Consider the following 72,089-nt stretch of genomic DNA (forward strand, 5'->3'; position numbering starts at 1 on the left):
TAGGCAAAACACTCTATGACATAAATCACAGCAAGATCCTTTTTGACCCACTTCCTAGAGAAATGGAAATAAAAACAAAAATAAACAAATGGGACCTAATGAAACTTAAAAGCCTTTGCATAACAAAGGAAACAATAAGACGAAAAGACAATCCTCAGAATGGGAGAAAATATTTGCAAATGAAGCAACTGACAAAGGATTAATTTCCAAAATATACAAGCAGCTAATGCAGCTCAATATCAGAAAAATAAACAACCCAATCCAAAAATGGGAGGAAAACCTAAATGGGCATTTTTCCAAAGAAGACATACAGACGGCCAACAAACCCATGAAAGGATGCTCAACATCACTAATCATTAGAGAAATGCAAATCAAAACTACAATGAGGTATCACCTCACACCAGTCAGAATGGCCATCATCAAGAAATCTACAAACAGTAAATACTGGAGAGGATGTGGAGAAAAGGGAACCCTCTTGCACTGTTGGTGGGAATGTAAATTGATACAGCCACTGTGGAGAATAGTATGGACGTTCCTTAAAAAACTAAAAATAGAACTACCATATGACCCAGCAATCCCACTACTGGGCATATACACTGAGAAAACCATAATTCAAAAAGAGTCAAGTACCACAGTGTTCATTGCAGCTCTATTTACAATGCCAGGACATGGAAGCAACCTAAGTGTTCATCAACAGACGAATGAATAAAGAAGATGTGGCACATATATACAATGGAATATTACTCAGCCATAAAAAGAAACAAAACTGAGTTATTTGTGATGAGGTGGATGGACCTAGAGTGTGTCATACAGAGTGAAGTAAGTCAGAAAGAGAAAAACAAATACCGTATGCTGACACATATATATGGAATCTAAAAAAAAAAAAAAAAAAAGTGGTTCTGAAGAACCTAGGGGCAGGACAGGAATAAAAACGCAAACATAGAGAATGGACTTGAGGACACGGGGAAGGGGAAGTATAAGCTGTGACACAGTGAGAGAGTGGCATTGACATATATACACTACCAAATGTAAAATAGATAGCCAGTGGGAAGCAGCCACCTAGCACAGGGAGATCGGCTGGGTGCTTTGTGACCACCTAGAGGGGTGGGCTAAGGAGGGTGGGAGGGAGGTGCAAGAGGGAGGAGATATGGGGATATATGTATACATATAGCTGATTCACTTTGTTATACAGCAGAAACTAACACACCATTGTAAAGCAATTATACTCCAATAAAGATGTTAAAAAAAAAAAAAGTCAGTAAGTACTACAAGCAGGTCTTGACCTGATCTGGCTTGTTCTATAGAGTGATCATTTACAGCATCCTGGAGACTATTTGGGAAGGAAAAGCCGTTTTAGCTTTGAACAGCTAGACGATCAGTTAGGAAGCTTAGGTAGTTCAGGAAAAAAATTGTCTCAGTGACACAGAGATGAGAACTAATGAAGAGAAATAAATGAGGAAACCCCAACAGGATCTGATGATTGATAAGAACAAGGGGGCACAGAAGAAGGAGGAATTAAAGGAATGCAACTTTGTTTTCTGACATGGATAGTGAAACAGAGGGCCGTGCCACCCTCTGAGATGGCAGCAGCTGGTGGGGATCAGACTGGCAGGAGAAAACAAGTTCAACTTCAAGCCGTTTGCAGGTAGGAATGTTAGTTTGCACATGGGGCATTGTTATAGGTTGAATTGTGTCCCCCACAAAAGACCCCAGTACCTCAGAATGTGACCTAATGGGGAAATAAAGGTCACTGTAAATGTAATTAAAGTTTAGTTGAAATCATACTAGAGTAGGGTGGGCCGCTCACCCAATATGACTGGTGTCCTTATAAGAAGACTGACCTGTGAAGACAGAGACAAGGGGAGACCATGTGAAGATAGGATTGGAGTGATGCATCTACAAGCCAAGGAACACCAAGGATTGCAGCAAACCACCAGAAGCTGGGAAGAGGCAAGGAAGTATTCTCCCCTAGAGGCTTCCAAGGGAGCATGGCCCTGCCAACAAATTGATTTCACACTTATAGTCTCCAGAATAAGAGATAATGCATTTTTGCTGGTTTAAGCTGCCTAGTTTGTTGCACTTTGTTATGGCAGCTCTAGGAAACTAATACAGATTTTATAATAATACTACCTAATATTTTCAGGCATTTACTCTGTGTTCTAAGTGATTTGTATTCGCTAATTCAGTCCTCATTGCAACTTTATGATGTAGGTATGTACTATTATAAAAGAGGGAAGCCAAACAGGCTGAGTAAAATACGGAAATTACGGGGAGGAAAAAAGGAAGGGGATTGGGTTGCTTTTGTGTCTCCTGGATAGTCTCTCCTTTTGAGACACCTGAGCATTCACCAAAAGCTGCTCCGGAATGTAAGAGGTCAGCAGGTTTCACTTAATGGAAAAATCAAAACAAAGAAAAAAGCGAAGCTACAGTGAGTAATAGCTAAACCCACCACTTGTGTTATGTAAGCGTTTGTTTCTGTGAGGACCTCTGGCTGTCCCACCAGGTGCTGATGACAGAGATTAACAGGGGAGGAAAGAGGGATTCTGCACACAGGTGTCACAGATTATGTATTTTTGGATGGAACTTTTGATCTATCTTTATGGTAAGAAAGGCAAGGGGCAGCTGATGCATTCAGATGAAGTGCAAATGCAAATGCAAATGTTTGATTCCTTACAAAAGTTGTCAGCTGTATAATGAAGTGGCCTATTTTCCTGAAGGATAATCAAGTCCTGACAGCACAGGACAGAGGCTTCCCCCATGTCTCTTCATGGTGTTACCTGGGGCAGACATCAGGTAGTCCCCACTCCCTGTGGGTGGCTGCCTGAGGACTTGATTTCCTTCCTGCCTAACTGTTAGGGAAACATATTTCCTCAGAAATAAATCCCCACCATACGTATATATGAGTTGAGCCTGTAAAGTTATGAGATGGATTTTCACTGTGGCTTGTGGAATGAGTTTCAAAAGCTGAGGAAACAACAGAGCTGATCTAGGCTGCCAAGATGGATACGTTTTAAGGGATAATTTATGTGTGCTGAGATATGTGATAGAGTGGAGATGATGTAAATGAAGAGATTTTGGAAAGTATAAAGTATATAAATATATTCCTATTCAAGGTGGTTGTTAATAATCGCTGTGTTATTCAGCACACTGACTGAGAATTCAATTATTTTATATAAGCCATGTATTTCAGGTTAAATATTATCCAAGATGGCATTTTAGGAATTGATTTCTATTCCAACTAGAGCAGTCCTCTAGTTTTTATTATTTTTATATAATTGTCAGTGCATACCTGTGCTTAGCTGAGGAAGATGTACATAGTGTTTCATGCACCTTTTATCCAGAGATGTCACAATGTTTTACACCCAAGCATTAAATTTTGTTTATAGATGTAAAAGCCCAGCAAAGTTGATGGAGCCATCTGAAATCCCATAGCAAGGCAGAAGCAGGATGAGGTTAGGACATAGCAGCCCTGACCCTCAAATATGTACTCAGATCTCTTGAACATTTTCCCTCCTACTAAACTTTTTAAAACATTGTGTTTATACTTAAATAATGGCCTAATGAAGGGACTCAAGGCTCAATTTTTAGCTTATAGATTCTTCAGCATAACTCCAAGTTGAGCCAGGGAACTATCATATGAGCTAATTGATTTAACAAATGGGGACCATGCTACTGTGCTCATTCATATATGGCTGGTAATAAAAATAATCAAAGTTTGCACACTTTTAGTTATCATTTCCTCACTTAATTCTGTAATGCCAGATATTGGTATACTCATATTCTGGGAATACATATGTTTGTGTCATTCTGGTTTTTTAGCAATGATTTTTAATGTCCAACTGCCTAGATATTTCTTTGGGATATGTGTTTAGAATCCCGAAAGGCAAGTTTCTGGGTACCTGTAAACGTGGAATTAAGACAACATTGGGAGTTGATGTCTGGCGAAGGTACCTTTAGGAAAATGTCATCATCTGCTCTGGATGCTAACATGCTACTATTGCCTGTGATGTAAATGTTCTGGACAGAAGAACTCTCAGATCACATCAACAACAGAACACCTCAACTTTGGAGAATAACAGGAGTACTGGCTTCTAACTTGCCAAGAAATTCTATTTATGGTTATTTATTTATTTAATGGACAGCTGGTATATTTTGTTATCCTGCATAGATATGGTCTGCTGATGGTCAGTGTTTGCTCTACTTTCATAAATGAGTATAAAAAATTACAGCATTCAAAATTAACGTGGCCATTTCTACTTATATCTCGTTATACATTTAGGAATAAAAATAATAAAACAGCAGTGGCATGGCCAAAAGAATAAAAACAATAAAACAGCAAAAACAATAAAATAAAATAGCAATAAAGATAACAAAAACAACCAACAATAGACTGATGTCACTGACAGCTATTTGACAGGGATGGGGGTGGGGTGAGAACGCACCCAGTTGAATGAGAGCAATATTGGATTGTTATTTTTAAATACTAAGAGAAGAGTTTGGGGGATAATTTGGTAAACACTGCAAAAAAACCCTCTGGTTTCTAGAAACAATTATCTCTTTATGTTACAGTACTTTAAACACTTTGCATTGTGTTTGTCATTGAGGAAGAGGAAGTTATTATAAACCATATGTGAGTTTAAAATAACTTCAAACATAAATACTAATGATACTATGAAACTAAACTGAAAATAAAATTGTCTGTATATGTATACATTTATATACATATATACATTTTCTCTGTTGTATTGCATGGTATTTTTGATAATTTACCTTCTAAATCATACTGAAGAAGAACATATCTTTAGGTTGTGACTTATTCTTAACTCTGGAAAGTCACAAGTTATATTGGTTTTTAAAATGAGATATTTCCTTTTCTTCATAATCATTTCACCTCAAGTAGCTAATATATGAGTATAAATGCCCATGTTTCAGTCCTAAAAATACGATTGCCTCAAATGAACTCCGAGATATGCACACATCTATGCCATGGGTCAAAGATGGAAATGTTGGTATTGACAGGCCTGACATCAAAGTATTTGAAACTTATCACAATTACATTTTTCAAGTGTTCACATCTAACACTTGCATTACAATCAATATTCTCTTAAAAAGTATAGATAATATTGAAATCTAGTTTGGTGCCCTGCACTTCTCTGAATTTGGGAAGCCCTAATTTGACCACCAAATGGCCAATGTATAAGGTTACCCTTGTGAGCCATTTCAAATGCTTTTTCATTTCAAGCGCAACAAATACTTAACGTGTCTCACTTGATTAAGTGAAAGACCCAAATCAGACTTTTTTGGGTTTTCAGAAGACTGCCATCAACTTAATAGTGTGACAATCTTTCTGTTTCACTCTCAACCCTGTGCACTGGAGGATCAGAGTTTAGCTGAACATCATGAATATGATGCATGAATATACGATGTAATTTGCTTTATAGCAATACTTACTCTACCATGCCAAGTGCGGTTTTAAAAAAAATCAATTGGTTTACTTATTAAACTAATTTATCCCAAATAAAATTGCACAATAAAGTAGAAAGAAAAAACTTCCTGAAAAAAGATTTGAAATATTAAACAAAAAGCTTTTAATCACAATAAAAATTGTTTATGTTCTTCTAACTTAACAGTTCAAACACGGATCTGAGTGTTATCTGTGCTGCACATAGAGGAAAATTGTGCTACTGCCGAGATCAGCTCCTGAACTGAACATGAAAACTCAGGATCTGACGTTCCTACCGTAGTAGTCAATTCTGAAAGGAAAACAAAGTCAATTGAGAGCAAAAATTAATCAAACAATGATTGGGACAAGTATTAGAAAAGAATTGTGGGGATTTTCCTGACTGAATTTTTCACACAGTTATAATGACAGGGTTCTTGATACAACCTCAATTCCTGGTTTTGCAAAATATGCTACTGAGCACCATGACTTTGTAAAAACCAGCATCTTACAGGAGGTGTAAATCCTTGGTCACCAAACGGGTTGTGGACAGTCTTAGGAGGCAGAGCTATCTAGAGCGGTGCGTTTCTAGAGGTGGCGATGGGGCGATGCTGGTTGCTGATGCATTGCTCACGCTGAGTGTGGGACCTCAAATATTAGCTGAGAAATTGTATCAAATGCTCCACCTTTAAAGGATTTTTTCCCTTTCCAAGAAGACTTTTGAGAATGACATTTTATCTTACTTTTCGCAAAAGCCTGGATAGGTTTAGGAAATATCTGTTCTTGCTTATGTTAGCTTTTTGCTTTTCAGAGCAAATTCCCTATGGCAAAGATATTATCCGGATCACTATGAGTGTGTGTGTGTGTGTGTGTGTGTGTGTGTGTGTGTGTACTCACACACACATATACTTTTTAAATTCCTCTTTTCCTCAAGCTTTGACTAATCAGAAGATTTAATTGTTTAATTATATATCTATTTCCCCAAATCTTATAAAATAACAACATCTATTTCATCTTTGGAAACCTCATCTCTCACATCTTAACCTATTTATAAACATTGTTTTGACTCGACCTGATGAAGAGGACCATATTCTCACAAAGAACCCATTTCTTAAGTTGGAAGTGCTTTTTTGCATGCTAATAAATATCAGGAGATAGGAAATGAAATCAAAGTAGAGAAGTAGAAAGATGAAGTTTGTCTGGAAAGGTGTTTTGTCCTGTTTATTTTAGCTGTAAGGAATGAAAAGGTGCCACTGACTCATTTAGTGCTCCTTAATGTTTGGGCTGACTTACTGAAGGGTTTTCCCTGTTCTCACATTACACGTGGCCACACACACACACACACACACACAATAGATGCTCAGCTACTATTTATATATTATCATCTGCCAGGGTCTCTCAAATATCTGTTTTGCATTGAAGACAAAGAATTCCTGTCTCTGACTGCTCATTGAGGGTTTCCTGACACAAGAACATAATTAACTCTTTACTGGCCTAACTAATTTCTGCATTTTAAAAAGTAGCCAGATATGACAAAAGTGGAGCACTCAATCCGCAGGGTGGCCATTAACTGCACTCCGTTACTGTATGTTCTCAATTCAGACCACAATTACTGTCAGGGAATTGCACTGGAAGCTCCTTCTTGTACGCAAACAGGAATACCATTCATTAAAGAGCACTTTCAATAAAATACAATCTATATTTTTTAATGAATATTTGAGAAAGAAAATACAATCTTGGGTTCAGAAACCTGCAATATGGTTATTATTCTTTTAATAATGTCGACTTTCTCATGTACATATACTGACAGATGTAGGGAAGGAAGCAGAAATGAGATGGCGGGGCTTTAACTCAGAAGAAATGAAAAAGCCGAGCCACAGTAAACTAAGTCAATGTTAAATAAGGATTTCCTAGAACCACCTACAGCAGACACAGCTTTCTATGGCTTTTATTGATGTCCCTGAGATAGTAGATTCTACCTAAATCTTTCAAGCTTAGTTAAATATGGGAACATGGGACCCTTTGGAGACTGAAAAAAACCAAGAGGTCCATCTAAGATGGTCCCTTCCTCCAAGAATCTGCTGCTCCAAGCCTAATTCTTCTTTTTCTTAATGTATTTTTAATTTTAGTAACTGCAGTTTTCATATTTTCAGGCTATTGTTTCTGATAAAACACCTACTCACAGTTTCTAGGAAGTGATATTAGTAATGTTTAATGCTCAAGAAAAATGTCTACAATTATTTCCCTCTAATGAACTTTAAATATGATTCTGGACTAAAAAACCAAAGAGAAAAGCAGGTGCCTGTATATGTGTGTGTGTGTGTAGACACACAGTATGTTCACACACACACACATCTTTGTAAAAAAACTGAGTTAGTGGATTTATTAAATGCAAGCACAGTTTGTTCTGGTAACACACTCTACAGTGGTCCAGCCACATTGCCAATTGCTTCAGGGAGCAAAAGCACAAACAAGCTTGTTGATATACTGAGAGTGTTTCTTTGACAAAAAAATTCCAGGAATTTTGCTACTCCAACAAACCTTCCATTGAAAATCTAAATTGTGCTTCCAGAAAACAACTAAATTACGCTTTTTAAAGGAATTAAAAATAGGTGGAAATAATCTATTAAAAGATAATAAGCTGCCAAGGGAAAAAATGCAACATCTTATTAAAGAAAAGGAAGATCACTAATTTAGTCTCCTGAAGAAAACAACTCTTATATAAAGGCCTGAATTCACAGTAGGTTAAGTAATTTAAAATCATAGTAGGCAAAGTCCTCTCCCCACAAAGGAAATTGAATGCCACTTATCAAGATTATTGTCAATATCCTGATGTTAATTTTGAGTCATGTTTTAACTAATAAGATGATGGATAATTCTGAAGGAGATTCATTGGAAATGAACCAGTATTTTTTTTCCCTTTTGCTTTCATTTTAGTCACTTATGAGGACCGTGATTAGATCATACACTGATGGACTATTTGAGAATAAGGACATAGTAAAAATGCCTTTCAGTATTTCCCAAAGCAGGTTGTTTCTCCTCTTGCCTATCACTGGCAAATGGAAAGGAAGAATTTAGAATTTCAGAGACAGCACTTTGCTTGTGTGTGCCAGTCATGCATGGAGTGAAATGTGTTAACCTTTAAACAATTTGGGAGTGGATGCAGTTAATAGGTAGGACAGATAGTTACAAAGTCCTGATTAACTACAGAGCTCAGAGACATGTGGAAACTTGTCTGTGCTGAAAGGAAAGAGACAGCAGCGATTATTTACCGTTCCAGAGACCAGGTCCCAGGGAGCAGAACGAGGCAATTCTGAACAGCAACATTGCCCCCTTTTGGCAAAACAGTGCACAATGTGTTTACCTCACTCGCAGGTGAAAGCATTTCTTCAGGACACAGAAATTTTCCATAGCAAGAAAAATGACAGAAAGTAAAAAAAAAAAAAAGAATCAAACACAGAGAAGGAAAGAGCTCACCTATATAACTATAAACTAGACACAATTCGAGTACAGAGTAAAGAAGCTTAAGCCATATAGGCTAACAAAGAAGGCTTTAGACACGGTCCTTCTGTTGTCCAGTCTCAGTGACAAATGTTCTCTTTAACCCTTGTGTTTATCCCTGACAGCTTCAAGCCATCTGCAATGCAATCAGAATCATGTAGGACTCAGAATGTTAACAAATAGAACAGGAGCTCGCTCTTTTTGAGCCACCAATGCTTAAATATGCAGGGAATCTGCAGGAGGACTGAAATCATTGAATAGAGAGCCATATCCAGCAGAAAAGACATCCACAACCCAGCAGTTTGTGCTTTACGGTTCTAATGAGGCTTGCGATAAGTCGGGAGAGTGAAGGAAATGGGCTTGATTACATCAAAAAAAAGGAAACGAAAACTGTCAGGAGACAAAATGTTAAACTAATTACTTTTATTCACATTGTAGGTGCCAGTGCCACTCTTTAAATAATATTAATTCCGGGCTTGTCCTTTATCTCTAATTTCCTCTTTGTTTTTCAAGTTAGAGTCCTTGTCTTGCTGGATGCTGGATCCTTGTTACCAGATTTTTTAAATGGGATACCTCTGTAATTTAGGAATATCCAGTATAAATGCAGGTGTACTGAGCCAGTTTAGAAATTTATTATAATTTTTTTTCTCTGCCTCACAATGAAACTAATCACCATGCCTGCTAGGAATGATACATATAGGAATCACCATTCCTATATGTATCACCTTTGTAGCTTCCAGGCTAAATATATTTAAAGAAAGGTACCTGTGCTATGAATGCCCACACTCCTTTGGGGACTAGGACAGAGCAAGTTCTTCATCTTGCTTTCAAAAGTTTGAGATAAAATTTACTTCATGAAAGGAATGTGAGCATCATGTTCCATTCCTTTTCATTTAACTAATTCTCACTAAATGAAATACCAATAAGGAGCAATGAGTTTCTTCAGGAGCAAATCTAATTGTGAAATAAATACAGACCTGAAGTTGGCGAGGTAGCACACATCTGTGCCTGTACACTGATTTTTCTTCCTCTTTTCATTCTTGTGATTTGCAATACCTGGATTGTTCTGTATATGTTGTCTTTAATGTCGAAGCTGGATTTGAAGGGAATTCGAGTTTAATGTTTAGATCACATGCTCCTCATAGGATTCATTTGCAAAAAAAATGTTTGACTCACTCAGTATTGCTCTACATGAAAATTCTGAGAAACTATTTTGAGCTTTTTTGCAATCAATTTGGAAAAGCTTAAGTCACTTAATTCTGTTAGTGCTAAAAGTTTACAGATTGCTTTCATAGAAATCATCTTATTTTATCTTTATAAAAACCCTGTGAAGTAAGTAAATATCTCTTATTACTTTTACTTGGCAGGTGAGGAATTGGGAGTCAGAAAGTTAATGTGGTCATTTATGGTATGCAAACCCAGGGTTCTATTTTTTAATTTTTGTGCTCTTTTACTTTTCCTCATGTGTGAGATCACATAACTCATTTCCCTACCTTCCTTAAAAGCAAAGGGGGTGGAAAGCTACGGCCCCCAAAGCTTCCAAAAAGCATGTAGAACTTGAAACTGGATAGAAAAACATTTTAAAAATGAAACAGAACTTGAGCCTTCCTGTTCATTCATATGAAGACAAATTTAAACCATCAACGTTATCTTAGTGGAAGCACATTTCATAAGGAACCCCATTCCATGCGGCAAAACCAAAGTTTTGTACTTTCTCAACTCCTCCTACATCATCAGTATGCTTCAAATTGACAAAGCGATCCACTAATGTCCTCCTTCTGTCACAGTCAAGTTGACCTTTATCTCTCCCACATCCAGTGACACCTTACCACATTGTGTTTATCAGGATTCATACCTGAGGCAAAGGAGACTGATCTTCCAGTGGCAGTATTTGAGGGGCGCATAGGTGGCAAAAGCAATTGTGTTAGGCCTGCCACCAAACACAAACAGCCCTACCAGGTAAGCCTGGCTAGTCAGTCTCGTTCTGTTAGACCATATTTTCACTGAATCCCCCTTTGAACCTAAGGAATTTGCTTACTACTACCTGTAGAAGAATATGTCCTTGTGCAAATTTCTCTTGGCCAAAATATGCAAGTCCTTATTAGGATAAGAGAGAGCCCGTTCCCTATAGCCATTCATGTCTTTCTGCATGAATGTGTTCATTGACCTTTGAGGCCAGCAACATAATTTTATGTGTGTATGGGGGTTGGGGGACGATGTCATTTCTAACAGGATAAAACAAGAAAAAAATCAGTAAGGTTGCTGCTTTTTACATATGGAAAGAGAAAGAAACACATTTTTCCTGTCTCTGAGTGCTAACACAGACACACACCATAGATTTAGAGTAACTTGTGTGGCCGTTTCATTTTCACATAGGAAGTAGAATTCAAGCAAAATTCAAGTGACATTTTCCAACATGATGCTCAAGTTATAAATAATAATGGTTCCCAGTTTTTTTTTTCCTTATATCAAAATGAGCCCAAAATGATTCAAGTAGGTATTGCTACTGTAATTTAATCAATTGGTCAAAAAGGAATGCTTATACTAGTGGCAAAAATCTGAAAAATGTATTTTTCATCTTTTCAAAAAATTTCCTTGTACATCTGGTCCTGGCTGGAAAAGCAAGAGGTATTAATAGATCATTAATGGTTACTGTCCCAGGTTTCCTTCAAGAAACCTTTATTAATATGACAAAATATCTTATTAATACTCTAAATTTTTTTCTAATTCCTTAGCACTTCTTTCATTTCCTGATTTTTAAAATGTCTTCAGACATTTTATAAGTAGTCAAATGTTTTATATATCTGTTTATTTTTTGTCATAGTCCTTCCTAAAGTGGGCTGTTTTCACATTTTCTGTGTGGCTTCTCACTATTTTTGTTAGTATTAATTTGATCCTCTGGTTTAAGTGACCAGTTTGAACAATTTACACCAGGTGAAGGACCATAAATGAACTTCCAAAAGTGAGCAGATACTTGCTGCAAAATTGTTGAGGTTGGAGAATAATTTATTTGCATGCGAAGCTGCAGACTTTTTGATGCTTGACAGAATGGAGCTACAGTGGTTTTCAAACAATGTACGTAGACAGTCCCCTCACCCAGCATGGGTTATATTCTGAGAGTTCATTTGTAACTCACTTGTGTGGAACTCAGAATGCATTTTCATGCAGCAACAATATCCTAACGGTGATTAGGAGCTCAGGCCAACTTCCCTCCTCCCCCCCATACACAGTGTTGTTGAAACATTGTTTTACATTCAGAGACAACCTATAAAAATTATGGGTGTTTTCATACTAGCAATCAAACAACACAGGAAAATAACAAAACTGAAAAGGAATATTTTGGAAATGCTGGTGCTTGAGGAAAGCAGGTTTAATTAGAAGAGGATGAGGATGTAGGTGGAGATGGGTGGAAATTCTGAAGGACACTCCTGGGCCCACTCAAAGGCCCTAGCAGTGCCGGGTGCTGGCTTGTGATTATGTCTCATTTCACTTCACAATTGGAGACTCTCCCTCCCTCTTTATTACAGGTGTATCATGAATGCTTATGAGCCATAATTGAGGCCATTGTTTCTCTCTGTAGTTACAAATGGAAGAAATTGCTCAGGGTGCAAAGGATGATTCCGAGGTGACCTTGCAGGAAGTAGAAGAGGGAGAATGGGAGTATTGTGTTTGGGAGAGAAAAGCAATATCAAAGGCAGTGACCACAGCAACCACCAAAGTTTTCCTGAGGGGAAATTAACGGGTTATAAATGGCCCCTGGGAGGGAAAGATGAGCAGGCAGCCCAGCCAGGACCCTGAAAGGAAGAGGTGTGTAGTTCGGACACATTCCCACCCTGCACAGGGACTTTCTCTAGAAAAAACTAGGGAAAGGGAAAGTTAGGGTAGCTGGGTGTGTATAGTATGAGGGAGGGATTCTTTCTTTGTCAGTACTTACAAGTTGAGAAATGTCTACTTTTAACCTATTGTTTTTAGAGAGTTAGAATGAATGGAATAGCTCCCTATATTTGTTATGCTGTGTTTTAAAAATTTGTGAGCTCAGTTACATAGATGTGTATGAAACCGAGCTCACAAATTATCTGAAAATGCATATATATGTAATAGAACTATTTGCTTTGTTGTCACTGCCCTCTGAGTCACTCTTAAACTAGACAGCAACAAATTAAGCATAACTGGATTAAGAAAATTTGTCTTTTTTTTTTCATCCTAACTACTCAGTGCAAATCAAAGAATTTGTTTCTTTGGGTTTTCAAAATGGGCTCTAGTTGCATATTCTTTCAAAATTTGCTTTTCATAAATTTTGAAAAAATAATACATAGTAAAATGTTGAAAGTCTATTTTTTAAGCAGTTTATAAGCTGTGTGTGTGTGTGTTTGTGTCTATGTGTAGGTATACAAAAACAAAACTGATCCTTGGAATGATATATGCACTTGAACAGAATCCTTAGCTGTAGATATACAAAGGCAATAATCCCATTTTATTCATTGATTACTTTTGAAATATTGGGAATAATTTCCTATTAAAAATATTGAACAGTTTTGATGGCTCACTATGTGAAATGTACTGTGAATAACTCTTCCCAAGAATACTGTGAAATGGGTTTTATGTAAATCCTACGTGTCAAATGAGACAACTGAGACTCGAGGTGCTACATAATTTGTCCAAGATCACACCTACAGTAACTGGTGAAGGAATTTAAACACGAATCTGCTTTATTCAAAATCCACTGCTCCTTATGTCAAAGGTGCTTGAAAATAGACTCTAATGTAGAGAATAGTTAGCATGGAAGAAAAGCCAAGTTTCCTTACTTACTCTGGGTATGCTAAATTCGGCACTGCTTGCTTCAATAGTGAGCTCTGAGGGCAGTGATTACAACATAAAAGGTCCCATTCCCCACAGACTGACGGATCATTCCGTTCCTTTGGTGATGAGATGGCCTCCAGCAGCGCCTCTGGTCAGAAGGAGGACAAGTGAGAGGGCTCAGGGAGAGCTTTACACAGTCATTACCACAACTGAAAAAAACATCAAATTATTCTTACGATGGCCAGTTTCACCTTTCCACAGAGAAAAGACTGCATTTTTGTGAGATTAGAGATTTTGTTGGTCAATAGAGTTACATAGTATTAAATAGTTACCAAGCTTGTTTTTAATGTTTGGTTTCTTTCATTCTGGGCTTTAAGTCATACTGATAAACTTTCAGTTTACAATGACCTGCTAGACATACATGTTTCCTCTGGTCCTTCCCAGGACCCTCCTCCCATCTGAATAAATGCATAGAAGTACAGAAAGACATAATCTCCTAATGCATAAGAGATTTTGAGGGGTGAGTCAGAAATAAATAGATTTCAACAAACTTCTGAAAGGCAGAAAACAGAGAAGCATGGTAAATGGATGAAATGGGAACACTACAGCCCAGAACACACTACAGCAGAGCTACAGAGAAGTTGGAAGCCAGTTTTCTCTCAACGGAATTAGTGGGAACACCTGGGTGCAGAGTTAGCACCTAATGGAGAGGACTGGTCTGAGATTCAGAGATGAAAACAGGGAGAAATTTTAAAAATGTTTATAAAGGCCAAATGCAGATATGGCTCTATAGGTAGCCAACATTTACCTCCAAGTAGAAAACAGATAGGTCTTCTCTGAAGATATGGCCTAAAATGCCTGTAGAAGACTAAATCTTTGGGACAGTGAAGCTCTTCTCATTCCTGAACTCAGGAGGTTCCAAAAAGAGTCAGGTTTCTCCTGAGATAACCTGTTCTGCCCACTTCACATGGAGCTCCTGACTGGAATTCTCACCCAGAGGTGAGACTGATGGAAAACAATGTTATGGACCTTATGACACAGGTAACCCACACTAGGTACCAATTTCTTCCCTCTTAGGTATAAATCATCACTCTTTTGGTAACACCAAAGAGACAGAGGGAAGTAAGCAAACAGAAAAATGTATACAGGAGGAAAGAGATTATTCAGGCAGCAGCAAGGAGTTTAATATACACTGTGGTCCTCAACCTGGCTGCTGGTACTTAAGTATTTGTTATTGGTCCTAGAGAGGTAAGAAGCTTGTGTCAGAATCTAAACCAGCTATGGCGTTAAGCATCACACTCTTGAGCTAGCTGCTTTTTTCTCCTTCCTTTTTTTTTTTAAACTTTCATTGCAAGACCTTCTCCATGAAGACAGAAGAGCACTCATTTACATTGTGATGCAAGATCCTTAACTTATCACAGACTGGGATTTTTAAATAGCACGTGTAATATTCTCAAAGAGATTTGAGAAAATATAGTATCCATGAAACAAGTACAAAACCCAAGATATTATAAAAAGGAGATAATTAGAGAATGAGACAAGGATGTATTGATTAGCAATTATTAAAAAATTGAAATATTTGAAGATAAACTCAAAGACATTCCCAAAGAGAAATAAAAAGGTAAAGAGACCAAAATTATAGAAAATAAATTAAAAAGCCAGCAACCCAGGAAGTTAATTTCACTAATAAGTGTTTGGGAAAAAGAAGTAGTGAAAGAAGACAGAGGGAAATTATCTAAGATTAAAAAAAAAGAGCATTTTCCAAAAGTGGTAAAGAATAAGTTTTCTGATTAAAAGTGTACTTGATTATTCAATGGGATGAATTTTTGAAAATCCAGTCCACATGAGAACACACTGAAATTTTAGGAAATAAATGGAAAATCTTAAAATCTTCCAGAGGGAAAAACAGAAGAATCATGAATTATCCAAGTGGATTCTAAAATACTACAATGTTCTCAATGTTCTGAATATACTGAAAAATATATATATACATATAAACATATAGACATATACATAAATATATTCAATATACAGTTCTATAACCAATTAAACTTTTCATTACATGAGGGTAGTATAAAGACACATTCCTACATGCAAGAATTCAGGAAGTTTACTTCACCTACATCCCTTCCACATGATGTTACTTAAAGATACACTGCAGCAGAGTAAGTGTGTCTTCTAAGAATGAGGAAGAGGTGATCAATCCCAGAGTATGTAGTTTAATTCAATTGGGCAAAGAAGGGAGGTTTGAGAATACTAATTGTGCACAATCCCACTAACAACCAATGAAAACTGGAGCCAGAGGATAGAAGACTCTGAGAAGAGGTTTCGTGGAAAAGGGCACACTCAATAAATTAGGCGGTTTTTTTAAAAGCCTGAAAAAACTGTGGCTACAAAAAATGACAAATCGTTTTTTTTAAAGAAGAAAATAAACTCCAGAAGAAAATACCCTCAAAAACATCATGATCAAAGTATGAAACAACTGAAAATATGATTACTTAAATTCATAATTATAGCCTAGGAAAATAGAATCCATTTTTGTTGTTGTTGCTTTTGTTGACCTTAGGAACATTTTCCGTCAAGTCTTCCAGAGGTCGTAACAGTTGAACAAGAGACAAAAAATTATATTTCTAGCACACTAATTGTCTCTGCAGTGAAAAATCTTTACATAACCATAATAATATAAAGTTTTATAGTGTTTTCCAGTTTGTAGAATCAATTCATGGCCAGAGTTTGGAAGACAGCTTTTGCTTATAGAACAGAATTTAAATGTTAACAGTGTTAACAGGTAAAAATGCAAGAGTAATAGACAAAAGGTAGGCTAGGGAAAGGGAGAAGAGATAGAGGAAGAGGAGTTAATGTCTTTACCTGACAAAGTAGGGAAAAAGGTGATGTTGTTGAAAGTGATGCGTCAGACTTCACACCACAGCAGTATAAGCTCATGTTTTGAAATATCCCTTTCTATTCAAACCATATAGCAATTCTTGACAATATGATTGCATGATCTGCTTCCATAAACCCATCCAAAAAAGTCTAGTCTCCCTGGACTTCAGGGGAGGGTGGGCGTGATCTAATCATCAAGTTGCTACAATCATTCCTATCCTGAACTGTGGTAGGCAGAATAATGCACTCCTCCAAAGATGCCGATGTTCTAATCCCCAGAATCTATGAATATGTTACCTTACATGACAAAATGTAATTTGCAAATGTGATTAAGTTAAGAATATTGAGATAAGAAGATTATCCTGGATTATCCCATGGTCCCAGTGTAATCACAAGAGAGATTCCCTTTAAGAGGGAAGCAGGAGGGTTAGAGTCAGGGAGAGATTTGTTGATGCTACATTGCTGGCGTTTGAAAAAGGATGGAAAGGCCAAAGAATTCAGGTGGCTCTTAGAAGCTGGGAGAGTTAAGGAACAAAACTCTCCGTTAGAGTCTCCAAAAGGAACACAGACATGCTGACACCTTGATTTTATCCCAGTAAGACCTATTTTGGATTTCTGACCTCCAGAACTATAACATAATAAATTTGGGTTGTTTTATGGCACTTAGTTTGTGGAATTTGTTACAGCATCAGTAGGAAGCTAATACATAAGCCAATTTACACAGCTTCTTAAGAGAATGGATTTCTACCATTTCTCTGTCCAAGGTTACTTTCAGGTACTGTGGTCAAAATACAGTAGAGTCCAGACGATATGGATAGGCAACTATATTAAGTTTATCTACTCAATATTTCTTAGTACTGTTTCGATCCTGCCCACACATTAGAAGTATCTGAGGTGCTCTAAAAATATTAAATGCCAGGCCCTACAGTAGAACAATTAAATAAGACTCTCTGGAAAAGAGGCTTGGGCATTAATATTTTGTAAACGGTCACTAGGTGATTTTATTGTGAAGTCAAAGAGTTGAAAATTAGTAGTCTACACTGACTCAAAAAAGTCATTGGGAGACACAAGAGGTGGTGCTGTACACAAAAATCTAAAACATGTAGGACCACTGTAAGACCTTAGTAATAACCCACATTCTTCTCTTGTTCACCTCATGTTCCGTCTCTAGGTGATGTGTTTTTCCACCTATAATTGCTATATGCTTTATAGTCACGCAGTTCCTTCCCTATAATATAATTATAAAAAATTGAAATCGTTTTGTCAAGACATCCAAGAATGCTGAATGGACAATTCTAAAACCTTATCTCAACTCAATTAAGTCCTACTGAGATCTTATCTCTCTTTACTCCCTATGTCAGAAGAATGAACACTATTCTCATAGTTTGCTGGCTTCTCTTCTTTGTCTATTAGATCCTATTAATGCGTACTGCCTTTTCAATTTTGTTAACTCATTTTATTTCCACTAACTCAACTGCATACTACTCCTCTACTATACAACCCATTCTCCTTCTGAAAGTCTCCTCTGACTAATTATGTACAGAAAGAGATCAAATGAAAAAGACATAGCCACGTTGAACAGCAAAGTAAACCTCACTATCAATCTAAATCATAAGAGAAATGTGAAGTAGTAAGTCAGGCAGAGGCTGGGGCCTGCTGCATAGTTGATCTGTTAGTTGAGGAATGAGGTTCAAGTGTGAAGAGACTAGAAGAAAGGTCATGCTTGAAATCAGGGACTAGAATAGGATATCCTACCAAATGTAAAATAGATAGCTAGTAGGAAGCAGCCGCATAGCACAGGGAGATCAGCTTGGTGCTTTGTGACCGCCTAGAGGGGTGGGATAAGGAGGGTGGGTGGGAGACGCAAGAGGGAGGAGATATGGGGATATATGTATATGTATAGCTGACTCACTGTGTTATACAACAGAAACTAACACACCATTGTAAAGCAATTATACTCCAATAAAGATGTTAAAAAAAAGAAATCCCTAACCTAGAGAGTGAACTGAATAGAGCTGTAGCAGATCACTGACGAAACTAAGCTTTATGTAAATTGTACTGAATCTTTAAGAAAAAAGGAGAAGGAGACTCAATCTTGCCTCTGAGGCCTGGGTCAAGACACCCACTAGCTCAAGTATCTGGATGTGAAATATTCATAATTATTCTGCAGCATAGGAGTAACGTGCTTCCAACACAGATCATATTTTGGCCAGACAAAAATAAATGAAGATAGATAGATAGGGCAAGAGTGAACAAATTCCCAATCAAGAAAGATCTGTAAATTTTTATTAAAAACTAATGCTAAAAAAAGACAGCAAACAAAATTAAAACCAACTATTCAACTACTGGGAAATAAATAAATGCAGACAAAATAAAAATAATAAGCTAACTTGAAAAAGACTTTACAAACATATTTAGAATCTCAAAGACATAAAAGATTAAATTATATCTACTAAAATAAAAAAAACTAAGAAATTTTAAAACAAAACCAATTGTTAATTAATTAAAATAATTATTAAAAAGTTAAAAGACCAATCTTGGACATGTAAGAAAGAACCAATTAGAAATGCTGGAAATTAACAAAAATTGGGATTAAAAATCTCAAGAGAAGGAATTAATATCTAGATGGATAGACATGAAGAGAGAATTCATGATCAGAAGACTGCACCAGGGGTTTTATCCAGATTGCAACACAGAGTGATCAAAAGTAAAAAATATTAAAGAGCAATTAAAAAAAACTAACAAACGTAGGAAAAGATTGAGATATTCCAAGGTCCATCCAACAATAAAGCCAGAAGAAGAGAATAGAGCAAATACCTAGGAAGAAATACTGAGGGTAATATGGTGAGTCCTTTCAAGAAATGGAAAAAAATAATGTACACAGGTCCTGAGTAAGACAAAGATAAATATCTAGACATATTGTAATAAAACTGCAGAACATCTGTTATAAAAAGAAAATTTTATCATCTACCAGAAAGGTGACAAATTACCTATAAAAGTATGAAATAAGGGGATTTCCCTGGTGTTCCAGTGGTTAAGAATCTGCCTGCCAATGCAGGGGACGTGGGTTTGATCCCTGGTCGGGGAACTAAGTAAGATCCCACATGCCGCTGGGCAACTAACCCCGCGCGCCACAACTACTGAGCCCACGTGCCCTAGAGCCCCTGCACCACAACTAGAGAAGAGCCCACGTGCTGCAACGAAAGATCCCACATGACGCAACGAAGATCCCACGTGCCGCAACTAAGACCCGACACAGCCAAAAATAAAAGAAATAAGTAAATAAAAGCCTTCTCACTAGCAAAAATGTTGCCAGAAAACAAAGTAATACTATTTTCAAAATGCTGTTATTCCTAGAAATCAATAATTTCTAGAAATCATTACAAGCCACACTATTATTCAAGAGTGAGGACAAAATAAGTGCATTTTCAGATACACAAAAACTAATCACTCATACACCCTCCCAGAAAGAATTACTCTGGGCCGTGTTTCACAAGGAGAATATAATCAGAGGCAAGGAATGATTACAAATAGAATGGTCACTACAGAAACTGGAAAATTTTGTCAATAAACTTTAATCATTTTTTTAAATAATTATATTCTTAAAAAGGAAGATGCAGTTAAAATGTAAGAATATAATAGGGAGGAAGTGGGTAGAGGTGCAAATAAGCTTTTTTTTTTAATTTGAGCAAAAAATAAAAATAAGGACTATCTTGGAATTTTTTATAAGACTACACAGGTATTTATGAAAGTGTATGGAACAAGAAATACATGTTAAAACATTTTAATTAAACTTAGATATTCAACCAATGTAAGATTCGAACAAATTTGAGTACCACGAAAGAGAGAATGGAGGGAGATAGTGTGTGTGAATCAAGTAGATAGTCCAAATAGATATGGATTCATTAGATTCAATGGGGTGCCTCTATGGAATGTGGGATTGCAGTTTTTGTAAAAGGTGGGATGGAAGGGGTTTTTTTGTATGAACTCTTCCCTACTATTTTGTTACATCTTTTGATAAAAATTAAAAAAGAATCCAAGTTAATGTACGGTGTTTGTGATAAATAGTGATCCATTTGCTAAAACCCAGCAACACTTAACTGTCATTGATGTCAAAGGCATTTGTTTATTATAAAATTTTTCCACTATTAAATTGGGCAGCACTTGCTTTCATGAGATGTAGTTTGATGTTATGAGTAACAGAATTGTTTCTATTTAGTTTAAAAGCTCCCTTTCATGAAAACAGCTGGGTTTTTCTACAACTAAATGTGGTTAAAATAACCCTTCCAGTCTAAGTAAGTCTTCCTATTCAATTTTACAGAAGGAAGCGGAAGACAAAATAAAACCACCCAGATTTAGGACTAAGATATGTGCTTGAAGATGCCAGTATTCTCTAAGGAGGTTTTCAGACAAAGAACTCTGAACTTAAAAGACTCAATGACACCTAACTGAAAAGAAAAGTATCAAGAAAATAAAAAAAAATTTTCTTAAATTTAGATTCTCTTTGGGGATTGGTCATAGAAGCTATTTGAAAATCTCTGCATTTCTTCACAGAAAAACTTTAACGCCATTTTATGTATTTCTTTTTTTCTCATGTTTATTTTAAACACTAAAATAATGTTTCTTTAAAAATTTATACGTTGCAGAAAATTTAAAGGAAGGGAAAAAAAATTACCCATGGTTTCATCATAGGATTTCAATTTCTGTGAGTTTTATTGTTGTGTGTATAGTCTTCCATTCTTTTTCTTCTTTTTAATCTCTGTGCATGGGAGGTTTGGTTGCTTTTTAAATTTCTCTTTACGTAATTGTAATCAAACTGCATATAAAATTCTGCTCTTTTAAAGTAAGCATTTCAAGAAGTGGTTCATCCTCTTTAAGTCCTTTGGAGAACTACACACTTTATTTTTTGATATGTAACAATTACATTTATTTGTTCTTTGAATATTTCCTAACATAATGCCAGGTATTGTTTGTCCTGGGTGCTAGAGAGAGAAAAAAATTATCTTCCCTCCTGAAGCTTACACCCTAATTGGGGAAAAACCTCACACTGAGGATAATAAATAGTAATTTATATAGCATATTAGAAAGTGGTGTATATACTATGGGAGATGTATATCTGAATAGAGAGAGGAGGAGTGCTGGGTCAAGGTTCCAGTGCAGGTAGGGAAGGAAGGTCTCACTGGGAGATAACATTTGAGCACAGATGTGAAATTGGCAAGAATGATGATCCATGGTGATTTCTGCAAGAAGGATGTCCAGGCAGGGCGAGCAGCCAGCACAAAGGCCTTGAGGTGGGAGCATGCCTGGCCCGTACAAGGAAGAACAAGGAAGCTAGAGGGGGTGGTCAAGATGTAGGGGAATAAAAGAGCTTAGTATATAGTTGGTGGCAGAGGGAAGGTCACGTAGGATTCAAATCATTAAGTTCTTTGACTCTTGTTCGAAGAGAAATGGGGAGCCAAATTCACAGAAATTAGTTTCTGTGGAAATTTGAGCAAAACATTTAATATATAAAAAACTAAACTGGAGAAAATACTATATGCTGTATTGTAAAGAGGAAGTTTTCAGGTCCTTTCAGGAAGGACTAAATGACCTTTCAATCTTTTACTTCTAAAATTGGACTCTGTTTAGTAACATTCTATTCAAAAATGCTTTTGGAAGAAAAATGTAGTATGATGGGTTTGTCACTGAGTTATGACACAGCAGGGTATTTAATCTGCCCTTGATTTAATCTTGAGACACTTGGTGCCAGGGCATTCTGACTATGGTCTCTGCTATGGAATTCTCTGCTCAGGTTGTCTTTTCATTTAAAATTAATTGAAAAAGTATCTATCTGCTGCTGTTTTCAACCACCTGAAAATGCATAAACTTTGAGTAGCCTGCAAAGTGTTTTTGGACTTCTCTTGTCTTCCTGTGTATTTTGTTGATGGGAGAACAGAGCAGTAAGATCAATGGGGTTTTAGTTTTATCATTATAGAGGGAGTCATACAATTTTTACGTTGCTATGCTTTTCATTGCATGAATGATATTTGGGATAAACAAATACATGTAAAAAATCTACATGAATATGTTAAGAGTTGTAAAAAGGATACCCACAATCCATTCTGCCTTTTATCATTGATGTGATATTCACTCACTTCATATTTATTGACTTCTTATTCTGTGTCTGGAGCTGTTTTAGGTACTACAGACACAAAAATGAAGAACAGTATAGTTCCTGCCTTCATAAATTTTAAATTAGCAAGTAGTGTGTTAAATGCCATGATGGTAGAAGTAAAAGATGCTATAAGAGCATATAGAGGGGGCATCTCATCCAAGATTAGATGTGCAGTGTTATTCAGGGCATGTTTCAAATACTTAAAGCACACATGCATGCACACAAAAATTCAAGCTTCGCATTTGCCTTTTTAAACACCTGAAATGGAATGTCCCTGGGGCTATTTTTCCTAGTAAGCAGGGCTTTTTAATTAGAGAACTGAGTCTGGTCCTCATTCTAAAGAGATAATCAGGGGATGTCCTTGATAAAATAAAGTGAACAGATATTTACTATTTCCACAAACTCTGAACTTTTGGATGGTCTATTCTTTCACCTCATTAGAAACTTCCTACTCCTAGCAGAGTTCTAACCTGGGCTATAATTGCATCAGATACTACCAGATTTTCAGCTAGTTGAAGTCAAACAAATAGCTGACTTCACCGTCTTGGTTACTAGCAATTGGTATAGCAATTGTATTACATGTAGATACCCAATGGAAAACAGCCAAGAGCCATTTTGAATGGAAGCCTTAAAGTTCCACAGAAAAAAAATTGACTGCCTCAAGTAAACTGGTTGGACAAACTGGATTTGGGATTGTCAATACAGGTGTCAAAACAGCAGCAGAGGACAAGCCTGTTTTCCCTTTCCTTGGATGTACCTTAGAGATAAGACATGAGTCCCACTGTACTATCCAATAGTGATGGAAGAAAGAGTATTCATGGTGATTTTTAGTTGTCTACTTAGCCTGCAGCTGCAACTTGATGTTTTCCAATGTATAGTGTTCCTGTTTTCACAGTCACTTTTTTCCCATGAAAAACTAACAGCTTCCCCTTGTGTTTTGTTGACAAGGAGTTGGGATTTTGTTTGAGCAAACTTGTAAAGTAGAAACATTAACTCCCATGCCCTGGAAGAGAGAGGATGCGTCAAATATCAAGATAAAGACCCAACCCTTGCCATGCTGGAAGGAGTTAGAATAGGTCCATGCTTTGAATAGAAATCCCTCTGTGTGCCGCAAACAAACGTAAAAAGTCTGCAAAAGCTTCCAGCAGGAAGTAACTTCTAAGCCCTGAATTATGGGAGGAGTTAGCCCAGGGAGGAGTGGTGGGAATGAATTTCAGGCAGACAACAGGTTGTGTTACCTGAAGCTAGAGAGAAAATGAAACCTATAAAGAAATGAAGAGGTTCATATTCAGTATGAGTTGAGTGAAGAATATGAGTACAGTATGTACCAATGCACTGAGAAGGGCTGCATGACCATTTGAAGAATCAATGACTGATAAATGTGTAGGTTTGTCCTGGAGAGTCGCAACTTATTTGAATTGTGATTATGAAAAATTTGTGATTTTCAAAAGAACTGGCAAAACTCACTACAGTCATTTTCTTGGAGAAGAGAATGAGATCCAAATTTTAATTTTTGAACAGAACTCCAAGTCCCAGGGCCTTAACTTTAATGGAATATCACTGTAAATAAAAGAATAAATCTGACTCTATAACCGTCCAAATGTATTTTGAAGACATTTTATGTAAGTGAATCTACATACCAAAATGTTAAAAATATGATGCTCTAAGAAAAGTCCTCAGATATACATTATTTAAAATAAAAAGTTCTTAACTTTATAGTAAACAAAATCTATTTGTAATACAATTTTTCCTAATATTTAGATGATTTTTCTCATATGTTACATTTTCTGGAATCGGATTAATTTAGCTTTCATGTATTTTGAAATCATATACTAGGTCACCTCAAACTGATCTTTTTTTTTTTTTTTTTTTTACTGAGAATATCATCTTAACATTTTCAGTGGAATACACATTCCAGACAGTTGGTATCATTTCTATTTCTCTATCCGGTTCCCCTTGCTTGCCAGTAATATGTAAGTGTATGATATTCACTTGGAATAAAGAAGACTGCATTTGCCATTAGGCTGGACTGGTGGTGTCTCCATGATAACAACAGGTTTCTGACACATGGCTTTAGTTACCTTATATAGTGTTGTAGGCTGCAAAAAATGTGAGTTCTAGAGACTCAGATCTAAGCCTGAAACTTAGCTCTTCATTTAAGACTAAAAACTCAGGAATATTAATTGCCTCCTCCAAATCTCAGTTTTCTAATATGCAGTGGTAGTAAGGCCATCGCTCCAAGGTTGTTTTAAATATTAAAAATTTAATGAATATATACAAAGTGCCTACAACATGGTTGAGGCTTAATGAATGATAGTTGTGACTGTAATAATAATGATCACAGTATTTACATAAACCAATAATAAGTATTTATGGAGACTGAGAAAAGAAGTTAGAAATCTTAAAGAAATATCTTTTTTTTTTTTTAAAGTAGGAGGCCGCGTTCATTTTAATTTTTATTTATTTATTTATTTATTTATTTATGGCTGTGTTGGGTCTTCATTTCTGTGCGAGGGCTTTCTCCAGTTGTGGCAAGCGGGGTCCACTCTTCATCGCGGTGCGCGGGCCTCTCACTGTCGCGGCCTCTCTTGTTGCGGAGCACAGGCTCCAGATGCGCAGGCTCAGTAATTGTGGCTCATGGGCCCAGCCGCTCTGCGGCATGTGGGATCTTCCCAGACCAGGGCTCGAACCCGCGTCCCCTGCATTGGCAGGCAGACTCTCAACCACTGCGCCACCAGGGAAGCCCCAAAGAAATATCTTTTAAAGAGATATGTGATGCTTTCTTATAAATAATTTAAATGAAGAGTGAAATCATCAAGTCAAATATTATATATCATAAAATAAAAATTCAAATGCTTCTTATACATAACTAGTTGCTGGGTATATAAAGGATAGAAGTGTAATTTGAAAGATTTTAGCATTTCTGTAAAACCTAAAATATAATTTTATTGCATATTTGTTTCTGGGACTTTCACCTTGTTATGCTATGTATTAAGTTCAGAAGTTTCCTATAACTACACTTTCACTTTCATTGATTAAAGATTATAAAATGACATAATCAATAAGCATAATAAAAATGAGTATACCCTATTCTTGTTATGATGAAGCTTATTCATTTCTAGTAATATACAATGTTATTATAGTATATACATTATAAAGTAAAACTACATAATGACCATAATGTTAGCCATCATTGATGATCATTGCTTATATCAGAGGTCAACAAACTATGGCCCATGGTTTGTTGTCATGCAGCTTATTTTTGTAAGTATAGTTTTATTGAAACAAAGACATGTATTCATTTACGTATCGTTTATAGTATCTTTCGTGCTATAACAGCAGAGTTGCAGCAGAGACCACATGAGTCTCAAAGTCTGAAATACTACTTGACCCTTTACAGAAAAAGTTTGCTGATCTCTGGCCTAAATTCATTATTTTATAAAAATGGTCATTTTAGTTATGTCTTTCCTTCTTCAATTATTAGCTGAACTATTGCAGTAAAGAGAAAATTCCTCTCATCATCTACTTGGATACCTTGAAGCGCAAATTGCGTAGAAGAAGCAGAATAAGTATTTTATTTGCTAGTTTTAAAAGTAAGTTGGTTTCTTGGCATCCTCCAGAGGCCAGCGATGAGTTGTGGGTTTTTTTAAAAAGTATTATTATCACCTCATTGATTTAAATATTTTAGATGTATTGTATTTCAATTCCTTGCATGTTCCACGTTTACTGATGCTAAATTGTCCCAGTTTGTACTATTAAAAACATCAAGTAGGCTTCCAAGTCATTTTATGATTATCCTAGCAGTCTGTTTCCTTGCTTTTGTATGACAAACTGTTTCAAGCTCATAATTATATATCCTGCCCAAGGTGTAGAATCTGCCATTTCCCCCAAGGATCCTTGTATTCTTTTAGAGAAAAGTGATATTAGAGACCACTATGAGGATCTAGGGATCTTGCTAGATCATTGTTTCTAGGATTTTTTTAAGTAGACTTAGCTAAGGAATTTTTTTTAATACATCACAATTACATATAATTCTTCAGGACTACAGAATTTTTACTTAATCTCATCTATCTTATGTCTGTATCCTGTTTCTCCCTTACCAAACCTCCCTGGTTCTCAATGACACCATAATAATAACTTATTTGGTTTTTATCCCACTATACAATACATACACAAAAATTTAAGAATAACGATACCAATTAACTAAAGATGCTATTTTTCCCCCTCTAGGTTATATCTCACTATATATATATTTAATATACAATTAAATATTACACATTTTAAAATTATTTGGTATATTGGTGTTCTGTATTTTGTCACAAACTCAACTACAGAGTCAAGTTTCATATGTTGAGTCATTATCTTTACTGTCTTCTCTGATCACAGATTATACTCATAACTCTGGACAGTCATCTTAAGGTTTTTATTTTTCACTTCAACTAGAACTATGAAAGAGACTGTTTGTGGTCCTTTGGTCCCCCTTGCCCTTTTCAGAAGAAACATCTTTCATGCATAAGCAATTCACCACTGAGCAGATATTAATACAATGATTGCTTGGAATGTGTATTTTTCTTATACTGGGATAGCCAGCCTTATTGGATAGTTCTGCTCTGTATGAACATAGGTTTTAAGTTAGAAATATAGCGAGAACAAGGGTATATATGGTGATAATCTTGTATGCTTTCTTAACTGAATAATTTGGCATTCTAGAGTCATGTTCTGCTTACTCTGTGCTACTATTTTTTTTTAATATAGAAATATGGGAAATAAACTACTTTAAATATCTTAGAAACAATAAAAAACCCACATGATTTAGAATAGTAACAAGGGAAACGTAATACTTGATGGCCCCAATGATCTCAACTGCTGCCCCAAATATTTCTCATAGTCAATACAACATTTAGGTAAGATTTTTATGTGAAAATCTTAATTCTTAGAAGTGAAATAAAATATGTCAGTGTCAAGGTAGAATAAGAAAATGTCTATTTAACAGCACTATGCATGCCAATAAATCATGGGGAATCTCTCTCTCCCTTACTCGCTCTCCCTAGTGGGATAAACATGGTTTGTCACATTCAGAGAATATTGTATACCGTAGGAATAATCAGAACATATTGTTAGCTCCAATTTTCCATCATTTATTTTTCAGTGCCAAACAAAATAAACCTCACCACACAGTTTAGTCATGGGTAGAAAGAGAATTAGCCTTTTAATGGGAGCCGCTGTTTTAAAAAGTGGCTCTTAGAAGTAGAAGATGGAAGGAAACACTGCTCATATTAATGCACAATTGTTCATTGTGCTTACTAATGCTATATAGAAAAGCCTCTTTAAAAAGTTTTCATTACTACATATTTTGCATAATGCCCATATTAAAAATCAATGTACTATTTGCCGCTGAAAAATACTGCAGTTGATCTGGAAGTCCGTTTGAAAGAAAACTGAACTCAATAGACACAGACTGATTCTTCATCTATCTGACATGTCATGCCAACAAATGGGTTTTTTGTGCACTCTGTCAGGGTCTTAATCAGTGTCAAGACAGCCCCCAGCACCAACTCAGCTCTGAAAGCTCTTCTCACACTTAATCCTTCAACTTGTATATGTTGTAGAGACATTCAGATGAGGCATGATAATACACATGATTTACTTGGTTCTGTCAATTCTTGGATTTGTCACACATCAAAATTGCATAAAGCTGAATCTCTCCCCTATTACCACCTGAACTACTTAAAGAGTACGCTGCAAAGATAATAATTCTAATTGCCATGCAAAACTATTTATTGTAACTTGATGTTTGCATTTTTATAAAAAGAGGTTTCGATAAACCCATTAGTAAAACTCTGTAATAATTAGGTCCTCATGAATAGATGTTTGTGTATGGATGGTTTTCTTGCTTTTTGGCTACTAAATATATGAAATTAACACATGGTGTTATGTGAGTTAAGGTTGAATAAGTGTTTGCTTTATTGGAACCATGTAAAATTAAAGCTTTTTGGTGAATACATATATATGAACAAATTAATTTTTATTTAAAACTCAGCATATTGCCTATGTATTTCAGATTAAAATAATATTTTATAAGGGAAAACAGTTGCACAAAACTGAACCGTATACATTTATTAGTTTGAAGTATAGATTGACTTATGTCTCTCTAATACTGACCCAAGAACTTCATAGCTGGATTAAAATTGAGGATATATTTTTCTCTCCTTCTTCAGAGAGAAAGACAACCCTGGTGCAGAATGAACAAAGAAACCTTTCTTTGTTCAATGGAGAAAGGATGACAGAACAAATGAAAGGTTAATTCTATGGTATGAGAAGCTAAAACAATGTCTAAAATACTGCTAGAATTGATATAAGAGTTCAATTATGTGACAGGATATGAATTAAATGTATATAAATAAAAAATTTTGATATGTTAAAATTAAGACCTTATAATTAAACTGATTATACTCAAATACTTTCTAGCTATTGCATCATGGATAAAGTTGCTTAACCTCTGTGCTTCAGTTTCCTCATCTATAAAATGGAACTAACACTAGTAATTGCTTCCCAGAATTGGGAACTATCCAACTGTGTTAATATGTTCAGGAACTTAGTATGAATGGTGGACATGTGCATAAAAAGATGAAGACTATTGGGCTAGATAGACACTGTAAATAAAAGGCAAGTTAAATGCCAGAAATGAAAAGTACATTACCAGACATAATGTAAGTCTTAATCAGAGTATACAGTAAATTGCTAAACATGATTCACAAACATCTAAACTGATGAAAATCAAAACAAATACAGCGAACATTTAATTATACTGGGATTTTAATATACCCCTTTGCACATTTCAACAAGAGAGAAATTTTACAAGGTTATTTGCTTTCTAAGAAGTGTTCCCTCTTCCAAACTTTTGATTCAAATGCCAGGTATTTAAACTCCTCTTTCCTGTGTATTGTACCCAGAGTTGCTCTGCCAACTTCTGAACATTACTTGCCTTTTGTCTTCTGAAATGTATATAACCATAGCCAGCTTTGCAGGTCATATCGGATGGGAAGTCAAGCAAGCCTTTGTTTGACATCCAGTTTGTCTGGCATTTGACATTAGCATTGCTAACTACCTAATTGCTAAGTGCTACCAATTCAGATATTGTACATCATTCATGGACTCTGGCAACCATTTTATTTTTAAAGGAAAACAAGAAGTATTTTATAGAGTATCAGGTATAATGAAACATACATTTGGCTGTATAAATGAACTGATTTCAGATATATACACACAAATATGCATGTATACATACAGATATATATGTTAGCAAGTAAATGATAGGAAATAAAAGTTGTTAAATATTGAAATAGTTTAATAAAGTTATTGGATTCATTTTTAGATGTTTTAAATTTAAATTTTTTGATACTTAAGCTGGATTTGTTCAAATTTGCCTGAAGAAAAGGGTTAGGTTTAGATTTATTCTCAAAGAAAGGCATCTAACACTATAATAGTGAAGAAATGCTATACACAGAGGGAAGTCACAGAGGAAAGGGAAGACTACAATCTAACATTACAGAATAAAAAATAAAAGGGAAAGATTTAAATATATGTAATATACCCAATGAGATTTATTTGTCTAAAATCCTTCTATATATATGGACCTGTGTGTTCACTAAGTAACTCTCAAGGTGTAAGTTTAAGGATAAAAGCATGTACAGTAGAGCTTGCTGAACAGGTTCTGTGGAGACTGGTGGAACATGATTGACAAGCAGTGACAGGCCGTAGCTTAGCGGAAGAGACCGGTCTGCATAGAGTGAGTGTGAATGTGGAGGCCTGCAGGAGGCTTTACTTGATTGGATCACACATGAGTGAGTATTTCTGAAAGATGAGGACAGTACAGTCAGGAAAAGTTCAGTTTGAAGATTGGAATAAAGTCTTAGAAACGAGAAGCTTTCTTTTTTGAATTATAGAGACAAAGTATGAGATCTAAATACAGTGCCCCTTGTTTCATTAAAGAGAAAGCAAGAAAGAGGAAGGGAGGGAGGGAGGGAAGAAACGGAAGAAAGAAAGTAGTAAAAATGGTCAACTCCATGACTTGGGAGTAGACTGGGACATGTGCTCTACCATGTGTAATTTTCCTCAACCTTGGAGCACTCTTGGGGCCATATAAAGTTTAGGTTTAATCTGACCTACAGGTAAAGGGATGAACTAGATACCCTTATACGCTTTCAATATCCTTTCCAACCCTGGGTTAGCTTCTATTTGTGCTATTCTTAAGGAAAATCATGGCTGGTGGAAGGAGGGTATAGACATTCCAATAACTACATATTTTGAGATCTTGACTTTTCCATTTTTAGTTACATTAGAACGCCTCTAAGGAATAGAATTAATTTTTCTGAAATAGCTACTCGCTCGTACAAATAACTCACGTGGCTTAGGGCACTAGTCAATTGCAACTTCATTGTCAATGTACTTCCCAGTGAATGTGTGTGTTTTCTTTTGAAAACATTGCCCTGTGTTCTCAGAGGCATATTTGGGCAAAGGCAAATGTCATAACCCAAAGGTCTCCAACAAAAGTATACACTGCTTAGAGACGCTGCCATTGAAGAAACATGGCACCGTGGCCTGCCAAGAAAATATTCAGCATCCAAGTCTGAGTGAGGATTGTTTTATTTCATAGTGTATGAAACAAGCCTGTCAGAAACCTTTCAGTGCATGCATACATTTCACTATGAAACCAAATTCTCATGCCTTTCTGCTACCACTTCCTTACGGGGGAAAAAAAACCAGAAGAAATAACTAACTAATAGAAAAAGATTGTAACTCTAAATCTTGCACAAAATGAATCTTAGTCATTCATTATTCAACAATTATTTATGGAGAAAATAAAAGCTGTATTAGGTTCTATGAAACTGCAAAGAATTTTAAGACCCAGGAATTAGAATATAGGTTAAGATATAAGACACACAGGGAAATTTGGAAAGCAAATGGAACCAGAAATCCCTTTATTATATAGGCTTTATTTTTTACATCATTGCTAAATTTTTACAAAGAAATGGGCAAGATTTTTACAAGTGTTTATTAGCTTATTTAATATTAGCAGATATAACAAAGACCACCCCCCGAGACTGACCTCTCTGTGGCTCAAAAAAATAAAAGTCTACTTTTCATTGACTTCACAGTTCCATGCAGGTCAGGCAGCTCTGATTGACAGGCTTTGCTAAAATAATAGATATGGATAATAAAATACTGCATCAGCTCTCACTTAAGCATAGTCACTTGGCAAAATTCTAACCATTACTACATCTAATTCTGTGCCCCTTAATATTTCTGTGCACTCTTACTGCATTTCTTTGATCTGTTGACTTTTCCACATGATTATTTCAAACCTCCTTTTCTCTCCTCAAATCTGTACGTACTACCTTTTCACCTATCCTCATCCTCAGCTGATGACCCAGTTCTTATTTGAGCAAGGAAATTTAAGCAATCAGAAGACAATTTCTACCAACTTCCAACACCACAATTACCCACCAATGGCATCTGTACACTTATAGGTTGTCCTCCTCCCCTTACTATGGGTGAACTGTCCATGTTCCTATCTAAGGCCAGTCCCTTAATTCTGCACTGGATCGTCTCTACTACTTAAAGATACCACCTCAGTGATTCTTCCCTTTCTCTTCTTTTTCATTTATTTTCTACCCTCTACTGGATACTGTTTATCAGAAGTATGATTTTATTCCCTTCATCTTAAAAAAGAAATTCTCCTGACTCCAATTATGTCATCTCTTACCCCATTTCTTTGCTTCCCTTAATACAGAAAGTCCTCAAATCAGTGTGCACACTCACTGTCTCCAGTTCTTCTCTTCCTGTTTTTGCTTAAACCCACTCTAATCAAGTCTGGTTTACATCTCAAACCATTATTAATGGTTAATCTAATGGTCAATTCTCTGACCTCGTCTTACTCAGTCAGCAACATTGAACAGTTAGTCACACTTTCATTTTGCCTTTTTTAAAAAAATTGAAGTATATAGTTGATTTACAATATTATATTAATTTCTGCTATACAGCAAAAGTGAGTCAGTTCTATATATATATATATATATATATATATATATATACATTTTTTTATATTCTTTTCCATCATGGTTTATCTCAGGATATTGAATGTAGTTCCCTGTGTTATACAGAAGGATCTTGTTGTTCATCCTTTCTATATACAGCCACTCTCATTTCGAAATACTTTTTTTCAAACATTTTCCTGGACAGTAAGATCGTGTTGCTACTCTGCCCAAATCCTATCAGTAGTTCCCATTTCCCTCAGAGTGAAAGCCGAATTCTTACAAGGCCAGTATGCTAGACAGCTCATACTAGGTCTTTTTGTTTCACCATAAAATATGCATATCATTATTTTTATTCTCCTAATGCACTTCAACACTGTTCTTCTTGACTTTCCTATTTCTATCAATTTTTTTGTCTCTAAAGTTCTTTCTACTTTGTACTCCATACACACATTTACCCAGTCTTAACTGGATTTTGTTCGCAATGTCTTTTTAAGCACAAAAATATAGTTATCGTGTTTTCCCTAAAAAGTATGAGTGAGCCTTGGTAGAATTCTTCCTTACTCCAGCAGTCATCAGCTTTTAAATTAACTATTTTATCTCCATGTGAATTATCTATATAATTTTTTTCTCTGTATTAGTGCAGACATCATGACCTCTTAAAGCAAGATAGAAATGTCCTTCTCCTTAAGGAAAAACAGCCACACAAATGAATTTGACTTGTAAACAAATGATTCCACTTTTGTTTAATAAGTGCTGAAGAAACATCAGAGGTTACTCAGGAGCATAGGGGAAAGAATGAATCCCTGCGCTGGACCGGGGAGGGAGGAGCCGAGGCGTGCTTCCCTTGGGGAGGGACGTTGAAAGCGATTCCTGAAAGATGAGGAGAAGCGTGTCAGTGATGGCTGAATCCGTAGGCGTGCTTGAGGTCTCCAAAGGATCAAATTTGTGTTAAATGAAGATCTAGAGTTAAGAACTGAATTCCTGTTGCGTGAAACTGGTCAAAGATTCCTGGGTTTGGAAGATTCCTCTTATTTATTGAAACTGCAATGATATTTAAACAGTTTTTGTGAAAATCCTTGAAAACAACAAGGAGTAGTAAATATATTTTGGCAATTAAGATTATGAAACTATCTAGACTATGATATTAGAACTGAATTTAGGTAGAGAGGTTGCAGAACTAATTTAGTCTTATCTGAACATAGCTGTGAAATGTCAGAGTTTCAGGAATATCGATTTTATACCGTGTACTATAAAAAGAGGATAACTCATGACATGATAAGGAGTAGCATCTCCTGTTGAAATCTACTGTTTCCTTATGATCAGTTCAACACATATTTTAAAGTACATTATGCAATAAATTAAAAATAATGATTTTGAGGGGCTTCCCTGGTGGCACAGTGGTTGAGAATCCGCCTGCTAATGCAGGGGACACAGGTTCGAGCCCTGGTCTGGGAGGATCCCACATGCCGCGGAGCAACTGGGCCCGTGAGCCACAACTGCTGAGCCTGCGCGTCTGGAGCCTGTGCTCCGCAACAAGAGAGGCCACGACAGAGAGAGGCCCGCGCACCGCGATGAAGAGTGGCCCCCGCTTGCCGCAACTAGAGAAAGCCCTAGCGCAGAAACGAAGACCCAACACAGCCAAAAATAAATAAATAAATTAAAAAATAATAATAATAATAATGATTTTGAGACAAATTAAGCCGTAACAGTCTGAAATCAGTTTGCCCACACAGTTAGTCTGTTGATTAATGTCCTGTTAGGCCTGAGACGCTCATTTTTATCTCATTATTCAACCCAGTGTTTTCCCACAGCTATTGAATAAAAATGTAATTATTGCTCTAAATTATGTTATTATTAACTTTCACATGGCATTTCTTGATAAACAGCAGCACAAAATAAAGGGCCACAAGGAACAAGAAAGAATAAAAACCACATAAGTATGTGGCACCCTTTACTATTCTCAATAGTGGAAAGAAGAGAGGGTAGTGTTTTTCCCTACAGAATTACGATCTAGAGAGTATCATATTAAGGGTTTTAAATATTGATGTCGCAGAGCCTGCATTTGTCAAATAAAATGCAGTTGACAATAATGCCAAACATTGAATTTTGTTCTAAAAATCTGTGAATATAGGCAAAGGCATCTGCCCATACTTATGGATTCTTGACAGAGTGATCAACACAAAGGTCATTCACCCCAATATTGCCATATTTTCTTCTAATATCTGAAGTTTCAAAAGGAACATTTTTTGGTGACCTTTACCTGAAACAAACACGACTTCAGAAACAGAGCTCTGGGATCAGATCTGCACCTGTGTACTTAAATGGAATACTTTCTTCTTATATCTTGTCAGAGACATTATACAATGCAGAATCACAAAGCATTTTGGAATTCTCTAAAGATAATGTATCAATCATCTGCTTGAGTTTCATAACTAAGATGGACCTTTTCAGAGTTACGCTTTTGACATTGTTATGCAAAATGGCATTTTCATGCATTAATCCCCACAAGAGCACTGAGTGCTACCCAGTAATGTTATCACATTCAGTAAAAGAGACTGCACCAGAGTTTGATGGCTGCAGTTTCTTTAGCTTGATTATTAAAAAGGATAAAGTGTTAAAGCATCTCCATTTATATAGAAATACCTGTATTTTAAGCCATCCTAACAATATGCCAAGAAGCTAATAATCTGATAAATAAGCATCAGTGCTGAAATTCCATAGCAGGTGAGGCTCAAGGCCAGAAGGACAGCAGGGTTTAAACGAGAAAAAGACTCAACCTTTGCTGAGTCAGCGTCCAGAGACTCAGCAAAGCACCATCGACAACAATGCCAAAGACCTACAATAAGGTCAGCAAAACTGGGGTAGAACTCGAGTCACAGAAGGGTTATTTTATATAATATTTTATATTATGTTAATTTAACACAAGGCTCAGAGAAGTTATGTAAGTTGGCCAGTTGGCCAAGATCATGCAACTAGTTGGTGGTAGAGTCTCCTCAAAAGACTGTGTGTGTAGAAAGATAGGAACATCAGGCATAGGAAGCAACATCCTGCACTAGAGGCCTGCTACAGCAATCAGAACTTAATGATAAGAAAAAGATTCAGGACTAGGTAGATAACAGAAGAAATAGTATGAGAGATCAAAATAAATATAATTCTGTGGTTAGGGTAACCATAAGCCATGCCCTGGGCCTTATGTTCTGGCATAGTTACTAATAGCCATCATTTTATTCTCAAAAATTCCCTGAGTTGGACTGTGAACTGTACAGTTACCCTAGCTGTGGTGGAAATAGAATGGAAGCTGGAGTATGAGTTCTGCCTCAAGCATTAGTTATTCGATCTTGTCTAAGAAAAACAAACTCCATGCTATACAATGATAATAGGAATTGAAGTTGGGCTCCATGATCAGGGACCCCACGGCATCTAAGGTGTCCTTCCCTCCCTCAACTCTACTGAAAGAGTTCTAAAAGGAGTCCTTCATGCAGCAACAGCACTGTTGATCTGTGCCTTAATATCTGGTCTCCTCACAGGTGATCTTTTGTTTCCTAGCCATGCTTCCTCCTAAACCCTTTTGAGCCCAAGGGTCAAGGATGGTCTCTCAGATCCTAACACCAGCTTCCTTTTCCATTCCTGCTTACATATGACCACTGACTCCCTGACCCTTGGCTTGAGACCCAGCTGATCCCCACCTTTGTACCACCCATTTTAAAGTTAGCGCTCTGCCTATATGCTCTGTCAACATCTCCTTCTCGACACTGTTTCTTCTCTGTAACATGAAATAAACCGCTGGTATTTTTGTTCATATGGTGACTTTTGAAAATTAGTTTTGAGGCAACTTAAGCAGATCCCAACAAGGAAGAATAATGTGAAAGAAAGAGAGCAGTCATGAAGGAACCTGGGCTAAGGTCCTGACCCTGTCACCAAGCCAGTGCATGATGTTTCAGAGTTTACACACCCTCTGTTCCCCAAATGAGAGAGCTGAGCTAGACTATAATTTCTTAAATATGATAAGTGTATATCGCTTTTACTTCTATAGTCACAGTGTATCACTGGGAGGTATTACCTGCTATCCCCCCCAAAATGGGGCTGAACCCCACAGGAAATTTAAATGTCACAGGAGAAAAAAATACACAATTAGGGTGAAGCATATTTTCCTAAAGTAGTTCTATCTACACACTCTCATGGGATTTCACAGCAAGGAAATTAAACTTTGCTTCTCCCTGTTAGAATAAACTTATTGGATAATGAGACAGGATGTGTCATATCAATAACATGCTTTATACTTCATCATTAGATCTCACCAAGATTAAGGACATAGAAAACATCCTTGCTCTGAGGTTCTCAATGTATCTTTGGTAACTTTGTTTTATTCCATTTCTGCCCATCTGTGTTATTCGTAACATTCAACTTTCCACAACTAGATAGACTAAAGTATAAATTTTTAAAAAATTATTTTCAAGATTTAAAGTTTGAAGAAATAAATCAACTTATATTCTTCAGCTAGGGCAAAGTAGTCTTCAGAGCCTCTTGGGTAATTTCCCCACCTCTAAAAAGTTGAAGAGAACTACAGGTATTACCCAATCAAGGAAGAAAGTCTTTCTGAAAGCATATTGTCCTGTTATCTGTCCAATCTTTGAATAAAATTAATTCTACTATGTGATAGGGAAAAGAAAACTGAAAATTAAGGTTTTAAAAAATGAAGTGGTATATAAAGAAATATTTTATCACTTTAATTTTAGGTTACTTAAGAATTTCCCTATGCTCACATAATCGAAATAAACACAGAACTTACATTTCTTTTGATGCCTATTATGTTTGAAATTAGTCCAGCTTTAATGTTACATATCCTTAAAATTAATATACAAGCTGCTGAAACATGTGAACAGTGCTGGGATAGAACTGAATTATCTGAAGTCCATTATTGGAAGAGTAGTCTTTTGGCCTGCTCTTTTTTATTCACCTGGAGTTGTCATGTAGTTAAATACCAATCTCACTTATTACATACAATTTGACTTAATACTTGGGCTTTTTGCATGTACTAAAAAGCCTTATCTCTTGTTTGTGTCAGGACTGTGGACATAAGTGTCAAGAAAAAGAGACTCTTTTCTTTTGAAATGTGCTTCTGATCATAAGCATCTTGATCAACTTAAGGGTAATTATCTTCACATTGATATTTGAACTCCAGTCCTAAGAACTTCAGGAAGAGTTAGTTTTCACTTTCATTCTTCAATTGTCCAAGACCTGGAAAGAAATTCCCAAAGACCTGCTCAGTCATGCTGCAAAAAGATAATTCCAGAAGACTTCAGGCCGCTTTAAAAATATCAAATTCATTCTCAAATGAAAATTTTCATTTGAGGAAATCTAAAGAATAAATTACAGACTTGAAAGTAGTGAAACAACAGAAATGATAATACTCATTTGACTGCTTATGTTTTTGCATTTTATTGCCAGATTGCTTTATAACCACATCTGTTTTATTTAAAGGATTTCCATACATATGGTCAAATTTCTTGCTTTCTCTCCAAATGTACATTTCCAGGTGACCTGAGCAGGAGTTTACAAACATAGCTACACATTAGAATCCATGAAAGACTTTTAAAATAGATTTCAGAGGCCCAGCCCATATTTACAGGTTCAAGCATTTGCAGACCACTCTCTAGAATATCTCTAATGGGATATTCTTATACTTGAATGCATTTAAAAACTGAATCATCTTTTTCACACCTAATTATAATTCTCTTTATATTATCCTATCTTATCAAAGATACCATTGATCCCTAGGTTTGGAAAATTCATTATATTGGTACCCATCTTTTTCTCATCTGTTTCTAACTGATCTCAAAATCTAAATCATTATAACTTATTGAATGTTTTATCTTTCCACAGTCATGAGTAGTCTGCTCCTGTTTCGAACAAACCAAAAGCCAAACTAACCAAACAAAATATTACATAAGATCCATAGTGACAGTGAATCCCAAGAGTCTGGTCAGAAATTAGAAGAAACATGGGAAGTTCCGTTGAGTAGCTATGGAGATCTAGCTCAAAGCAGCAAGGCTATCTTTAATATCTCAAATAGGTGCCTGGGAGCAGCCAGACACCTGTCCCAGTTTCTTCACACATATGCGCACATGTGTGCACAATCAAAGATGGCACAAAGTTCTCCAGCCCTTGGCCTTAGCTGTGTTCCCATACTTAGATGCATCACTGAGGTAGCAACAAGCATTTAAACGTGAACTGTAAATGGTTTTCAATATTATTTAAGGAAAGAGGGAGGAGATCCAGGAGAAAGCCATTCTCCCTATTTCTGGATAAAAATCTTACTATTTGTGGCTAAATAAGTATGGATAAGTTAAAAAACAACAAGCAAACAAGAAATAGGGTTCTTCAACTGGTTCTTTGCATAGTAAAAAGTGTCCATTGAATCCATAAATTGGAAGACCAAAACACTTAAAAATTATTTCTTCATGAAACAGTAAGTTTCATACCATGGCTACTTTTAAATCTCCATAAAAACAATAGAAATTAATTTCTTTGAACAAGAATTGCATGGTGAAATAACACATGGAAATGAAGAGGAAACTAGATGAGAAATATTAAACAGAAATACAGAGAGTTAAAGAGATGAGTAAGGAATATTATAAAACAAAACAGGCAGCTGCATTTTTTTTTTTAATTTATTTAATTTTTGGCTGCGTTGGGTCTTTGTTGCTGCGCACGGGCTTTCTCTAGTTGCGGCGAGCAGGGGCTACTCTTTGTTGTGGTGCGCGGGCTTCTCATTGCAGTGGCTTCTCTTGTTGCGGAGCACGGGCTCTAGGTGCATGGGCTTCAGTAGTTGCAGCATGCGGGCTCAGTAGTTGTGGCTTGTGGGCTCTAGAGCCCAGGCTCAGTAGTTGTGGCACACAGGCTTAGTTGCTCCGTGGCATATGGGATCGTCCCAGACCAGGGCTCGAACCCATGTCTCCTGCATTGGCAGGCGGATTCTTAACCACTGCGCCACCAAGGAAGTCCCTAACCAAATATATTATAACTTAAAAGGAATTTAAACAAACGGTCAAAGAACTACTCCCAAGAAAGGAACTTGACTGAGAAAGCTTAAATACATTTATCATACATTCAAGAATAGGTTAATTACTAGATTTTTAAACAATTTCCTGCACATGTACTAAAAAAAGAAAGGTTTACCAAGTTATTCTATAAAGTCAGTATAATTCTGAATTTAATACAAGAAATATAACATGCAAAAATGTCAAATGCAAACCATTCTTACTTATAAATATTAGCAAAAATCTAAATATTTACAAAACAAATTCATCAGTATAATATCCATTGGATATGTAAAATTTATTCTCAGGATGATAGGATGGATCAATGTTAAAAAAATCAATACTTCCTCATATTAAGGGGTCAATATGAAAAATACTTATTGTTAACTACACATATACCACAAATATAGTGGACAAAAATACAATCACTATTGATTTAAAAAAATAACTTTATAAAACAAGAGTAGAAGAATGAAGAAAATCACAACCTATCTCTATCTAAAAGGCAGCATCATGCCTTAAAAAAAAATTTGTGGGGAAGACATACATGATTAGCACCACTATTATTTAACATCATCCTAGAATTGTTATCTGATGCAATTAGTCAAGACCACAAAATTAGAGATACAAATATTAAAAATATTGCTATGTTATGATTTTTTACTCATATGATGGTCTATACAGAAAATCAGTTAATTAAGATGGCAAACTGTATAAAGCAAAAGCAAGCAGTAAAACATAATTACATTAAAAATATGTTCTCGGACTTCCCTGGTGGCACAGTGGTTAAGAGTCCACCTGCCAATGCAGGGGACATGGGTTCGAGCCCTGGCCAGGGAAGATCCCACATGCGGTGGAGCAACTAAGCCCGTGCGCCACAACTACTGAGCCTGTGTGCCACAACTACTGAAGCCTGAGTGCCTAGAGCCCGTGCTCCGCAACAAGAGAAGCCACTGCAATGAGAAACCTGCGCACGGCAATGAAGAGCAGCCCCCTCTCGCGGCAACTAGAGAAAGCCCGTGCACAGCAACTAGAGAAAGCCCGTGCACAGCAACAAAGACCCAACACAGCCAAAAAATAAATTAATTAATTAATTAAAACAAATACATGTTCTCAATCAAAATACTTATGGTGCTGGTAGGGGGTGTGGGTAACGACAAAATTATTTTATAAAGGAACTATTAAAACACACTTTGAAATTTGCCAGAAAATGTATTAGCAAGAAGAGTGATGTTGGGGGACTTGCTCTGCTAGATGTGAAAAGAAATCTGACAAATATGTCAAAATGTATATACAAGAATGATTATCTCAGTCTTACTAGTAATGATTAAAAATGAAAATAATTAAGAATTCATGAAATAAATCTTGGGACTCTATCTATGGGATATTCTATGGCCACTAAAATAGTCCATAGCTTTTGAATGGAAAAGATGTCTACTTTTTACTACTAGGTTTACAAAGTAAGTATATTCCAGTCTGATTACTTTTTTGTAAAGATAAAATCAGCATATACGTATTTTTACATGTCTGAAAGAGTAAGTGTGATGAGGATAATGGGCATGCTTTATTTTCTTTTTTATAGTTTCAGGTACCCTTATACTAAGATCTTTTTAGTCTTATAACCTTAAAAACAATATTGGTATTGAAATGAGGGTAATGAAAAAGTAATTTATCTGTTCCTCCTTTCTCCAGCTCATTTTAAAATTCTCTTCAACATATTTCAAAAGTTCCTCTCCAGCATTTCTTTTTTTCTCCAGCTCTGTGGAGCTGTAATTGACATATAACACTGTGTAAGTTTAAGGTGTGCAAAGTGTTGATTTGATACACATTATCTTGCAACAAGATTAACATTGTAACATTAGCTAACACCTCCATCACACCACATAATTACCATTTCTTTATTGTGGTGAGAATATTTAAGATTATCTTTTTTTTTTTAAAAGCTGCTCCTGGAGCAATATGTCCAAGAAAGAGGAAGAAAAGATTGTCCATGTACAGTTGAAAAATGATTAAACCAAATCAGTCATAAATTTAAAAGAGTTAAAACTCTCTTAATGAGGCATAGTAATACCTGAATTACCACTGGTTCCCTAAAACCAGAACCAAATTGAAATAAAAACAAGACTCATCCCATTAACAATATATATTTCACTCCCAAAGGTTTAATTGAAATATTGTTGCAATGCTGAATTCATCTGAAAAATTAATATTCAGAATGATGTGTCAACAAGCAGGCATATTTTGAAAAACCATCTAAAAGATCAAAAGAAAAATTTATTAAAATCACAAGTCTAAAAGAATGTTGATTGAAATGTTCAAAGTTCTTAAAGTAGATATTGTTTATATTCTGATTATAAAAGTAATATACTGTTGAAATTTGGAAAATAGAAAAAAGTTTGAAGATGAAAAAGACTTCAATAATCTCACTGTTTTAATTGCTATTAATATAGTAAAAAATAATATAATATCTTTGTATGATGACAAAAGTGGTCAAAAGATATATACTTCCAGTTATAAGATATAAACAAGTACTAGGGATGTGATGTGCAACATGATAAATATAATTAACACTGCTCTGTGTTATATATGAAAGTTGATAAGAGAGTAAATCTAAGAGTTCTCATCACAAGGAAAAAATATTTTTTCTTCTTTTTCTGTTATTTTGTATCTATAAGAGATGATAAATGTTCACTAAACTTATTGTGGTCATCATTTTATGATGTATGTAAGTCAAATTGCACTGTACACCTTAAACTTATACAGTGCTGGATGTCAATTCTATCTCAATAAAAGTAGAAGAAAAAATGTCAATTTTCCGCAAATGAAATTAATTACATTTTAATTGGTTTCTTATCGAATTTATTTAGAACTTTACTAAACCAATGCAGATTAAAACAAGATGCTATTTTACATCCAGGAAATTTGAAAAATTAAAAGATTTTGTAATATGTAGTCTTGACAAAGGTGTGAGGAAATAAATACCTACTGGTAGGAGTGTAAAAAAATTTTTTGGTGTTTTTCCTTCAGTCCTTTTTCATTTTGGAAATATTTTTCCCCCAAATTGAAATCATACTCTGCACATTGTTTGCATCTTTTTTTTTTTTTACATAATGTTATATTATAAACATATCCCCAAGTCAGAAAGAGTTCTTCAAACACATTGTGTTTTTTGTTTCATATTATTCCATTTTATGCATGCATGTTAATACAGCTAAACATTTCCATAAAGTTGGACATTTGGGCTGTTTCTACTTTTTCAGTATTAAAAGTAATACTTCAATAAACATTCAAAACATATATACATATTTTTTGTATACATTTCTAATCTTCTCCTTGGGAAAAATTCCTGGAAGTGAAATTTCACAGTAAAATAAGACATTTCATAGATTCTGGATATAACTTCTTTCCAGAAAGTTTGTACTGATATACACTCTCACTAGGTACAAGTATGCCTGACAAAAACACTGGGAATTTAGTTTCTTTTTTAAAAATAGATTTCACTTCATACCAAAAGTATAGCATCCATAAGATTTTCTGTAGGGTTGTTCATTTCACAATAAAGGGAATTTTCATAAGGGAAAGACCAAGGAATTTCTATTTCTTCCCCCCAAACAAGTAATTTCAGTTTCCCTTTGAGGTAGTCCATCCTTACTATTTCTCAGATGTCAGTTTTCCCTTGCTCTGGAAATCTCTTCCAAAGTGGTTACATGACCTCTGAACTAATTGTCATCTTTTATATATGATTCACTATTTCTTACCATCAGACACTATATCTGTACTATGTATATCTAAACCCTTGTGTTTCTTACCAAAGAAAGCATCTTGACATGATAGAAAGAACATGAATTCTGCCTTGAGAAAAGAGTCCCAGTCCCTCCTTTTTGCACAATGAGGCTAAATTTTAGGAAGGTGAGCTTCCATAATTCAAGGATTGTTGTGAAGATCACAAAATGATGAGAAGGTACCTAGAAACTAATATTAATTAGCTACTGAACACTGTCTTTATGTTTATGAGTAAAAGAGCTAGAAATACTAGGTATCATTTAGAACTAAAATAATCCCCACCTATTACATAGGTAAACTGAAAATTAAAATGCGTTGTACTTTGAAGGTGACAACAGCAATAACTCAAAATTCAAAATTCCTTCACTTATGTTTTTTAAAGGAATCTCTAGGAGAACAACACAAATTAAGATACTTTAACAAGCTAGGAATTATTACTGAATCATGTAAAGGGTGTTGCCTGATTTCCTTTTTTTTTTTTTGGTGGGGGGATTGCCTGATTTTCTTTTAAGTGATATACCAACTCTTCATTGGAACTGACTTTCTTTAAAAAGAAGCCTGTGCCTATCAAACTGCTTCTGATATGACATAGGCATGTAAAAAGACACGTTTCTATATTCCTCCTAATTCTTCTTGTCGCCTCTAAAAAGTTAGGGGATATAGGGCTTTCAATTTTTCTGTGGTGATTGGAAGACTGGAATGAAAGAGCTATTTTCTGAGCCACACACACTGTTAAAATCCAGTAGATTTCATCAACAATGATATTCTTAATGAATTTTAAGGGGAAAGAAAGGGATTGTGAATAATTTTGATACCATCTTGTCTTTCACCAGTTGCTGCTAATCTTTTGAAAGCTTTTCTATTTTTGACCTACATTTATACAGACCCTGCTGTTTGACAAAGACTGTTTTCAAGTCTGATTGACAAGAGCATTGCAGGGACTCCAAGACTTGGAGATATTTCTCCTAGAAATATAAAATTCCCTTTGGATAATTAACCACTGCCACAGGAAACTTGAAGTACCTAGAAATCTGACTTTCCAGGACAACATCACTCTACTGGAAGCATTGAGGAAACAAAGCCCTTCTCCCAGCATGCTCTTCACTGAAAACTGAAGTCAGTAGCCTGTGGGGAAGAATCAATGGATCGGTGGGACACCAGACAGCTAAGACAAACACTGGGAAACAAGATGAAATTACTGTATGTCTAAACTAACCTCGGGCAACAAGATACTGATGTTTGAATGAACCCTGCAAACAATTTTTCTCACAAGGTCCAATTGTAAAATGGTGGACTTATGACCCTAATATTTGGTTGCTTAAGATTCCTGCTTTATGATTCTATTTCTGACTAACTGTCCTCTAATTCCTTTCTCATCTCTCTTATGTGCAAGGTCCACCTTAAGTGTTACCTCTTTTCTCAATGACTGCTTTCTCTGAATTCTCATTTTTGAATACCATTTAAATATGAATGGGATACTTCATCCTACTCAAATATCGTCATAATTATTTGGAGACACCAATAGATTATGTTATCACCAGACAATAGACAAATGAATGTTTAGTAAATCTCATACCTAAGATTCTATACCATTGAGGATAAGAATGAAACTTTGAGACTGATACTCCTTATTTCATGACCCACATTACAAATGTTCCCTGGCTTCTCTCCGTAGGTTTCCAAGGAGATGTCTTATGTGGGATGGCTCTGGTTAACAAGATTCATCCTTTACACCAGAGAAATTCCTCTTTTATCATTTAAAGATAGGGTTTTAAGTGAGATTTCTTTTGAAATGAATCTTCTGCTCCAAACAAAACAAAACAAAACAAAAACCTCCAGAAGCAATGGACTTTACCTCTTTTAGTAGTTTCAACTGATATTTATTTCTATATTCCTATTCAATAGATGGGTAGTGCTATCTTTAAACTTTTAGTTTTAACTATTTTACCATTCAGGGTCCAATCAGGAGACAGAAATCACAACAATCGTTTCACCAAAGAAAATTAAATATAAAGAATCGTTAACCGGGTATAAAGAATTTTTAGCTAGGTAACTGCAAAGGCAAAAAGGAAAACCAAGTTATCAAAGAGGTAGCGACTAAAAGAAGCAGCTACCAGCCCTAGGTCTGTGGGAGCAAAGAGAAGGGGTTGGAATTGTTAGAAGTTTGGAAGAGGGACCCCAAAGTGCTGGGACTCCAGTCTCGGAGGAAGAGGTACCAGCCTACTAGTGGGCCCCTGCGATATGACTGGTTCTGTAAGTCAGGCTAAAACTACAAACTGGATTCAACTGGAGTGATACGCTGTTGCTGAGGTGAAGAATATTATAATATTATTTATTGTCTTCCCGCTATGTAAGAGGAAGGTTTAGTTCTCTTACATTCTCCACCCCTCCGTCCCTCTGTCTACTTCCTGACCCTCCTTTCAACTCCCCCCACCCTGTACACAGCACATACACAATATAGTTGCATCATTATCTTAGTTTAATCCAGAATTGCAGTGTTTTCATTACTTGATCTATGTAAATATATTCACAGCTGAGCCACCTAATGGACCATGAATTACTTATGAGTGCAAAATTTATATTCCCTGGAGTTAATAATTCCTTGGTGTTTTTTCTGTTTGTTTGCTTACTTGCTTTTTAGTGCTCCCTTCAATAATGCACCCTCTCACTCTCCGTAGACTGACTCATCAGGTGATCTAACTTTTCCTTTGATGCATCCCCATGAGTCCTCCCACTCCATCTGATCAGGTTGTTCTCTCATCTGCAGCACTGCTGTCCTCCTAGAATCTTCTATCAGCATTGTCACCTCTCAGTGTGGTTCTGCTTTTTTTTTTTTTTTTAACTTTTTTTTGGGGTTTATTTATTTAGTTATTTAGTTATTATTTATGGCTGTGTTGGGTCTTCGTTTCTGTGCGAGGGCTTTCTCTAGTTGTGGCAAGTGGGGGCCACTCTTCATCACGATGCGCGGGCCTCTCATTATCGCGGCCTCTCTTGTTGCGGAGCACAGGCTCCACACGCGCAGGCTCAGTAATTGTGGCTCACGGGCCTAGTTGCTCCGCGGCATGTGGGATCCTCCCAGACCAGGGCTCGAACCCGTGTCCCCCGCATCGGCAGGCAGACTCTCAACCACTGCGCCACCAGGGAAGCCCCGGTTCTGCTTTTTTATGTGGACTAGTTTTATTCCTTTGGGTTGGTTGATTCCCTTAATTTTAATGGAACACATCCTCAAATATTTCCTTAGAAAAGGAACATGGCAGCTAAATTTTTGAGAACCTGAATATCTAAAATATATTTAGTTTAATTAATCCCTGAAATTCATTTTCAGCTTGGCTAGGTTTGGACTTCGACAAATCATTTTTCCTCAGAATTTTGAAAGCATTTTCCATAGTTTTCCAATTTCCAGTGAAGCTGTTGAATAGTACCATTTATATTCTTGTTTTTGTGTGTGTGATCTGTTTATCTCCTCTGGGGGCTTCTGGCATTTTTGGTTGACTACCGGCATTCTGAAATTTCATGATGATGTGAGCTGAGGTGGTTTTTTTCCCCTCTCTCATACCGAGTCTTCAGTGGACCTTTCCATAGGGAAATTCATGGCCTTTAATCCTGGAAAGTTTTATTTTATTATTTCTAAGGTAACTACAGTTACCAGAGGGAAATTCCATAGGGAAATTCGTGGCCTTTAGTCCTGGAAAGTTTTATTTTATTATTTCTCTGGTAACTACAGTTCTCTTCCATTTTATTTGTCCCTATGTCCTGGAACTCCCACTATCCACATATCAAACCTCCTAAAATAATTATGTAATTTTCTCCCATATTTTACATCTGTCATTTTAGTCTAGCTTTTGGGAGATCTTTTCCACTTTATCTTTCAATTTTCTATTATTTCCTTTAAAACTTTTTCTTTTTTATTTTTAATTTCCAAGTGTTCTTTTGGTATTGTTTTCTGAATGTTACATTTATATGACATCTTTTTTCATGGATTTTGAAAAATCTTTCTAAAGCTCATAATCTTATGCTTTTACATATTTAAAATTTCTCTATCTACATATTTATATATTCTTTTCAGCTCCCTGTTTCCTCTGAGTTGCTTTTTTGTTTGGTTTGGTTGCTGTTTTTTGTCTTAAAAGTTTTCGTCAAGCATCTGGGCACCTTTGGAGGTTGGTTAATATTTAAGAACAAAGCACTTAAAAGCTGATCAGAAGTTCTGAAATTCCCTGGTATGCTTCCCTGGAGAGTGATTTAATGAGACACTGCCATTTTGTTGGGACTAGGTGAACATATTTTCTCTTGGACTAGTCTCCCATAGAGGAAGACTGGCAGGGTTCTTGGAGGCAAGTTGTTGAGGGAACAGGACCTTTCCCTGGAATCCATGGAGTTCCATATGGCCTCTTCCCCAGTTTCCCAGCTCCTCATCTCCCTGCTGCCATGGTGATCTTGGTATCTGAGGTTCATGGTACTAGTTCAGTCTTTCTTTATGCAAACCTCTTATACAAGAGCAGAAAGGGATCTAGATTACTAACTAATTTTATTCAGCCTTTTAGACAATCCTCATGTTTTCAGCCTCACATTTTCCCATATGTCAATGCCAAGAACCTGCTAAGACTTTCCTGGGTACTGAGGCACAAACAGGATTCCTTAATATCCTGTCAAATTAATTACCATTGATGCACTTGCTTCCAAGCTATTGACATTTTGTTGAAATCTCTTTTATGCTGTTATTGATGCTTCTATTTTCTTTGCCTCTGTGGGTTTTTATTTTGACCCTTGACTTTCATTATAATGAAGACTTCAGAGTAGCAGGGATAAAAGTAAATGTTCAATCCACCATATGAACAGAATTCTCAGTTTGATTTATTTAATGATCATTGTTTTTATTAACTATTTCTATTTTTAAATTAAGTTTAGAAGTTTATGTTTTTTTACCAAAATTTCAAATGTGCATATCAACATGGAGATTTTTAATAGTGCTGTCCAATGAATTACTAAGTCTTTTCTATATTAACAATTTTTTTTTTTTTTTTTTTTTTTTTTTTTTTTTAAAAATTGCCTTAGCTCTTCTTTTTTTTTTTTTTTTTTTTTTTTTTTTTAAAGAATTTCAGATTGTCTTTTATAGCTACTTTATTTATTTATTTATTTATTTTTGGCTGTGTTGGGTCTTCGGTTCGTGCGAGGGCTTTCTCTAGTTGCGGCAAGTGGGGGCCACTCTTCATCGCGGTGCGGGGACCGCTCTTCATCGCGGTGCGCGGGCCTTTCACTATCGCGGCCCCTCCCGTTGCGGGGCACAGGCTCCAGACGCGCAGGCTCAGTAGTTGTGGCTCACGGGCCCAGGTGCTCCGTGGCATGTGGGATCTTCCCAGACCAGGGCTCGAACCCGTGTCTCCTGCATTGGCAGGCAGACTCTCAACCACTGCGCCACCAGGGAAGCCCAATATATTAACAATTATGACCATATTTGTGTAAGTTTATTTCTGAACTCTATTATGTTCCACTTATCTATAATATGTCTGTTTTTTTGCCAATACCGTACTCTTTTGATTACTGCACCTTTGTAAAATGATTTGAAATCAGGAAGTATGAGGCTTCCAGCTTTGATCTTTTTTCCCAAGATTATTTTTGCTCTTCATGGGCATTTGTGGTTCCATATAAATTTTATTATAGCTTTTCTCTTTCTGTGAAAAATTCCATTTTGGTAGGATTGCACTGAATCCATAGATCACTTTGAGTAATATGAACATTTTGACAATATTAAGTCCTCTGATCCATGAACATAGGATGACTTTCCATTTATTTATGTCTATTTAATTTCATCTCAACAATGTTTTGTAGTTTTCAGTTTAAAAGTCTTTTGCTCCCTTGGTTAAATTTGTTCTAAGTATTGTTTTGTTTTTGACACTATTGTAAATGAGATTGTTTTCTTAACTTACTTTTCAGATTGTTTGTTGTTAGTGTATAGAAATGAAACTGATTTGTATGTGTAGATTTTGTATCCTACAAATTTGCTGTATTTTTAAATTAGTTCTAACAGTGGTGTGTGCATGTGTGTGTGTGTGTGATCTTTATGGTTTTCTATATATAAGATCATGTCATCTGTGAACAAAGATAATTTTACTCTTCCTGTTCTATTTGGATGCCTTTTATTTCTTATTCTTGCCTAATTGCTTTGGCTAGTAGTTCCAGTACAATGTTCAATAAAAGTGGCAAGAGTAGGCATCATGTTGTGTTCTTGATCTTAGAGGAAAGGCTTTCCATCTTTAATTATTGAGTGTGATGGAAGCTGTGGGTTTTTCACTTATGACCTTTATTATGTTGAGGTAATTTCTTTTTATTCCTGTTTTGGGTTTTTTTTAAATCATGAAAAGGTATAATATTTTGTCAGATGATTTTTCTCCATGTATTGAGACAATGATGTGATTTTGACCATTAGTTCTGTTAATGTGGTTTAATACATTATTTGATTTTGTAATATTGAACCATTCTTCCATCCCAGGAATAAATCCTCCTTGGTCACGGTGTACAGTCTGTTTAATGTGCTGTTGAATTTGTTTGCTAGTATTTTGTTGAGGATTTTGCATCTGTAATTATCAGAGATATTGGCCTGTAGTTTTCTTTTCTTAAAATGTCTTCTTGGGCTTTGGCATCAAGATAATTCTGGTTTCATAGAATCAGTTTGAAAGTGTTCCCTTCTCTATAGTTTTTTGGAAGAGTTTGAGAAGTATTGGCATTAATTCTTCTTAAATATTTGGTAGAATTACCCAGTGAAGCCATCTTGTCCTGGGTTCTTTGTTGGAGAGATTATTGATTACAGATTCAATCTTACTCATTCTAAGTATGTTTAAATTTTCTATTTATTCATGATTTAATCTTGGTAGGTTGTATATTTCTAGAAATGTATTTCTTTCTTCTAGTTTATCCAATTCATTGCCAAATAATTATTCATAGTAGTCTCTTATGATCCTTTTAACTTCTGTGGCATCAGCTATAATGTCTCCTCTTTCATTTCTGGATATATTTACTTGACTCTTCTCTCTTCTGCTCCTAGTTAATCTAACTGATGATTTCCAACAAAATCAAACTTAATTTTGTTGATTTGTTTCTATTGTTATTCTAGTCTGTATTTCATTTATTTCTGCTCTAATCTTAATTATTTCCTTCAATCTGCTAACTTTGGGCTTAGTTTGTTCTTCTTTTCTAGTTCATCAAGGTGTAAAGTTAGGTTAACTTGAGATCATTTGTCTTTTTTTAATTGAGGTAACATTGGTTTATAACATTATATATAGGTTTCATGTGTACAACATTATAATTTGACGTCTGTATACAATACAGTATGCTCTTGAGCCTCTCTAGTGAATTTTTTTAGCTCAAGTATTATATTCTTCAGCTCCAAAATGTTTGTTTGGTTCTTCTTATATTTTCTGTATCTTTGTTGATATCCTCATTTCGTTTATGCATCATCTTCTGAGCTCATGGAGCATCTATATGATGGTTATTTTGAATTCTTTATTCATATATTTCTATTTCTTTAGGATCAGTTTCTAGAAATTTGTTTTGTTTCTCTGTTTGAGCCATGTTTCCTTGTTTCTTTGTGTGTCTCATAACTTGTTGTTAAAATCCACACATTTGAAAAACTAGCCACAACTCCCAGTCTTTACAAACTTTAAAGAGGCTTTATATGGGGGAAGACCCTCACTAATCAATCTGACTAAAAGTTCTGGGAGGCTATGAAACCGTTTTGAGGGAGATGCAACTTCTCTGGTCTTGTGCATGCAATTTCTCAATCAGAGAGGATTGCTAGTTTCTTTATCAAGAGTATATGATTTCTTCCTTTGATGTTTGCCTCCAGCACTGCATGTCTCTTGCTCTATAACTACAAGTCTTCCTACTCTCTCTTGTTTTCAGTGGCCACCAGACATCCAAAATATATAGGCTCCCTGTCAGAACACTGACTTAGGCAAGACAGGTACTAGTCCCTTGGCTAGCCTTCAAAAAGTTGGAATGCTAGACACATGCTCATCTAATCTGGAAATGTCGAGTTGTGCCCCTTTTTTTTCGTGTCAAGCTATGCCAGCCACAGCCTCTGCTCTTCTTTGTTCTCAGCATCCCCAGACACCCAAACTACATCAATTCAATCAGCACTTCCAGTGAGGTAAGACAGAAACCAGTCCCTCAGGCAGCCCTTCAAAAAGCTGAACACTGGATGCACATTCTACCTTTCTCTTTCCCCAAAGAAAGGAGTTTTAAGCTGGAGTATTCTCTCCCTAGTGTTGAGTTATGCCAGCTTATGAGAGAGGCTGATGTGAGTAAAGTGAAATTGCTTTCATTACCTGTCACAATGTGCCTGCTCTTGGGTTTATGCTTGCCCGAGGTACTACAACTTCTTAAGTGGATTCTGGAATTCCCATAAATGTATTTTGATCTGTATATATCATTGTTAAATTGCTATTTCTGTGGAGGTATGAGAGCTAGAACTTTCTATTCCACCATCTTGCTGATGTCATCCCCCTCAATTCTTTAATAGGCAAGTTTAATCGCTTTGATTGAGATCAGTGATTACTGATATATTTATATTTATTTTTAATAAATAAATATATATATATTTAAATATCTCTACTATTGCTTTTCTTTTTTTTTCTTTTTCTGCCTTCATTTGACTTGACTAATTTTGCTGTGTTATTTTTTATTGGTTTGAAAACTATACCTTGTTTTTCTATTATTTTAATTATTACACAATTTTGAAAAATACATGTATATATAACTATGTTTTTATTAACGATCTAAAGCTATGCATTATTCTATCTTCCCAAACATGACAGAAACCTTACCACATTTGAATCACCCATAGGACATCCCACTCAATGTTTTTAGTATTTAGACTTTTTATTTTTATTTTGACACAAAGTCCTAAATATTTGTTTTAACTTACTAATAATTTTAATCAAATTATGTGCTTATTATTTCTTTTTTTCCACCCCTTCCATTTGGGATCACTTTGTTTTTTCTTAAGTAGGTAATTGTATTAGTTCTTTCAGTAATTCTCTGAATGAATATAATCATGTTTTATTCCATCTTTATTTTAATAATAATTCAGCTGTATATTGAATTTCAGGTTGACAATAATTTTTTTCTTACCTCTTTAAAGATATTACTGCACTATCTACTGGCATCTGTTTTTACTACTGAGATTTCTATTTTCATTCATTGAATATAATACATATTTTCTAATGTTTTAAAGATTTCTTTCCTTGATCTTTGACAATGCAGCATCACCCATTTGTGACTAGGTATGTACGTATGTATGTATGTATTTTAACAACTTTATTGGAGTATAATTGTTTTACAATGTTGTGCCAGTTTCTGCCGTACAACAAAGTGAATCAGCTATATGTATACATATATCCCAATATCCCCTCCCTCTTGCATCTCCCTCGCACCCTCCCTATCCCACCTCTCTAAGTGGTCACAAAGCACCGAGTGGATCTCCCTGTGCAATGCAGCTGCTTCCCGCTAGCTACCTATTTTACACTTGGTAGTGTATATAAGTCAATGCTACTCTCTCACTTTGTCCCACCTTACCCTTCCCCCACCCCGTATCCTCAGGTCCATTCTCTATGTCTACATCTTTATTCATGTCCTGCCCCTAGGTTCTTCAGAACCATTTTTTTTCTTTTCTTTTTTTTTTAGATTCCATATATATGTGTTAGCATATGGTATTTGATTTTCTCTTTCTGACTTACTTCACTCTGTATGACAGACTCTAGGTCCATCCACCTCACTACAAATAACTCAGTTTCGTTTCTTTTTCTTTTTATGGCTCAGTAATATTCCATTGTATATAAGTGCCACATCTTCTTTATCCATTCATCTCTCAGTGGACACTTAGGTTGCTTCCATATCCTGGCTATTGTAAATAGTGCTGCAATGAACATTGAGGTACTTGACTCTTTTTGAATTATGGTTTTCTCAGGGTATATGCCCAGTAGTGGGATTGCTGGATCGTATGGTAGTTCTATTTTTAGTTTTTTATGGAACTTCCCTACTGTTCTCCATAGTGGCTGTATCAATTTCCATTCCCACCAACAGTGCAAGAGGGTTCCCTTTTTCTCCATACCCTCTCCAGAATTTATAGTTTGTAGATTTTTTGTTGATGGCCATTCTGACTGGTATGAGGTGATACCTCATTGTAGATTTTATTTGCATTTCTCTAATGATTAGTGATGTTGAGCATCCTTTCATGGGTTTGTTGGCAATCTGTATATCTTCTTTGGAGAAATGTCTATTTAGGTCTTCTGCCCATTTTTGGATTAGCTTGGTTGTTTTCTTGATATAGAGCTGCATGAGCTGCTTGTATATTTTGGAGAGTAATCCTTTGTCAGCTGCTTCATTTGCAAATATTTTCTCCCATTCTGAGGGTTAGCTTTTTGTCTTGTTTATGGTTTCCTTTGCTGTGCAAAAACTTTTAAGTTTCATTAGGACCCATTTATTTATTTTTGTTTTTATTTCCATTTCTCTAGGAGGTGGGTCAAAAAGGATCTTGCTGTGATTTATGTCAAAGTGTGCTCTGCCTATGTTTTCCTCTAAGAGTTTTATAGAGTCTGGCCTTACATTTAGGTCTTTAATCCATTTTGAGTTTATTTTTGTATACAGTGCTAAGGAGTGTTCTAATGTCATTCTTTTACATGTAGCTGTCCAGTTTTCCCAGCACCACTTATTGAAGAGGCTGTCTTTTCTCCATTGTATATTCTTGCCTCCTTTATCAAAGATAAGGTGACCATATGTGTGTGGGTTTGTCTCTGGGCTTTCCTTCCTGTTCCATTGATCTATATTTCTGTTTTTGTGCCAGTATCATACTGTCTTGATTACTGTACCTTTGTAGTATAGTTTGAAGTCAGGGAACCTGATTCCTCCTGCTCCATTTTTCTTTCTCAAGATTGCTTGGCTATTCGGGGTCTTTTGTGTTTCCACACAAATTGTAAATTTTTTGTTCTAGTTCTGTGAAAAATGCCATTGGTAGTTTGATAGGGATTGCATTGAATCTGTAGACTGCTTTGGGTAGTATAGTCATTTTTACAATGTTGATTTTTCCAATCCAAGAACATGGTATATCTCTTCATCTGTTTGTATCATGTTTAATTTCTTTCTTTAATTGCTTTAGATGTAAGGTTAGGTTATTTATTTGAGATATTTCTCGTTTCTTAAGGTAGGATTTTATTGCTCTAAACTTCCCTCTTAGAACTGCTTTTGCGTCATCACATAGGTTTCGGGTTGTCGTGTTTTCATTGTCATTTGTTTCTAGTTTTTTTTTGATTCCCTCTTTTATTTCTTCAGTGATCTCTTGATTATTTAGTACTGTATTGTTTAGCCTCCATGTGTTTGTATTTTTTACAGTTTTTTTTCCTGTAATTGGTATCTAGTCTCACAGCGTTGTGGTTGGAAAAGATACTTGATACGATTTCAATTTTCTTATATTTACCAAGGCTTGATTTGTGACCCAAGATATTGTCTGTCCTGGAGAATGTTCCATGAGCCCTTGAGAAGAAAGTGTATTCTGTTGTTTTTGGATAGAATGTCCTATAAATATCAATTAAGTCCATCTTGTTTAATGTGTCATTTAAAGCTTGTGTTTCCTTATTTATTTTCATTTTGGATGATCTGTCCATTGGTGAAAGTGGGGTGTTAAAGTCCCCACTGTTATTGTGTTACTGTCGATTTCCCCTTTTATGGCTCTAGCATTTGCCTTATGCATTGAGGTGCTCCTATGTTGGGTGCATAAATATTTACAATCGTTATATCTTCTTGGATTGATCCCTTGATCATTATGTAGTGTCTTTCTTTGTCTCTTGTAATAATCTTTATTTTAAAGTCTATTTTGTCTGGTATGTGAATTGCTACTCCAGCTTTCTTTGATTTCCATTTGCATGGAATATCTTTTTCCATACCCTCACTTTCAGTCTGAATGTGTTGCTAGGTCTGAAATGGGTCTCTAGTAGACAGCATATATACAGGTCATTTTTTGTAACCATTTAGCCAGTCTATGTCTTTCGATTGGAGCATTTAATCCATTTACATGTAAGGTAGTTATTGATATGTATGTTCCTATTACCATTTTCTTAATTGTTTTGGGTTTGTTTTTGTAAGTCTTTTCCTTCTCTTGTGTTTCCTGCCTAGAGAAGTTCCCTTAACATTTGTTGTAAAGCTGGTTTGGTGGTGCTGAATTCTCTTAGCTTTTGCTTGTCTGTAAAGGTTTTAATTTCTCTGTTGAATCTGAATGAGATCCTTGCTGGGTAGAGTAATCTTGGCTGTAGGTTTTTCCCTTTCATCACTTTAAGTATGTCCTGCCACTCCCTTCTGGCTTGCAGAGTTTCTGCTGAAAGGTCAGCTGTTAACGTTATGGGGATTCCCTTGTATGTTATTTGTTGCTTTTCCCTTGCTGCTTTTAATATTTTTTCTTTGAATTTAGTTTTTGATAGTTTGATTAATATGTGTCTTGGTGTGTTTCTCCTTGGATTTATCCTGTATGGGATTCTCTGCGCTTCCTGGACTTGATTATTTCCTTTCCTATGTTAGGGAAGTTTTCAACTATAATCTCTTTAAATATTTTCTCAGACCCTTTCTTTTTCTCTTCTTTTTCTGAAACCCCTATAATTCGAATGTTGGTGTGTTTAATGTTGTCCCAGAGGTCTCTGAGACTGTCCTCAATTCTTTTCATTCTTTTTTCTTTATTCTGCTCTGCAGTAGTTATTTCCACTATTTTATCTTCCAGGTCACTTATCCATTCTTCTGCCTCAGTTATTCTGCTACTGATTCCTTCTAGAGAATTTTTAATTTCATTTATTGTGCTGTTCATCATTGTTTGTTTGCTCTTTAGTTCTTCTAGGTCCTTGTTAAACATTTCTTGTATTTTCTCCATTCTGTGTCCAAGATTTTGGATCATCTTTACTATCATTACTCTGAATTCTTTTTCAGGTAGTCTGCCTATTTCCTCTTCATTTGTTTGGTCTGGTGGGTTTTTACTTTGCTCCTTCATTGGCTGCATATTTCTCTGTCTTCTCATTTTGTTTAACTTACTGTGTTTGGTGTCTCCTTTTCGCAGGATGCAGGGTCGTAGTTCCCATTGTTTTTGGTGTCTGCCCCGAGTGGGTGAGGTTGGTTCAGTGGCTTGTGGAGGCTTCCTGGTGGAGGGGACTTGTGCCTGTGTTCTGGTTGGTGGGGCTGGATCTTGTCTTTCTGGTGGGCAGGACTGCGCCTGGGGCATCTAACACTGGAGCTTGCTGTCCGTTGGGTGAAGCTGGGTCTTAGCATTGAGACAGAGATCTCTGGGAGAGCTCTTGCCGATTGATATTATGTGGGGCCAGGAGGTCTCTGGTGGACCAATGTCCTGAACTCAGCTCTCCCACCTCAGAGGCTCAGGGCTGGCACCTGGCCGGAGCACCAAGACCCTGTCATCCACACGGCCAGGTGCATGTGGATTTTCTTGCCTTTTGGGAAGTCTGAGGTTTTCTGCCAGCATTCAATAGGTGTTCTGTAGGAGTTGTTCCACATGTAGATGTATTTTTGATGTATTTGTGGGGAGGAAGGTGATCTCCATGTCTTTTTCCTCTGCCATCTTGAAGGTCCCCCTTAAGTATGTATTTATTTTCATTCATTGTACTTACGAATTGTTAAATTTAAGATTAGTTTCTTTAATTCTGGAAAACTTTTAGCTGTTATTTATTCAAATATTTCTGTCTTAAATTTTTCAGTGTTTTATTCTGGAATATCCAACTTACACTGGAGCTTCTCAGTGTGCTTTTAAAACTGCTTTTTCATATTTTTATCTCCTTCTCTTTCTGTGCTGTGATCCGGATAAGTTTCTGAATATAATATTTCAATGCTCTTAATAAAGTCTGTTTTGATAAGTTAAAATTTAATAACATCTATAATAATTCCAAGTTCTATAATTTATTCTTTTTCATGTCCACCCAGTTTTGATTCATGTACACCATTTTTTATTTTATAATTTTTGATTTATTAAAATGAAAGTTATAACTTACCTCAATGAGAACACTCAACTCAACTTATTTATTTCAGATTATTTTTCAGACTATTACATAAAGTTAAATTCACCTGGGATCAACTTATATTTTGATAGTAGGCTGTTTTAAAGGGAATATTTTTGGTTTATTTTTTACCTTTCTCTCTCTCTTCACATTTCTCGTACTAGTGGTTTTTGAAGTTTTCTCGTCTGGCCTCTATGCCCCTAATACGGAACCAACACATAAGCCTCCTGTTCTATTGTGAAGTGGGAGATAGTATGTAACACCAGTCTGCTGAATTACTTTGTTCAATTTCTGGTCAAGGGATGCTCTTTGTTATCCTATCTTTCTAGGCTCAGCTTGTTACTGCAAAATCCCAGTGGAATTCAGCAAAGTCTTACTAACTTCAAAAAGTGAGTCCGACTCTTCTTCTTCATCTTGTGAGGAACACTTTTAGTTTCATTGAACCAAAAGTGCCAAAGTCTGATTGATTTTGCTTACTTCTGTGTCTGAAGACCAAAAGTCCTGTGGCTTTATACATTTGTTCCTTTTCTTCTTTAGAGTTGTATACCCCAGGGCTACTATTTATAATCTCTAATTCTTTAGTTTACTGCTTAATATGATGAGAAGAGTAGAAATGTGCCTTAAAACATGATCTCATTGAACCTTGAGAAGGAACATTCCTACCTTCTTTTTGTGCAAACTTTCTGCAGATCCCACTGATCTACTCAGTGGTGAGTCATCTCACTTCCCTCACTTCACTTCATCTCTAAACACTGGAGCAATAGTGGTAAAAATAGATGCCAGTTTTAAGCTCATGACCTTATTTTCAGAACAGAATTTGTTTCCTCTACTGAACACGAGTGTCTAAATTGCAGAGCTAATAAACACATTTCTGGAACTAGAAAAACTTCAGGATACAAATTAACTTAATCACCATCTAGAATAAGATTCAGTATAACTGTAATAAAACCACTTACATAGGTTTTAGTCTTTAGTAAAATCAGTGTTATAAAAATCAACTACCATTTGTTGCGTATTAACACGTCTTTTATATATAATTTATGTACAATTCATTCAGTGCTTACAACATAGTTTTTATGGACCTTTTTAAACACTGGAAGGAAATATGTCCTTAGTTCAAGCTCTTTGCCAAAGGAAATCCAGGAAGTTAGTGACTGGACTGGAGTTAGAACCCAAGTTTGTATGATTTCTTAGTTCATGATCTTAACTATTGGTTTGGCCAAAAAGTTCTTTCAGGTTTTTCTGTAAGATGTTATGGAAAAACCTGAACAAACTTTTGGGCCCAATATATTACTACTACTACATTGGCCTGATGTATCATTTTGAACTCTTTTAGTCTTGACAGAAAACAGTATCCAAACTTTAAAAAGATAGATATTGGTTCATATAACTGGGAAGTCTTGGGGTAAAACTGGCTTTAGGAATGGCTATATATAGGCTCAGACAACATCATTAAGATATGGTTTCTCCCTACTCCTGGGAGCCTCTCCTCCATATGTTGGCCTTATTCTCTGGATCTGTGTAATAGCAGAATGGCTACAGCAGCCATAGCTTCACATCCTCTCAGGCTCAAGACCCAAGAAAAAGATATTCTCTTTCCAGGAGCTCTCAACTTTTCTTTAAAAATTACCCTTATTGTAGCAAGTTGGATCCTGAGCCCACCTGTTTACAAATCACTGAGGCCAGGGGAATTGACTGTGCTGATTGGGCTAAACCTAGGTCATAATGTTTGTTCCATCTCTGTAGATAGGAAATGGAATCCCACCCAAAGGGGTGGATTACTTCTCCCAAATCATCAGCATTTACCAGAAATCAAGAAGTGGTTGTTAGAGGACCAAAATAAATGCATGTCCACCTTGACTGTAATTAATTAATCTTGAGAAGATTTTACTATTAAAAAGTATCATCCGTTAGCATCAAATGTCTCCTACTTCTGCAAGAGGAAATTAGATTTGTAAAATATACTTTTGAGCTGGGAGAAATGATTGGTATTGAAAATATTCTTGGGATGATGTTGCTCTGGGAGCACAGTGTGAGGCAGTATTACTAGTCTAAATTGATGCTTGCCTTTTATTCACATGAAAGAAGAGACGTGGATGCGAAGCAGTTGAGAAGGAGGTGTGAGGGATGCTTAACTTGATTGAGAAAGGTTAATTACATGTGAAATGAGGCTGGGATTCCGAGGATGTTTGCTCTAGATTTTGTGTAGTGTTATATTAACACTGGGATTCTCTTTATTCTGTTAACAAAATAACTCATTTTGTTTGGTTTCATTTTACAGTTGCTTTAATCCCACTGAACATTTATACTATTATTTAATTTTACTAAACATTTGTGGATAGTAAAATACGTATAGAATTAAGCAACTGCAGGATATTAAAGACATCCAGTTCTTACGGAGACTTGATCTGCTAATTAGCCACACCAATTTTATGGATCATTGCATCTCACTTAAAATGTATTATCATACGTTTATAATCTTTCCATAATAAGCTTTTATTGAGTGCATGGGCCAACTTCCGTGTGATGTACAAGAGAAACTCCCCTTCCCCCGCCTAAAAAATATGTTCACAGGCCTGGTACATCACAATAACATTCCACTGAAAATGGTCTTCCTGGCTTACATGGGAACCACAATAGAACATGCAAATACCTGAGGAGCAAAGAGTCAGAGTGCTATCCAACGAAGTTCAACAAAAAGGAGGATGGAGAGGAGGAAAGCCAACAACTAATATACTGATGGACAATATAAATTTATGAAGAAAACATGTGAGGGTCAAATTTTTTTTCATTTCACAGCAACTTTATATAGTCTTTGTATTTCAGCCTGTTACTTAAATGGAATAAATTAATATTTTCTAGTTTCTCAACAGGGATATTCATTTTCAGAACTAATTAATGACTTTTGAAATAAATTTTAAAAACTTTAGATTAGCTATTCCTTCTTGAAAAGAATGGTCAGGTTGAAATGCTACTGACTAAGTTAAACAGCGATGATCAAGAAATCACCCCCACCCTTCCTTTTGTGTCCTAGCAAATGGCTCACTGTAAAGAACCACCCTTCTTCATATGGCTTAGATAAGACTCATGAATGAGCCCCTTATTTACTTGTGACAAGGCCAGATGTAGAGCCTCCAAATTCTTCATCTCATAAATGATTAGATGAATTGTTTATTCCTACTGACCAATTTGGACAGAAAGCCCACTAACTTGACTTGACCAAACCTAGTCAGGCTGTTCTCTTTTCTTCAGGACCCTGAACTTTGGCCCACACTTGAGCACTGGAACATTGGAAAATCCCCTCCTTAATGGCCCTGCCAGAGAATTAGCTGACCACCGGGAAAGACATTCCCCAATCAGCTATTTATGCTCACCCCCCTCTCTAACACCAGGTCCTTTTCTAGCCTTGTTTACTCCTCCCTACAAAAGCAAAGCCATTTGCTGCCTGACTTTTGAGACCCTCACAGATGTAATGATGGGAACATTTTCTCTATTGCAGTTCATAGTCCCACTTCCCTTATCACAATCATTCCTTTCCCTCATTGTAATAGTTCTTCTGAATAATTCCTTTCCTTACCTACTTCTGGAGTTTTTTCATTTGACACTACAGTTACTTAAATCAACTTAGAGTATTTATCAGGAATCATTTGCAGAGAGAAAAATCTCAGTAACATTTGTTCTCTCTTTTTATCTTAATAGAAATTTAATAGTATGTTTTTAGAGATGCTAACAGTACAAATAAAATTATTAATAGAAAGACATATTTACTACACTTTGAAACACCAAACAATGCCTCACAACACAAACCAAACACCTTAGCCTCACCACCAGTTACCTTTCTAAATTCTTATCTCTTTTAATGAGCCATCATTCCCTATGCTGCCATGTGGGACATTCCAGGGTCATCTTTGAATCTTCCCTCAACCTGTTATCCATAATCAGTCAGTCACCAGGTCAATTAATTCTATGTCTAATTAGTGTTCCTCACATTTCTTCCTCCTTTTTGATTCCGTCGTCATCATCCTAATTCGTACTCTCTGTGATACCTCATGTGAATACTATTACAGTATTTGCATGATCTCTGTTTCAGTGAGACTCCCCCTCCCTCTGGCAAGATGAGTGTGGGTTTGAAGAAAGACGGGACTCTGGCAGAACGTTTGGGGTACAAGTTGAATTTTGAGGTCAGAAGTCAAACCAGGAGTTGTTCTTAGAGCTCCTGAGAGATTTGGGAGCAAGAGTATAAATGGAAAGCTCAAGGCTATGTTTTGAGAAAACCCTAATTTGAAAGTGCAATGAAGAGAAAAGAGTTGAATGGCAAATGTAGAGGAAATAAAGGAAAATAAACATCTGAAGATTAAAGTCAAGATCTGGAAGTCAAGAATTATTAGGTGGATTAAAGAAAACCAGGCTGGGATTATTTGTATGTGAGAGGAAAATACGAAGAGGTACAAGATGATTCCTGTGTAATTGTCTCCAGAGTTGGAACTTTAAACTGGTCCTGGTGGCTCAGCAGGGGATAGTGTCAGGATGGGTATTCCTGAGTTGAATAGGCTGGGTCGGTCTGCTGGAAACTAACGCTTTGCTGACTTAGCCAGAGCAGTATATCTTGAAATGTTTTGAGACGTTATTGAGGTGGGAGATTGGCTCCCATGTCTGTTCTATATGACTTTTTTAAAAAACACCCAATATTGTAGTTTTGGTGCTATGATGACCTAGTCCTTTTTTTTTTTTTTTTTTGACAACTTTATCTCCCCATGATGAGTGATTCAGTTGGGTGATTCAGGAGGGGAGTAGGCAATACTTTTGTGGACTGGCAAAGCTTTCCTCAGGCTGGTTCCCTGCTCATGAAGTGGCTGGCTCTGACAGAATAAAGGCACAACTTCTCAGCCTGGCAGTATTATCTGGAATTAGAAAGGTTCCAGGATCAGAGGCCAGCTTCCATGGCTATATTTTTTCCACAATGTTTGCTTCCCTGGAGTAAGTGTCATTGTGTTGAGAAGACCTACAAGTTTTGAGCTAAACCTCCAATACCATTTAAAGCACCACATTTTTCAGCCCTTATTTCTTTGATCACACTATTCCCTTTTCTTGGATAATGTTCCTCCTCAAGACTATAAAGCCTTACTGGAGTTTGAACTATTTGTGAGCATGAAATATACATTTACATAAAAGTACATTTTATTGGAACCTTCCTAACATAACAGAGTCTAGTACAGTAGTGTTGCGGTGGTAGAGAATACTTGATGTTTCCTCTTCTTTTAGAAATAGATCCATCAAGCTTTAGATGGACACATCATCGCCAAGCACAAATATTACATGTTCTAGCCTCTCTGGTTGCTAGATGTAACCATGCAACTAAGTTTTGGCCAACTGGATATAAGTGAAAATAGCATGTAAAACTTCTGGGTGGTGTTCTCAAAGGGAATGAACATGCCCTCCATTTCTTTTTTTTTTTTTTCCATTGCCTGGAATGCCAATAAGATAATTTGATGGCAGGATCTGAAGCAGCTATCTTGGCCATAAAATGGAAGCTGTGTGTGCAAGGAGGCAGAACCACCATATCAGTCTTGGACTGCTTAAACGCGTTTTTTTTTTAACTGTTGCAAAACTTTATTTTTTAAATTTTATTGGAGTATAGTTGATTTACCATGTTGTGTTAGTTTCAGGTGTACAGCAAAGTGGTTCAATTATACGTGTACATGTATTCACTCTTTTTCAGATTCTTTTCGCATATAGGCCATTACAGAATATTGAGTACAGTTCCCTGTGCTCTACAGTAGGTCCTTGTTGGTTATCTATTTATATATAGTAGTGTGTGTATGTTTATCCCAAGCTCTTAAGTTATCCCTCACTCCCATGTTTCACCTTTGGTAATCATAAGTTTGTTTTTGAAATCTGTGAGTCTGTTTCTGTTTTGTAAAGTTCATTTGTATCATTTTTTAAATTAGATTCCACATATGAGTGATATCATATGATATTTGTCTTTCTCTGTCTGACTGACTTCACTTAGTGTGATAATCTCTCTAGGACTGCTTACGCTTGAACTGCTAGAGGACACAGAAAGGTATTTTATCTCTGAATGAAAGGATGAATAAGAAGTACTGTCATTGGAATTGACCCCCTCTATTCTACCTTGGCTTAAAAGACTTGACATTGTATGGCTGTCCCAAGTAGTTTAGTCAGAGGCCCCAACCTGGAGGCCCTTGGACTTGGTTTGTCACACAGACATATGTTGATTAGCCCATATATTGTTTTAAAATTAAAATAATTACCAACATTTATACCACAGCAGATTGCACATGAATATTCTTACACCTGGATCTCTTAAAATATCACATGATATAGCAACACTCAGCCCACATCCTGTCCTTCACCAAATGGCAGGAGTCAGTTGTGCCTTTGGATGGTACTTGTGCTCTTACAGCCACCAGTTCAGACCAGCTTCACTCATTTGTGTGACTGCCTGTGTGGCCATTTGAGTTTGTGACCTTCCATGTAGTATTCTAATAAAAATAGACTTCTATTACTGATGAACACATACTGCTTCACACTCATACATACTATTGAAATGGTCACAGTAAAGCCGTTTTACTGGAATTTTCTTCTCTTATTAGCTCTTCCAGGTCAGAAGCTAATTACCCTTTGCCCTTTGTCCTTTACATCCACTCTGCTGAAAACCACACTTCTAAACTGTTTTATGGCCTCCAATCTAATTGAAGACAGAACTAGGGGCATCCTGCATGAGTTTAATCTCTCAAGCAGTTCTCAGCATGAATAACCCTTCCATAAAGAATCAGCTTCCTCCCATGGGTTCTCTTCAAGTCACTTTCCTGGGAGCCATGTTACTTGCCTCTCTGCACAATAAATAGACCTTATTAATAATTAGAATTCTAGCCCAATCTGTCATAATTGGGAGAAAATCTCATCTTCACAACCTAATAAACACCTCAGAAGATCAGCATCTTCATCTGACTTACAATTTATTCCTTTGTATGAAAAATACTGACACTTGGAGTAAAAATTACCTAATGCATTGCTGAGAATTAGTAATTTAAAACAAATTAAGATGACACTGAAGTTTCTTTAATTGGAAAGAATCACAGAAAAATTTTAAGAGCATTTACCTTTGCATAGAAGGATGGAGGAGAAATGATGACTGGAAGGGACTGCTTACACTTTATAACTTTCCAGAATTTTTACTTTATATCTATTCATATATATTATAGTTGTTTACATAAAATTAAATGTCCCAATACAGAGACATCTGGGTGATGAGATTTTGGATACTTTACATTTTTTTAAAAATTAAAAAGAAATATGCTAATAAGGAAATATAACTAAGATATATTATGAAATAAATACAGTGTTATATTATAATACATATAATACAATTCTATTTATATAACTAAAGCCTTTATCTCCATATGTACATATGCACATGTAATAACATTGAAAATGAGCTACCACTGGGAGAGAGCATGAACAGAACAAAAGGAGACCATCATGTGTACTTTAAATATGTTTATATTGCTTAATTGTTTCTGAATTTCACATATTACTTGTATAATTTTAAAAAGTAGTCAAAACTTAAATGCAAGTCATAACCTTGACCAATAATTCCATTTCTGAGACTATATTAAATATAGTAAAATGTGCATACAAGATGCCTTTGGAAAATAACTTGGTTTTGAAAAAAATTTAGATATCCAATTATAAGACACATGTTAATTATGACAAATCACAAAACTTAATGTTGTTTAGTCATTAAAAATCATTATTACCAAGCGTATGTAGAGTCATGGAAACATTTGTGATGTAATAGCAAGCGAAAAAGAGTTAAATATTCAAGTTGGTAATAAAATAAAACAAGTAGAAAAAAATGCTAGGAGAAGATACACCAAATGTTAATGTTATTGTATTTCACAAAGCAGTATTTGAAAATGAAAGATTTTTATAGCTTCTCAGTCATTGGGTCCACTGTGCAGCCTGTAATATGAAGAACATAAATATCATGGAGCCAAAGTATACCAAACTGCTTTTTTTTTAATATCCAGGAAATTAAAGTTTTATCAATTGGAACCAACTTCAGATTACCTCTAGATATACTTGTGAAGTTTTTATTTTATTTTATTTATTTATTTAAATTAATTAATTTATTCATTTATCTATTTATTTTTGGCTGCATTGCTGCGGGCTTTCTCTAGTTGTGGCGAGCGGGGGCTACTCTTCGTTGTGGTGCACAGGCCTCTCATTGTGGTGGCTTCTCTTGTTGCAGAGCATGGGCTCCAAGCACACGAGCTCAGTAGTTGTGGCTCTCGGGCTCTAGAGCACAGGCCCAGTAGTTGTGGCGCACGGGCTTAGTTGCTCCACAGCATGTGGGATCTTCCTGGACCAGGGCTCGAACCCACGTCTCCTGCACTGGCAGGCGGATTCCTAACCACTGCGCCACCAGGGAAGCCCCACTTGTGAAGATTTTTAAAGGCACTCTAACTTAATATGTAAGGTGAACATTAGAAACAAGTGGAATTTTGAACAGCCACACCATTTTTACACACATATTTCAATGTGAATTTACCTATAAAGAAAGAATAAAGTCTCCCATGTAGGCAGAGTGTGGACTCACCTCATCTCTGGGAATTTTATTTGGTAAAGGTGAAATATGCCTTCATCATAGTCACAAATATATTCTCCAGCCAACTCCTGCTAAATGACTTTTATCTAACTGAAATTAGCATCTGAATGGTCCTCTTTGCCTGTTTTTTTTCTCATTCATTTGGTTAAATGTGTTTTTGTTTAAAGTTTTCTTCTTTCTACTACCTTTGCTATTTTTCTAGTACAACAGTGAAAAAGGTGTGCCTTTTAGACATTAGCATTTTTCAAGAAAATTCAAGCAAGACTTTTATCTTCCAGGCTTTCTTGCATCATTCCTGCCATGGAAAGAGTCTAAGTTTTCTGATTTGCCTGTTCGTCGTATTAAGTTACTTAGCTGTGTGCCTGAGAAAACTCCTCACAGACTCAAAAATCTCCTCTGATCACCCATGGCATGGCAAATTTCTTCTCCCATAAGTTCTTGCCTCTCTCCACACAATGTAAGCCCCCTATACTCTTGTTCTATGTTTAATGTTAGAGTAATAATGCAATGGGATTTGAATGACAATCTGGAGAACATTCAATAAGTGATAAACTCTTTTCACCCTTCATCTTCTCTTACCCTGAAGTCTTTCCCCAGGTAAAGCCCCATAACTTTCTGCTGGTCACTTTTCTGCAGAGTTCAGCAGCCTTAGCTACTGTTAGTATATATTTCTACAAATATTTCTTTTCATTGTCCCTTTTTATTTTTATATTACCATATCTTACTTAATCTTTTGCAATATAATCTAAACTTTAAGTCACAGTCCCAAATAGTGGGATTCTACATCTTTATCAGGAAAGCAGGTTTAACCTGTAGATATCTCTCTTTGTGGTCTCATGACCAAACCCTATGAACTACCAGATGAGTGAAAATTGAATAGTTCTTATTTTTGTAGGCACACCTAAGTTTCAGTTTATACCTAGATGACTAAATTGTATTCCGATTTAGAAATATAATTTTAATACAAATGTTTCCCTCAAAAATGACTGATATCATATTACTTTTTCTATGGTCCTTATAGAATTTACTACAGTAATTTCATTGCCACCTTACTTTTCTCAGCTGTCCATTTCCATGCCATTTTCAGGTGCATTAAACCATGTGTATATTAAAATTATAGAGCACCACCACTCTGGGAGCCGGGGGGCACACAGATGATTAAATAAATTAACTAAATACTTTGCTACTTGATTTCTACCACTTGATTAAGCAACAATTTATTGTTCAGATCTAAATTAAACATATTCTGCAAAGGCATTCTTCAATGCTATCTTCCTTTACCACCTTAAAAATCTATATCTTCTTGATATCTATAAAATAAATGTTAAAATATAAACAATTCTTTGAAAATCAAATCATATTGCTAACCAAAGAAATATGAAGAAAAAGGAGATTTGACTCCCAATCTAGGGAACAGTAGAAACTCGCTGAGATGTTCGGAGTTATTTTAGGTGTGTCAAGGTGTTGATTGCTTCTTCCGTCAGAAAATAATCGTTACCGGAAAGACCTGGCAAATAATTGTGTGGTCTGGGAAAACACTCTACATGTGTCAAGAGTGAAAAAGAAGCTCTTATGAAAAAGGGAAAGAGATACAATTTTAGTGGACACAGCTTAAAGTAAGTTGAAATGGGGAGCTGCTATTTATGCTGAGATCCTTTGTCAGAGTGTTTCATTCTGTCGGCTGGGAAAACTATATTCCATACCAAAACAAATTGTCACAGCTTCAAGTAAGCCAGAAAAGAAAAATCCAGTCCCATACATTTTTCTTAGCACTACACTAGGAAAATAATATCCCACCTCAACAAATGCGATGTGTGTAGTGAGACGTGAAAGAATAAAAAGATATGTATATATAAGTATATAGTATTCATGCAAGATATTCAGAAAGTTCACTCTTCAAAATGGTTGACGTTAAAGCACTCTTGTATTTTTTAAACGATGGGCAATCTTAATGTTGACAATCTGATGGGGAGAAAAGAGTGTAGAAGTACAGGTGTTCTCCTTAACCTAATACTTGGTTTTCCATTGCTTTCTGAATCTTTCACATTTGCATTTAGAAAGAAGGAAAAAAACAAATCACTCTCTTCAGTAGATGCTTTACATATCAGTATAAATTAAAAGTAAGAAACTTGGAACTTCCCTGGCTGTCCAGTGGTTAAGATTTCACCTTCCAATGCAGAGGATGCAGATTCAATCCCTGGTCGGGGAGCTAAGATCCCACATTCCTCATCGTCAAAAAACCAAAACATAAAACAGAAGCAATATTGTAACAAATTCAATAAAGACTTTAAAAATGGTCCACATGCAAAAAGAAAATCTTAAAGAAAAAAATTTAAAAAGTAAGAGACTTCACATGGAAGAAAAAAATGAATGGCAGGGGAATGAGACTCCCTCGGCTAGAGGCTATTCGTGTATCTCACAACTGGTTGGTTGTGCCTGTGTCTTTACATCAAGGTCCGATTAGAGAGTTGGGTTTTTTTTTTGTTTTTTAGGGTTTTTTTTTTGAGAAATAGAATGAAAAAAAAACGTGGGAAGTCAGCTATGGATATCTTTAAGTCTTTAATACATTAAGAGCAATATCAAGGCATAATGTTAATGTTTTGTCTTGCTCAAAACCATGCACTATTTATAAGCATAATAATAATAATAAAACCAATACGAGGTTTATGTTACTGAATTCACTTCCCTGTGTAGGAAAGTATTCCATAATGCCCTACTCTTTTCAGATGCAAAGATGGAAAAGAGGCTTTTTTTTCTTTCAGTAAAAAAATCATTAATATATTCAAGGTTTAACTTTCCTTTTACAAGTGTTTCTGAGTGTACCATATGGCATCAGTTAGATTTGAAGGAATTCATTTGCTTTTTAAAAATCTGAGTGAGGTTTCCTTTCATAAGCTCATACATACTGGTTATTTTTTAATAAGCATAAAACTTCTATATAACACCAAATGCATGATTTAACAGGAAGGAATGAAAAATACATGGCAATATAATAATTGGCTCATTTAGTTAAGAGCTGATTTGAAGCTTAATAGCAAAGGATAAGCAGTCATTAGCTTATTAGCTCAAGTTGGACCCAGTACTTATTTTCTAAAGTAAGTGTTGGAATACATATCTTGACAAATTGTAAAATGCCTCTCCCCCTTTCAGTGCCCCCTTCCTACTTCTGTATTTGCAAAGAGGAGTGAGCTTGTTCCTGCCAACTGAGTCAGTTGGGATGGAAACGTTAATGTATTTGAGCAGATGTGCGTCAACATCACTCTGCAAAAAAAGGTTGTCTGTACTCTGCATTGGCACAACATCCCAAAGTAGAAGCCACTAAGATTCTGTACTTCTATTAGAACTCTCCTATAAAATTACAGTTGAAGACTATAATATAGGAGTTTCAAAGATTTAAATGTACTTGGTGAAATCATTCATTAACAGGCCCTGCTGACTCTTATGAAGGAAGGAGGCTTCAAACAAAGGTATTTTCAGAACACTGTTTAAGAAATGTGAGTAGGAACTATACTAATTAATAAGCTAGTCTTTCTTAAGCCTTATTATATTTTCGATAAAGGAACTAGTGCAGTAACCTACTGTTGATGCATTTAGGTAAATTGTTTCCAAGTTTGAAGGGCCTAGTTTTTTTCTCTACTAGATTTTCAATTCAGTTTATGTTAATTTCTAAAAGGAGTCGTCTTACTTACTCTTTACTCACAGAAAATTTGTCCTTTTTTCTCCTACACATTTTTTTCCAGTAAAATTAATGGAATAAGATTGTATCTAAATGTAGTAAGAACATTAGAAAATGAAGATATTGGAATGTGCAAGGCAAAACAGTTAAGTTCCTCAGAAATAGGCACAGAATTCCCTGGGGAATTACATAATTCTAAAGCTGACATTTAAAAGGATAAATGACACATACAGTGTTCATCTGACTTTTACAATTTTATCTACCTGTATATTCAATAAATATTAATTGAGCACATATTATTCACTATACATCATTTGAAATTCTTATGAGTGACATGAAGGCTGCAATTCATATTCTCAAGAAACTAACAGTCCATGAAGAAAGGAGACAGGTACAATTATACAAATTACAGTAGAGATAGGTACACAAAGTTATAACACTAAATACCAGCTTATTCAAAAGACATGACTTCAGGGAACTTTTGAAAGATTAGTAAGAGTTATCCTGGTAGAGACGGGAGGAAAGATGGGAGAAACTTGAAAGTGGTGAGAGTACATGTTACAAATTAGGAAAAAGTTGTAGCTGATGTGGCCTGAATATCAGTGTGGTGGATTAATGTGAAAGGAAGTTAGATGGAAGTTGCAGATAATTTAAGGCTTTATGTATCATCTTTATATGCCTGGTCTTTATTCACCTAACAGGGAAGCACTAGAGGATTTTAAGCATAGGAGTAGCAAAATTAGATGACAGCAGTGTAGAGGGTAGGTGAGCTGGAATATGACAATTTAGAGGAAGCCACTGCAGTAATTCAGGTAAAAATAAAGGGACCTTGGGGTAACCAATGAAAGTATAGATATAGAAAGAATTGTAAGAAGAATAAAGGAGAGACTCTGGTGACAAGGTTTCCTGTAGAGAAGTTTTCTAAGTGCCTTCTATTCTGACTTGGGAGATTGCTTAGGTGATAGCACTAATCTTCCAACTGGGGAATATAGGAAGAAGATCAGGTTTATAAGTTTATACTAAAGAGGAGCTTTACAAGTTGAGTTTAAGATACTTCTAGAACATATAGTAGGTATTTGAGTAGATGTGTCTTCAAGAAAGAAGTTAGAGCTTTGGGAGAATCTTTAGCATATAAATAAATGGTGAGGGTAATTCAAGAAAAGAAGGTATATCCAAACTCACAAGAAGTAGTGAGAAGTGTAGTGAGAAGAAAGAGGGCCAAGGGCGTGCTGCTTGGAACACCAATATTTAAAGGCAAAGTAGACAAACTAAAGAGCATCAGGCCACAAGAGACAGGAAAGCGAAGGATGTGGGAAAGACACATAGAAAGAGTGGCATTGTGGGAGTTGAGATGGGTAGAAATTCAAGACAGAAAGACCAATTAACTGCATTAAATAGAAGTATAATAACATAAGGCCCATATCAACTATGTCATTTGGTGACTTCGGGGAGAGAGTTTTCCATGGGAGAGGAGAAACAAAAATCAACCTATAGGAAGTTTCAAGAGGTTGGAAGATCAAAATAGTGTACATTTTAAAAAATAAAGTTGGTTTATTGGACAATAAAACATAATCACAGAATTTTCCTACACTTCCTGAAAATGAGAGAAGATGCCAGACATTCTATAGGAATTCCCAGGAGGAGAGATATTCTTTTGCTCAATTGATTAAAACATTTATTTGAAAATAAGAAGAAGACAGTTTATATTAATACTAATAAAATGAAATGACTTGGCAAGGAAAGGAAGAGGAAGTCGGATAAAAGGGATGCAGTTAGAGTTAGAGAGGGAATTAAGATGGTTGAGTTTAAGATTGCAGGAGTAAATGTGTTCTCTCTGAGGTAAAGGTCTAAGATGTGGCTATGGATACAAGGTACTAAAATGGAACAGAAAAAATGATATTTCAGGTGGAAAGATACAGAATTATGACACAAAAGTGATAGCCTCACTAATATTTTTGGAGTTTCCAAAAATGGGGAAAGCTCTAAGGTAGAAAACCTTGATTCTGATACCAAAGTCATCAAAGTTTGTGGGAAGCCAACAGTAAAGTAAATAAATGACCTTGATAAGAAGTGGTCTTATCTGAAAGCAAAGGTGATAGTGAAAAAAATG

This window comes from Balaenoptera acutorostrata, chromosome 8 (assembly GCF_949987535.1).
Source record: "Balaenoptera acutorostrata chromosome 8, mBalAcu1.1, whole genome shotgun sequence".
Lineage (NCBI taxonomy): Eukaryota > Metazoa > Chordata > Mammalia > Artiodactyla > Balaenopteridae > Balaenoptera > Balaenoptera acutorostrata.